Source organism: Apodemus sylvaticus, chromosome 1 (genome assembly GCF_947179515.1).
Source record: "Apodemus sylvaticus chromosome 1, mApoSyl1.1, whole genome shotgun sequence".
Lineage (NCBI taxonomy): Eukaryota > Metazoa > Chordata > Mammalia > Rodentia > Muridae > Apodemus > Apodemus sylvaticus.
This window is the reverse complement of record NC_067472.1, coordinates 99,265,483-99,337,571: the sequence shown is the minus strand read 5'-3', so window position 1 is coordinate 99,337,571 and position 72,089 is coordinate 99,265,483. Positions and strand designations below refer to the sequence as shown.

Here is a 72,089-nt window from a genome sequence, read left to right as displayed (position 1 = left end):
CCCCAGACCTATCTCCAGGGACAGTAATTTACAGGACCAGTGCAGGATTCCTTGCCAGCTGGGAGCATACCTAGAAATGGCTAGGATATTCTGTGCCCTGGAGCCTTGGGAAACTTGTTTACATTGAATGTTGGGTGAGAATCTTACCCACATGTGGTTTTACTGGTCTCTAGTCAAAGCCTTCCCAGGTTTTTATCTTGTGAGCAAAGTGCTTTTCATAAACTGTACCCTCCCTTTAACCCCCGGTCTGTAGGAAAGGGCCCAGAGCCTAGGTCACAAAGCTCACAGCAAAGCTGGGGGAGGTTGTGTCATCACCACTCTGTGCTTCTTCCTAATTGGAATGCATCAGCTTTTGGCATCCAAGGTTCTGACACCCCACCCCAATCCCCATCCCCACTCCGGACATGCTGCTTTCCCCTTTACAAGCAGCATTCCTGGGTCTTCAGGTGGAGGACCAATAGCTTTGCCTTAGGCTCCCCCAGCACAGCCAGGCCCAGAGCCCTAACTCAAGGTCACACCCCAGAACTGCTGCTCCAGGACTGCAGCCTGCCCTTGACAAGGTCCTGACCCTCAGCACCTCCAAGGTTTTAAAGCCCTGTCCCCAAGTGTCCCAAGATTAAGATTTATATGACTATCCCTGTCTGTTGAGCAGCGCGCGCACCGAGGGAGGGAGGGAGGGAGAGAGAGAGAGAGAGAGAGAGAGAGAGAGAGAGAGAGAGAGAGAGGAGAAACAGAGACAGAGACAGAGACAGAGAGACAGAGACAGGGAGACAGAGACAGAGAAAGACAGAGAGACAGAGAGAGAAAGACAGACAGAGAGAGAGAACATGGATACTAGCTTCTACTACCTTGTATGCCCAAGACCCTTAGCTATCCTGATCCCTGATTTACACACACACACACACACACACCACGCCTTTTCCTGGGCCAAACATTGAGTGGTGCGAGCCGCAGAGCACAGCCCCCATGCTAGGTCTACTTGAATCCATTTCCGGATCCTGGTTATTTTCAGGCCCTTCCTGGACACACGTGCCAAGGGGAAGCCAGCCCACTAAGGGGCCTCCCTAGTTGATCTGCCATCTGTTTGCTTGCTTGCTTGCTTTTGTTTTGTGTTTCAAAAACTGCTGAAAGTATCCACAGTAACTCAGCAATCTACAGCCCCATCAGCTACTGACCAATGAAGAGACAGTTCTACTTCCTTAACTTTCAAGTTTTTCCTCCTTCAAATTCAATGAAGACTGCCTTTATGAACTTGTTAACAACCTAAAATTCAGATAAAAAAAAAAATCCTTCCTAACTGCATTTGCTTCTCTTTTGACTTCAGAAGGCCTTCTGAACTTTCTGACTTGTAGCGAAGTTCCTCCAGGATTTTCTCTTACACTGCCAAGGGCACCTTCTCTTTTCTTTGCCCTAATGCTACAGATTTCTGGACTTCTGGATGACATCCCATTCTTTGGTATTAACAGTTCTTTCTCTGCTCGAAATTGGATCCATTTAACATTTTTTTTCTCTTCTTGAGAAGTAATCAAAACATACACAGGACTTACAAGTTCTTAGTAACTCATGTTTACATTGTCCTAATTCTCCTCTAATAAAAGTAGTATTTATAGTAAAAAACAAAATCTTTTATTTAAAATATATCAAGTCCTGAGTGAGTGTGTACTGTCATTATCATAGCCCTGTCAAGGGACTCGGTGCCTCAGACCCATAGGGACAGCAAGGCCTTCTCCCACTGTCTGGTTTCCCTGGTCAGATTATGGAAGTGCAGAATGCATATATAGCATGTATAGAAAGAACCAGTCACTGTTTTTCTCCCCTCCGGGAAAACTGCAGGCTGAGACTGCTCTCCCATAGAAACCCCCTGCTGAGATTACCTTATTCTTAGAGAGTCAGGACTCTGTTGCTTGTCAGCACTACTCATATCTCCAGGATTTCTTTTCCAGCCACTTATATTATGTTTAAAGGTTAAGTTTGCTTAAGATGTTGAGTAAATAAACAAGACTTAAAATTTTCCCTTCTGTAATTATTGGGGAGAAATGAACTGATTAAATACAGTACCCATTGTAACTTATACATTTTCTTTCCCATGTGAACTCAGGTGAATTTGAAGAGTTGAAATATGGATGAACCCCTTACTGTACCTTGCATGGACATAGGTAATACTTTCCTCCTGTGTGAACCCTCAGATGAATGTGAAGATCAGAACTGTGACTAATGACAGTCCCACAACTGCCACACTTATAAGATCTCTCCTCTGGAACACTCCTCCACTGCTGGTGGGGTTGCAAATTGGTACAACCACTCTGGAAATCAATCTGGTGGTTCCTCAGAAAACCGGGCACCTCACTTCCAGAAGATCCTGCTATACCACTCCTGGGCATATACCCAGAGGATTCCCCACCATGTAATAAGGATATATGCTCCACTATGTTCATAGCAGCCCTATTTATAATAGCCAGAAGCTGGAAAGAACCCAGGTATCCCTCAACAGAAGAATGGATGCAAAAATGTGGTATATCTACACAATGGAGTACTATTCAGCCATTAGAAACAGTGAATTCATGAAATTCTTAGGCAAATGGATGGAGCTGGAGAACATCATACTAAGTGAGGTAACTCAGTCTCAAAAGATCAATCATGGTGTGCACTCACTAATAAGTGGATATTAACCTAGAAAACTGGAATATCCAAAACATAATCCACAAATCAAATGAGGTACAAGAAGAACAGAGGAGTGGCCCCTTGTTCTGGAAAGACTCAGGGTAGCAGTATAGGGAAAAACCAGAACAGAGAAGTGGGAAGGGGTGGGTGGGAGAACAGGGGAAGGTAAGGGAGCTTATGGGACTTTTGGGGAGTGGGGGACCAGAAAAGGGGATATCATTTGAAATGTAAATAAAAAATATATCGAAGAAAAAAAAAGAAAAAAAAGGAAAAAAAAAAGATCTCTCCTCTGAGGACTGAGGGGATAGAGGTGAACATTGGCTGGCTCCCTCACCACACTCCCTGCCCTTTGTGAGGGAGAAGCTTTGAGCTCTTGCTGAAGCCCCTCCCACATTCACGGAGCCCCGCCCACATTCACGAGAAATAGGGCTTCTCTCCTGTGTGGCCCCTCTGGTGAATTTGAAGACTGAAGATGGAGCTGTCCCCTGCCACAGTCATCACATAGGACTTCTCCCCCGTGTGGACTAACTGATGAATCCGACGTTTTAAGCTTTGACTAAAACCCTTTGCCACACTCATCACACTCCTGTCTGGCTTCCTTCCCGCTTTTTTTGCTTCAGCATCTACTCTTCTGGTCCTTTGCTTCTGCCTCTTCCAAGCTTTTGCATCATCAGTGGGAGACACCAAGGCTGGTTCAAACATTTTTCAGAACAGTGGCCTTAGTTGGTGGCCAACAGAAAAGAAGTCCTGCCTTACCTTAGATGTCCAGGGCGTTCCCATGGATACAGAAAGGTGGGGCAGAGCACTGAAGAACAGAGAGGACTGTGCCTTCTCATTGGCCAGAAAGAACACGACTCAGCCCCTCCTCAGAGTCTTTCAACACCAACCCCTCACCACCACCACCCCACACCTCCACCCAGCACACCCTGGGGGGTGAAGCTCGGTGACAGTGAAGAACCAAGGACGGAGGGGAGCCCTCGGTGCTGAATAAAGAAGTGTTTTCCCAGACACTCACATCTTGCAGATTTGGAGCCAGAGACACTTGCTGAGCCATCTTCAGGTGGTCAGGGTGCCTTTGGATCCTCGCCTGGACCTTTGCTAGTAGCTCGTTCCTGAACTGGCCTTGAGCTTGGCAGAAAGAACCTTCAGCTGTCCTGGATCTCAGAAAGACAAGAAAGTGCCTGGGCTTGTATGACAGATAGCTGTGTTGGGGGCCCGCTTAAATCCAACATAAAGCTAACATAACTCAAACACCAGCTCAAAGCAGATGACAAAAACTTACTGTAATCAAGCTGCTGCTGATCCATCAGGGCTGCAGAACAGAATCGGAGCTGGACTACGACCCTGAAGAGAAACTGTAGAACTTATTTAAAGGATGGGACCACAAAACAAGGGGGAGCAGGGTGGGCTATAGCATTGCCCAATCATATTTTGACATAAGGGGTTGAGCACGGGAAATTTTACCAATCAGGTTAGGAATAGGTTCCTAGGGAACTTGAACTTAGTTTGACCCTGCCAGCATTGTGGAGAAATTGTCCTTGAGATGTCTGTACTCAGACAACTGTTTCCATAGCATACAGGCTGTTCAGTTATTGGGAAGTCCCCAGCTGTCCTAGACCTGGGACATTGAATTTAGAATCGCCCCATGATTAAATGAAGTCTGAAAATGAAATGGTAATAAGTGTCTTTTCCTTGTTCCCATAGTTGAAAATGTAGTCATAAAATGTTTTCTATTCTTTCTAAGCTCTAGCTTAAACTTGGACACAGCAGTAGCTGAACATTTTAGTCGGAAAGGAGCTCTGGTTAGGGTAGTCAGTAAAAGGCACTGATCTCCTGGATCCTCAGTCCTTTTATTGATGTGACCTCAGCTGACTCACTTAAGCTTTGGCCAGGTGAATATCCACAACACTAACAGCCATGCTAACAGCACCAAACTCACAGGCTATTAGAATTAAGCGATTAGTTAGGGGCCTGCAAGATGGCTGCGCAGGCAAGAGTGTCTGATGCCCTGAGTTCTGTTTGGGGGACCCACATGGTAGATAGAGATAACTGATTCCTACTAAGTTGCCCTCATACAATTATTATTGTTGTTGTTGTTGTTGTTGATGATGATGATGATGTTGTTATTATTATGATGATAATAGTTTGTACAATTAAAATGGCTAAACTTGTCTCTTTCACATAGGAAGCATATTACATATTATCTAGACAAGTGTAAAGCAGGGTGTGTGATCCAGAGTCTATCCCAGCACACTCTGGATGCCTGAATCTCTTAGACAACCAAGGTCATATCTGGAAAAAACTGTGGAACCTTTCCCTGATCCACACATTCAGAAACAATATAAGCATAGCTTCTCACTTTTTGTTATAAGACAGAAATAACATCACAGTCTTGGTGACATATTTTAACCTTTCACCTTATTCTTCTCATCTCCAAGATTTTTATTTATGTATAAATCATTTCATCCCTGAATGTAGTGACATAAGTCAGTAACAAACAGTAAGTTGGGCTATTCTACCACTCTGCTTCCAATCTGTGAAATACTGATCGCGATGTGTAAAAAATAAAGGTACATCATATGTGTAACTGATTTTCAGCATTCCTGGCACATCAAACAGAAACATCAAATAGTGTCAGCAACATATGAGTACATTCTCACTTGTTAAGGATGTATACTTTGTGTTAAGGGATATGGCTTTTGAGCATTTTAAATTCATTTTGAGAGGACCTGGGATTTTGCTTCAACTAGGGGAGAAAAACAGACCTTTTTCATCTTTAAAAACAAAAAAGTGAATAAGACTCCTATCTCTCAAGATAAGTTTAAAAAAAAAAAAGCCAGAGGTGCTGCAGTAAAGATATGTTCACAACGTGAAGAGCAGCTAGGAAAGAGTTACTCAAATGAGCTCCTGCACACCCTCATTATAGCTTTCAGCTTCTAAACCAGGAAACTGAGGTTTATAGAGATCATCCTTGGGCTCTGAGCACCAAGTTAGAGAATTTGTAGAGAAGAGCAGAAGAGACCCCAAGGTGTAAGAACAGAAATGTTTTTCTAAAATTAAAAATAAAAATAAATACAAAAATAAAAAATCTGCCCTTGGGTCTGTGGCATTCCTGATGCCTAGGACAACCATAAAATTTTACTTTATTCCTTGAATTCCCACAAGATGAAGAAGCAGCTGGAAAGTGTAGGCTAACTCACCTGGTGCTCAGTCTGAGCAATTTAAGGAGAGAATAAAGAGGCTTTCCCCAGGTGTCCCTGTAGAACCATGGTGGGCACCACACTCCCATTCAATAACCAAAGAGGATGAGACTTTGCCATGTGTTTCCACAGGTGTAGAACCACTGGTGCTTAAAATATTCAGTTAACCAGGCCTGAACCTGAACTATCTAGCAAAAATAAATACCCATAAAGAGCCATTTGTCAGAGAAACAAATAGAATGTGCATTTGAGGCAACAAAACTGCTAATGGGCATAGGACAAAATGGAAATAAAGGATTGAGTAAATAAAGCATTTGGAAGTTAAAAGAAATTCGATGTAGCTTCCTGAGTGTTTTAGTAGTTGGAGAAAATAATTAGTTTTGACCCCAAAGATAAGCAATATTACTTAGGTAAAGTCACACCCCAGGGCTGGTAAGTTGCTTTGTTGGGTAAAAGCAACTTTGGCCAAGCCTGCAGACCTGACTTTGAGCCCAGAGTCCCCATGGTAGACATAGACAACCAACTCTCCCCTCATCTCCACATGTGCACTGAGGCACAAACATATAAGAAGTAAATGGAAAATAAGGTTTAAATCCCATTTCAAAGCATAGAAAGAGGAAAGATGGGGGAGAAAGAAAAAAGGAGAGAGAGAAATGACTAGAAGAATGGGGTCTCCGAGTTCTGGAATGTAGCCGCACAAATTCCAGTTTCACAGAAGAAAAGCAGGCTGATGGGAGGAGGGATGAAAGAAGCAGAACTTTCTCAGGCTTGAAATTTTTTTAATTTAAATTTAAAATTTCTGAAGATCTAAGGAACTTACTGGATTCTTGTCCAGATTAATGAGTAAAGGTGCACCTGACATATCAGTTATACTTTGTACATTCTAAGGGTAAAGGTAAAACAAGCTCTCAGGAAAAAAAAAAGTTAAATAAAAAAGAGAGGGAAAGACATTCGGTTTCCTGTTTGTAATAGGAAAAGCTAAAACTCTGATCAACACAACAGACTATCAAGATAAACCTGTTATTGTCCATCAGCCAAATGTAAGCTCCTGTCATGGTAATGGAACAATTTGAAAACCTGTAAGAAATCAGTCCACACATAAGTCATGTCTAACTGTGGAGAACGAATCAAGAAAGGATTGTACTCAAGCAACAAACCCAAAACACACACTCCACCCAAAAAAGAATGGAAAAGCACACCCCCAAGAAACAGAAAGCCACAGATAAAATAAAAGCCCCAATGTAACATGTCAAGAATATAACAAACTCTGTTAACTATGAAATCATAGGGTTTTCCTATACAAGGACAGGAACAGAGGGGTGAGACAGCAGATTCCATCTTTTTGCTTATAAGAAACACTTGTGGGGGAGCACCCTCTCTGAAGTGAAAAGGAAGGGTGATGGGGTAAAGAACTCTAGGAGGGGGGCTGGGAGGAGAGGCAACATTTCAGGTATAAATAAATAAAATAATTACTTTTCAAAAAAGAATAATAAACACTTGGGAAATTGCTTTACTAAGCAATGATAGGCAAACAGATCAGAAACTGCAGCTAACTGAAGATGAACGTAAGAGCTGCAGAAAGTTATGGATCGTAGGTACTGAGGAAAGGCACATGGTACCAATTTGGGAAGGCAGGAAGAGAACATCAATAATCAAAACGGGAAATTGTTTATTCAGTGACAAAGCACAAACGAAAAATATTTCATAGTCATATAATTCAAATTTTGTAGTCCAGTAGATGCTTGTGGTCCTACACTTGTGCTGGGCACGGAAAGCCAATCAGAAGAGAGATCTGCTGGGCCAGTGTTGAGGCAGCTGAACCAGCCCACCAATCCCTGCTGGAAAGCCTGCCCCTCCCAAAGGCGGCAACAGCAGAGAGGTCTTAAGGGCTAAAGAACGAGCCCCTTTCTCAGTGAAGCTGTGGAGGCTTCTCAAGCAGGAGTTTAACTCATTTCTCAATATAAGGACTTAACTTTCATCGCCAGCACCGACCCAGACCAGAGGTATGGAAGGCAGCTTCTTGGACATGTATTTTGCCAGCTCTTAGACTAGTAAGGGTTCCGTGGGACTCCTTTTGATGCCACATTGTGCATACAAACTAGGAAAGGGACGTGGCCTGCACCTGAGGATGGAGAAAGGCCTAATACCTACAACTTTAGTGTGGGTGAGGATGCTGCTGGAATAGGCATCTGTTGCTTGGTCTGCTGGCATTGGGGTCAAGGTGGGATGGGAAACTAGGTCTGGAGTTTGCTCCTACTTAATGATCTTTGCATTGAGGCCTAACTGGCATCAACAGTAACTTCTAGTCTGAGGCCGGGAATTAAAATGGTCTGTAGTCCTGCCCAGCAATCCTAGGGGACCCATGCCACCCCCTCCTCTGTTCCTGGACCAGGTGCAAGTATGGTCCTTTAGTCTGATGCCTCCTGATTTTCCTTATTTATGGCAAAATAATCATCTTCAAACGTTGGAGATCCTGGTCCTACAGGCTACCAGGATGCCTCTCTATCAAAATTCTAGAAAGCCATGATTCGAGAATTTGGCACTCACACCAACACCAACACCAATACCAGCAGTGACCAGAATTGGTCTCGTCTCAGGGGTTACTAATGATTACGCTCGTCACAGGTTTATTATGGCACACATTCCATATCTCTTTGGGATCAATGGGCATTGCGTGCTTTACCATACTGCTGCTTGGTTATGCTCTTCTAATGATTAAAAAAAAAAAAAAAATCAAGAGTAGCCAAGCGGTGGTGGCATGCTCCTTTAATTCCTACACACTTGGGAAGCAGAAGTAAGTGGATTAAGGCCATTAGCCAGGTCTACAGAGCTAGTTCCAGGACAAACATGGCAACACAAGCTGTCCCAAATTATAAACCAAACAACCAGAACCAAAATTGAGTAAGCCCATATGCATTTAATACATTTATTTTATTTTTTAAAAAGTTTTCTATATGTCGAGTTCATTGCATTGAATAAACTTCTGAGGAAGGTATTGATTGAACAGTCACATTTTTAAAGTTGTCGGTGGTTTGGAGCACTCATCTAAGACTATGGCAATTAATAGCATTTATGCCTGATTATCTGCTTCATTTCTTATCACATACTATTGTTTTTAGAGATTTTTTTTAAAGCCATTTGATAATTGAGATTTAGTACCTACTGTTTTGCATTGGTTTTTCATATCTGCTGGAATTTTTGGGGGGTAGGTGGGGCTGGGATTTTAGAGTTTGAACATTTTCTGGAATGCCTACCAGACTTGTCAGTCACCTGCTTGTGTGTGATAGCTCTTTCTCCCTTGCTCAAAATAAATTTGTCTTCCTGATACCCTGACTTGTTTGTTTCAAGACTTTCTGGTGCTGTAAAGGTTTTTAAAGCGATAATTCAGTGTATTAGAAATTACAGAAGGGCTTGTGGAGCATGTGCCATGTGCTGACTGATTAACTAGTGATGACTCCTGTAAGCCATGGCCAAGTAAAATGATAAAGAGACAGCACCTGAGAACCGAAGGGGGCCATCTGCATGCCCCCCCCCTTGCCATAGAGGCCTCCTAGACTGATTCCCCACTAGCCCATTTAAAATATAATGCATTTGAAAATAGGGCCACCTGAATGAGAGGGAGAGAGAGAAACACAAGGGAGCGTCCCAGGAATATCAAATGAGTAGGGCATAGCAAGCTGTTGTTCTGTCAAGCCAGTAGTAGTACTCTGTCCTCACTGATTTATGACTCACACTTGAAATTTCTCACGCTGCATTTACTAAGCTTCCCCACATAGTCTTCTTAAGGGAAAAAAAACAGCTAAACAAGAGTCAAGGTGTGCATAGATCAGGTGGGGTTAATATCTCCCTCCTTGGGCAGGGAGGTAATTCCATAAAGGATGTGGAAGTTTCTCTTCTGAGGAGAGATTTGTTTCTTTTGCACTATGTATTTATTCAATTGTTTATACCAATATAGACTTGTAGCTGTTAACTTTAATTTTGAGTTTAATCTTTCGTTTGGCTATTGGGAGCTCTTTTTTACAATGATAGCTTCTCCTTTTGTTCCTGCTTACTGGTAGATGGTTGAATTCAAGATTTCTTTTCAGTTTGAGCAGTAAGTCTGAACGGTATGGGATCTTGTTGGCAAAAACTACCCAACCCTTGTTGGCAGTAACCTTTGCCCCCTAAATTGAGGGGGCAAAATAGGAGGTGATGTTTAGAAGAGAACCCTGAAAAGGTTCTGACTAGGAAGACAGAGGGTTTGTGGAGGAAAGGGGATGTTGGTTAAAAACAAGTTAGATTTTCATGTGTTTAAATGCTAATAGGAGGATCTAGAAACCAAGGTGATGATGTGGATGGAATCCTCACTGAGTCACATTGGAGACAGTTGCTGTTGAATCGGCTCAGGTGGAGGCATGAGCTACAGAAAGGGTGGCGAGCTCTCTCAGCCAGCTACAAAAAGAGAGGGGAGTGGTCCTGGTGCAATGAAGGCAGGAAGCGGGACAGTGCTGTCTCATTCTCCTTGATCATATCCTTTAATCTCTGGGGAAATCCAGTGTACTTTTAATGTTTCTTCATTCTCCCCAAACACTTGTATACATAAATAAAAAGCTTATTTTTGTCAGGTTCATCTTTAATTAGAAAGATTTCTATAATGTCATTAAAAAAACAACCCTAAAACTCTTGCTCTAAACAGTGAAGTACAAATTTGCTATGTAACCCTGGGATTGTTGGCCTTCCATGTAAGTTCTATCTATATGTATTGACTTCCATTTCTTTCACAATACCATTACCAAGAATAGAGGGAGAATTGTGAAAGGTCAACAAGAAATTTTAGAGAAAGTTGAATTAGGTACCTCTTGCAAGATCTGTCTCTTTGGAGAAAATCACAAACGAGGAGGTGGAATCAAGGCCCTGGAGAAGCAAAAGGTGCTCATGCTGAATACAAAAATCAAAGAGCAGAACATCTCTCCACTTTATTTTTATTTTGTTCTCTCATCCCAACAGCAGCTGCCCTTATCTCCCTTCACCCCCTCTCTCCCCCAAACCTACTGCTTCTGTTTCCCTCAAGAAAAAGAGCAGGCTTCACAGTGCTATCAGCCAACTTGGTATGACAAGATGCAGTTAGACCAGTTACATTGTTAACAACAATACTAATAATATAGTATAAATCATAAATAAATGTTTTTCTTTATTTAATTTACATCCCAATCAAAGCTTACCCTCCCTCCTTCTTTTCCCAATCCCTCCCTCTCACCTTCCCTCTACCCATCCCTCCTCCCTTTCTTCTTAGAAAAGGGGAGACCTCCTATAGATATCAACCCACCTTGTTATATCAAAATGCAATAAGAATATGTGCATCGGGCAGTGGTGGTGCATGCCTGTAATCCCAGCACTCTAGGAGGCAGAGGCAGGCAGATTTCTGAGTTCGAGGTCAGCCTGGTCTACAGAGTGAGTTCCAGGACAGCCAGGGCTACAGAAAGAAACCCTGTCTCAAAAAAAAAAACAAATCCAAAAAAAACCAAAAAACCAAAAAAAAAAACAACAACAAAAAAAGTGCATCTTTTCTTGAAGCTAGACCAGGCAGCTAGACCAGTTAGGGAAAGAGATCCAAAGGTAAGCAACAGTCAGACAGCCCCTGCTCCTGTTAGGGGTCCTATATAAAGATGAAACTTCACATCTGTTACATATATGTAGGGGGCTTAAGTCCATCCTATGCATGCCTTCTGGTTGGTTCAGACTCAGTGAGCCCCTAGGTTGATTCTGTAGGTTTTCTTGTATCCTTGACCCCTCTGGCTCATTCAATTCTTCTCCCCCTCTCCCACAAGATTCTCTGCCTAATATTTGGCTATGAGTCTCTGCATCTGTTTCAGTTGCTAGGTGAAGCCGCTCAGATGGCGTCTGCCCATAAGTATAGCAGAATGGCATTAACAGTGTCAGGGTGGGCTTGCTCTCCTGGCATGTATCTCAAAGTGGGCCAGTCATTGATTGGCCATTCCCTCCATTTCCACTCCCTCTTTATCCCTGTACATCTTGTAGCAAAGAAAAATTGTGGGTAAAGTTTGATGGCTGGATGGGTATCCCCATCCCTCCATTGGAAGTCTTGTCTAGTTATAGGAGATGGCCATTTCAGGTTCTATAGCCCCTACTGCTAGGAGTCTTAGCTAGAGTCATACAACTCTTGGAGTTTCCATTGTCCTAGATTTCTAGCTAGTCCCAGAGATGCCCCACCACCACCAATTCCAGTTCTATCAATCCCTCTCCTATCCAGTTCCCTCCCTCCATCTGCCCCAGTGTCTATTTTCTCAGTGAGACTCAAGCATCCCCCATTAGGCCCTCCTGGTTTCTTAGCTCCTTTGGGTTTGTCGATGGTTGCCCTGTACTTTATGGCTGATATCTACTTATTGTGAAGAGTACATATCATGTTTGTCTTTCTGCTGGGTTACCTCAGGATGACCTTTTCCAGTTCATCCATTTACATGAAAATTTCATAATATTGTTTTTAATAGCTTAGTATTCCATTGTGTAAATGAACCACATTTCTTTATTCATTCTTCAGTTGAGGGACATCTGGGTTGTTTCCAGTTTCTGGCTATTACAAATAAAGTTTCTATGAACATAGTTGAGCAAGTGTTGTTGTGGTATAATAGAGCATCTTCTGTGTATATGTCCAGTAGTAAATCTGGGACTTGAGGTAGACCTATTCCCAATTATCTAAGAACCTGCCAAATTGACTTCAAAGTTGTTGTTCTAAGTTTTGCTCCCACCAGGAATGCAGGAATGTTCCCCTTGCTCCACATCCTCACAAGCATGAACAGTCCTTTAAGGTTTTTTTTTTTTTTTTTTTTTTTTTTTTTTTTTTTTTATCTTAGCCATTCTGAAGTATGTAAGATGGAATCTGAGTTGTTTTGATTTGCATTTTCCTGATGACTAAAAAGGCTTAATATTTAAATGTTTCTCAGCCACTCTGTTGAGAATTCAACTTAGCTCTGTAAGCCATTTTTCAGTTGGGTTTATTTTTACTTGTTTTTTTTAAAAAAAAAAAAAAACAATGTTTTGTCAATGTATAATTTCTTGTTCTTTATATACTTTGGATATCATGTTTTAGGACAATTTATATTTGAAGTTATATGCCCCACATGGCAGTGGTTGCATATGAGCCTCAGGAAACAGAGGCAGGTGAGTCTGAGTTCAAGGCCAGCCTGGTCTACAGAGTAAGTTCCAGGACAGACAGGACTGCTACACAGAGAAATCCTGTCTCAAAAAAATAAAAATAAAAAATAAAATTATATATATATGGCTAAGAGGGATGGATCAGTTGTTAAGAGCACTGGTTGCTCTTCCAGAGGACCCAGGTTCAATTTCCAACACCTACATGTCAACCAACAACTGACTCTAGACGGAACACCCATACACATAAAATAAAAATAAGTTTATAGCACAAAGTAAGATCCATGTTTTAATTTTCAAAAACAAAAGAACACTGCCAAGTTGGTTACTAAATAAGGGAGGGCCCTCAGGGCACTAGGATTTAGGATTTGAATAGCTATTACACTTGAAAAGGCATGGGTTCAATCAATTAGTTTAAGATATTAGTAGCAAATGAATTAATGGGGGTTGAAGATTAAAAGCTTGAGTGGTGCCAAGTGAAATCAAGCCTAGAGTGAAAACACCAGAGACTCTTGAGTCATTGAAAGTCAAAATGAAGGATGCAAAAGGCTTTCTCTGATATTTAAATCTGAAATTATCCAGAAAATTGTAATGTTGGGAAATAGCTTAGGAAAATGTTTGCGAGGTAGTAACAGACCCACAGTGCTTATATATAGGTTTTATTTTATCAGAATGGCATAGGAGAAGATGGCAGCATTTTCCAGTTGAGTGCACGTCGAGTGTGCGCTAATAGAGTTGCAACCACAACGTTTATTCAAGACTGAGTTCTATGTCATATGATGGGAATACGGGAGAAAGGGATGAAGAAACATTTATGCTCACATGCCTATTGTATGCTGGGTGACACATGAAGCATATCACATTTGATCCACGTGACAGTTCTCTGAAGATGTTGCTGACATCATTTCTTTGGAGAAGGGAAGACTGATAGCCAGAAAGATGAGTTGCCTTTCTAAATGTTTCTAATTAGAAAGTGGCAGAGCTAGGAATAAATCCTGAGAAAAGTGGAAGTATAATCAGGTATACTATAGTCAAGGCAGACTGATTGATTTTTTTTTTTAGAAAAGTATTTTTCCTTTTACTGAAAATATTTTTTACATCATATATGTTGATTATGGTTTTTTCTGCCTCTACTACTCTAGTTTCTCCCTACCTCCCCTGTCTCCATTCCTTATGTAAAAACAAACAGGTTTCTAAGAAACAACAAAGTATAATAAAATAAAACAAAATCTAACACATTTGAACAGGACAAAGCAAACAAGTATAAGAGCCCCCCAAAAGGCACAAGAATCAATGCAGAGACCCACTCATTCATACTTGGGAATCCCATAAAAACACTTTAAGCTTAGAGCCATAATATATGCAAGGAACATGAGGGCTAAAAGAGGAAAAAGTATAAATAAAATTAAAAGTTTTGAAGATAGAATCTTTTTTAAAGCTCTGACATGACATTGAGACCAAGAAACCTCCAAAGATGTCATTGAGCTCATTCTGCTGGGCATGCAGTCAACCCTCAAGAGTAGTTTGTTTCCCCACTGAGACTTACTTGGAGAAAACTAAATTTTTATGTGCAAGTGGTTATCAATTGGACATAGCTTCTGGCTTAAAGATGGGCGAATGTTTCCACTTCTTTCATCTCTAGAACCCCATCTGTTGCTGACCCTGTGCACACTTCCCCAGTCTCTGAGTTCATATGTGTGTCTGTCCGGGTGACGGTACTAAGGCCTTTCAGAGCCTATTGTCTGGCTGTGGGTCTCTGAATTTGTTCCCTTCTGCTGCAAGAAGATTCTCTGATGGTTGAACAAGGCACTCATATATGATATAACAGAGGGCCATAGGAGTCATTTCATTGCTGCGTTTTTGTTTTAGAACAGAGGTGTTTGGTTTTACTTTATGGCCATAGGTTATCAAGTCTCAGGTTTCTGGTCATACAAGCAATGTCGGTCATCATCCATCTTAAGGAGTTGGCCTTAAGTCAAAGCAGCTATTTGTTGGTTTTTTTCCACAAGCTTTGTGCAATCATTGTTGTAACATATTTCATAGGCAGGACAGATTGTATATCAAAGGGTTTGTACCTAGTTGGTATTTCTCCTTTGGTAATGTTCAGAGTACCTTCCTGTACCAAAGATGCTAGAACATAGGGATGAAGGCTCTATGAAGTTGGCAGCTTGATTTCTCAATGTTCAATGAGTTGTAGAAGTGTTGTCTTCAACAATGGGACCATCAGTTTATGTGTTACAGTCCAAACTCTGCCAAGGGATAACCAGGATTCTTCGGTCCAGGAAGGCACAGGTCTGGCTGAGATGACAGACAGAAAAAACCACACACAGACAGAGGCGCTTTGAATCTGAATGTATTTTGGAGCTCTAAAGCAAGGATTTTTATACACGAAGAATTGGTATTACCACTTCTAAAAATGTAGCCAGTGAGGCAGGCACAACTATCATAACCATTTGGTATAAGGAAATGCAAAATCAATCAGGTACAATGTTTCTCAAGTAACAGATACAGAGGATCAATTTACAGATGCCATCAAACTTCCTAATTAGAATAGAGTCACTCATAGTTTACAGTAAACATTCAAAGAGTAACCCCTGGGTCATAACAAGTTTTTGTGAGAAATCCTTATCTAACATTTAACTTCTCCCTCTCCCTTGTAAAAAAAAAAAAAAAAAAAAAAAAAAAAAAAAAAAAAACAAAAACAAAAAACAAAAAAACAAAAAAAAAAAAACAAAAAAAAAACTTCCTGAGCCACCCTCATCTACATAAGCACAGCCATATAAACCTGCATGTGGTTGGAAGGTTGTAATTATGTAAATGGCTATGAGGCAAAGTGTTGCAATTCTTAAAAGGAAGCTTACAGGTCTGTGAGTCAACTTCAAAGACCAGATTATCTCCAGGCCTTAGGAATCCCCTTGAAGAGAGAGAAGGAGGGAGTCCAGAGCAAACTGCTTCTTGAGAACTACAGGCCCATCTTAAGTAGCTTGGTTTTTCTTGGTCTTGGCCACTAGAAAGGAGGAGAGTTTCAGCAGTATAGTAAATTGCCAAGTGAGATTATCAACTTCTGTACAGGGTGTTCCACAGATTCCCGGGAGACATTTTTCGCCTCTGTGAAATTTTGTTTTACAGATTTCAGTGGGCCACTGCGGCAGTTTATGGAGAGCAACCTTTAGTCTTCACAACAGCCTGGGTTGTTTAGGGCTTCTTAAGGTAACACTTGGCCAGTGACTCAGTCAGATGCATCCCACCCATGGTGCTGGAAGCTTCATTTGATAAGAGATGTCCAGTTAGGGCTTTGTCTCCCCATTATTTGGTGATTTTATTTAGATAAAAGTATACACTTCATATATAAGTATATTTTAGGAAGCTTTTACTGTATTAGATTCCATACTACCTCTCAAATGGCCCTGTGTTTGTTAGGGTTTCTTCTATCGCTGCTACAAAATGTCATGATGAAAACAACTTGGGAAAAGGGGATTTATTTGGCTAATGCTCCCATATCACTATTCACCATCAAAGCAAGTCAGGATGTGAACTCAAATAGGGCAGGGACCTGGAAGCAGGAACTGCTACAGAGGCCATGGAGGAGTGCTGCTTACTGGCTTGCTCCTTATGGCTTGGTCACCCTGCTTTCTTACAGAACCTAAGACTACCAGCCCAGGAATGGCACCATGGGCTGGTCCCTCCCTAATCAATAACTAAGAAAATGCCCTACGGGCTTACCTATACCCTGATCTTCTGGAGACAGTCTCAATCTAGGTTCCCTTCTCTCAAATGACTTCAGTTTGACATAAACCTATGCAGCATATGTCCTCAGTTTTAACTCTCTCCTGATTCCCTTTCTCATCCCACTCTTCACTCTTCCTCCCCACCTGATCCTCTCATCCTGGTCCATACCACCATCCATCCAGCCAGCCATAACTATCCTATTTTAGTTCCATTTCTTAGGGAAATCTGTTCTCCCACAAATAAACCTCTGCCCTTATTTTGTATGTAACCTCTCTGGTTCAACAGATTATAGCTTGTTTATCAATGACTCAACAGTTAACATTCACATGTAAGGAAAGGATACTATCCTACTATCCTACTATATTTGTCTTTCTGGGTATGGGTTACCTCACTGGGGGTGATTTTTTTTTTATAGTTCTATCCATTATTTACTGTTGCAAGATGTTTCCTATCCATTCTCATTGAGGCAGTAAGAGGCGAGTGATTGGAGGGGAGAGAGGAGAAGGAGGAGCTAAGAGAAAGGAGGGGAAGAGAGAGGGAGAGGCTTGGAGGACACGATGAGCAGAGCAGAGAGGGAGATGTGGATAATCCAAATGGCTTCAGACGTATTTCTGGTGTTTTGGAGAGGTTAGAAATATTGGATAAGACTTTATCATTGTAAATTGGCTTTATGTAATTGGGAGTTTCATATTCATAAATATATTTGGTTAACTATTTAAGTTTAAGAGTCCTACTTTACCGGATACTTGGAAGGAGTGGTGCGGAGGCCTGGCAGGGAGGTACTCTTTATTACCCTTACAATTTACAAATTTTAATTTCATTTATTTTAACAGCTAAGTGAAACTTTATTGTGTAAATGTACAACATTTTCTTTATCCATTCCTTTGTAGAGGGAAATCTGGGTTGTTTTCAAATTCTGGCTATTAGGAAGAGAGAAGCGATGAACATGGTTGAGCAGGTAGTAGAGTGAAACACCCTGGGTGTGTGTATGTTCAAGAAAGTTCTAGCTGGATCTTGATGTAGATCAATTCCCAGCTTCCTGAGGGCCCTCACACCAATTTCCACATTGGCTATCCACGTTTGCAGTGACCCCAGCAACGGGTAAGTGTAGCCCTTACTCTACATCCTCACCAGCATGAGATACCATTTTTTAAAAATTGATCTTGGCCATTCTGACAGATATAAGATGACATTTTGAGGTAGATTTGATTTGCATTTCCTTCATAACCACAGATTCTGACATTTTAAAAAGTGTTTCTCAGCTATTTGAGCTTCTTCTGTTGCAAAATCTTTTAGATCTATACCCCATTTTCTAGTTGGGTTATTTGTTTTCTTGGTAGCTAGTTGAGTTCTTCATATATTTCAACTATTAGCCCTCTTTTGGATGTGCAGTTGATAAATCCTTTCCCATTTTGTTGGCTGAGACTTTGTCCAAATGAGGATGTCCTTTTCCTTGCAAAAGCTTCTCTATTTCATGAGGTCACATTTATTGTTCTTACTGTTTGTACTACTGATATTCAGGTCAGAAAGTCTTCGACTGGGCCAGTGAGTTCAAAGCTATTCCTCACTGTTCTCTGGGTTTTTTTTTCATTTATTTATTCACTTTATATGATGATCACAATCCAATCTCCTGTCCTTCCAGTCACATCTTCTTACTCCCCTCTTTATTCCCCAATTCCCTGCTCCCTTTCTCAGAGAAGGGAAGCCACCACTACTATCTGCCCACCCTGACACATCAAGGTGAATCAGGACTAAACAAATCCTCTTCCACTGAGGCCAGAAATGCTAGGGGAAAGGAATCCAATGGCAGGCGACAGAGTCCAATTCAGAGACAGACCACACTCCAAGACTGTGTGACTGTGTGTGTGTGTGTGTGTGTGTGTGTGTGTGTGTGTGTGTGTGTAGGGGCCCTAGGTCCAGTCCATGCATGCTCTTTGGTTGGTGGTTTAGTCTCTGAGTCCCCATGGGCCCAGGTTAGTTGATTCTATTGGTCTTCTTGTGGTGTTCTTGACCCCTCTGGCTCCCTCACTCCTTCCTCTGAGCTCTGCCTAATGTTAGCTGTGGGTCTCTGCATCTGTTTCCATAAGCTGCTGGATACAGCCTCTCAGATGAAAGTTATGCCCAAAACACAAGGCAATATATAGCAAGCTGATAGCCAACATCAAATTAAATGGAGGGAAACTTAAAGCAATTTTATTAAAATCAGGGACAAGACACAGCTGCCCACTCTGTCCGTATCTATTTGATAAAGTGCTTGAAGTTCTACCTAGAGCAATAAGAAAACTAAAGATTAGGGGGACACAAATTGGAAAAGAAGCCAAAGTATCTCTGATCACAAATATGATAGTATACATAAATGACCCCTAAAATTCTTCCAGAGAACTTGTACAGGTGATAAGCACCTTCAGTAAAGAGGATGTATACAAAAGCAACTCAAAAAAAACCATAGCCCTCCTTAGTACAAATGATTAACTGGTTGAGAAAGAAATTATGGAAACATCCTTCACAATAACCACAAATAATATAAAATATTTTATTGTAACTCTAACCAAGCAAGTGAAAGACCTATATGATAGTATATCTGATTTTTTGTTGAGGTCTTTGGTCCATTTGGAGTTGAGTCTTGTACATAGTGCTATGTGTGGATCAATTTGTCGTCTTCTACATACAAACATCCAGTTTGACTTGCACCATTTGTTGAAAATGCTGTCTTTTTTCCAGTGTGTATTTATTGTATCTTTGTCAAAAATTCATTGGTGTGTGGATTTATGGGGGGTCTGATTCCACTAGTCAGCATGTCTGTTTTTGTGCCAATATCATGCTATTTTTATTACTATAGCTCTAAAACACAACTTCAAATCAAGGATGATGATACTATAGCAGTTTTTTTTTTTTTTACTTTTCAGCTATCCAGGGGTTTTGTTGTTGTTATTGTTTTAGTTTGGTTGGTTAGTGTTTGTTTCCATATGAAGATGAAAATTGTCCTTTTAAAACCTGTGAAGAATTGTGTCAGAAATTTGCCTGGGATTGCACTGAATTTGTAGTTTGCTTTTGGTAGAATGGCTGTTTTTACTATGTTTATCTTACTGATTTGTGAGCATGGGAATTCTTTCCATCTTCTAAGATCTTCAATTTCTTTCTTCAGAGACTTGAAGTTTTATCATACAAGTGTTTTACTTGCTTGGTTAGATTTCACCCCAAATTATTTTGTATTTGTGGATGTTGTCAAAGATATTTTCCTGATTTTGTCTTCCATCAGTCTATCACTTGTCACTTTAATATAGGAAAGCTACAGATTTGTGAGTTAATTTTGTATCTGGTCACTGCTGAAACTGTTCATCAGCTGAAGAGTTTCCAGTGGAATTTATAGGATCACTGATGTATGCTATTTTAGGATCACTGATGTATGCTATTTTGTATCATCAGTAAACAAAGATACTTTGACTTTGTCCCTTCTAATTTGTGTCCCTTATTGTCTAATTGTTCTTGCTAAGACTTCTATATGAAAAAGGTATATACAGAGAGGACAATCTTGTCTCTGATTTTAGTGGAATTGCTTTGAGTCTCTAACATCATTGGCTATGGGCTTGCTATCAGCTGTCTTTATTGTGTGTCCAATGTATCCGTAACCTTTCCACAACTTTTGTTGTGAGGGGATGTTGTGAGGGGATGTTGTGAGGGGATGTTGTGAGGGGATGTTGTGAGGGGATGTTGTGAGGGGATGTTGTGAGGGGATGTTGTGAGGGGATGTTGTGAGGGGATGTTGTGAGGGGATGTTGTGAGGGGATGTTGTGAGGGGATGTTGTGAGGGGATGTTGTGAGGGGATGTTGGAATTTTGTCCAAGGCTTTTTCTTCATGTAGTGAGATGATCTTATAGATTTATTCCAAGTTTGTTATATGATGAATTATATCTATTGATTTACTTATGTTGATCCATCCCTGCATCTCTGGTATGAAGCCTGTTTTATCATGCTGATCTTTTGATGATGTCCTTGGATTTGGTTTGCTGAGAATATTTTACTGAGAATTTTTGCATCTATGTTCATAAGGAAAATTGATCTGTAATTCTTTATTCTTTGTGGAGTTTGGATATCAGGCTACTGTGGGCTCATAAAAATAAATTGGGTAATGTTCCCTCTGTTTTTATTTTGTGGAATAATTTGAGGAGTATTAACATTAACTCTTCTTTGAAAGTCTGATAGAATTCCAAGCTAAAACCATCTGCTTCTGAGTTTTTGTTTTGTTTTGTGGTAGAATTCTCATGACTGCTTTTGTTTCACTAGGGATTATGGACCAGTTTAAATTGTTAGTCTGATCCAGATCCATTTCTTTTAGATTTTCCAGTTTTGTGAGGTACTGCTTTTTAAAGTATGACCTTATGGCTCTCTTTCCTTGGTGTATGTTGTTAATGATCTCATCTCCTCTTCTCATCTCTAATTCAGTTAATTTGGATATTCTCTTTGACTTTTAATTTGCATAAGGGCTTGTCAATATTATTTTTTCTCAAAGAACCAACTTTTTATTTCATTGATTTTTTTTTGTTATTACTTCTTTTTTCTATTATATATTATTGATTTCCATTCTGATTTTCATTATTTCCTGCCATCTATTCCTTTTGTGATTTCTTTTTTGTCCTAGAGCTTTAAGATATACTGTTACTAGTATCAGATTTCTCCAACTTTCTTATGTAAGAACTTAATGCCTCTTAGAACCATCTTCATTGTGTTTCATAAGTTTGGATATGTTGTGTATCCATTTTCATTCAGTTCTAGAAAGTCTCTATAATTTCTTAATTTCTGTTTTGACCCATTCTTCATTCAGTAGTGAATTGTTTAGTTTCCATGAGTTTGGAAGCTTTTCTGTTTCTATTGTTGTTGATATTTTGCTTTAATATGTACTTGTTAGATTGGACCCAGGATGTTATTTCAAATTTCTTATATCTGCTGAAACTTGCTTTGTGTCTTTAGTATGTAGCCAGTTTAGGAGAAAGTTCCATGAGGTGCTTAAAAGAAGGAATATTTTGTGCTTAGGTGAGATGTTCTGAGATATCTGTTAAGTTCGTTTGGTTTATAATGTTTGTTAGCTCCAGCATTCCTGCTTGGTTTTTGTGTGCAGGACCTGTCTATTGGCAATAGTAGGGGATTGAAGTCTCTGAGTGTATGAGGTTCAATATGTGATTTAAGCTTAATAGTGTTTTCCTTTACAAACTTAGGTGCCTTTAAGTCTCTGGGGATAGATGTTTAGAATAGCAATGTTCTCTTGGTGAATTTTTCCTTTGTATATGTAATATCTTTCCATATCGCTTCTGATTAGTTTTGAAGTCTATTTTGTCAAATATTAAAGTAGCTATATCAGTTTTCTTCCTTGGGCCATTTGCTTAGAATGTCTTTTTCCATCCTTTACTCTAAAGTGAACTCTATCCTTGATGTTAAGGTATGTTTCTTTATATATATATATATCCTTTATTTACATTTCAAATGATTTCCCCTTTCCTGGATCCCTTCCCCAAAGTCCCATAATCCCTCTTCCCTCCTCCTGTTCCCCAATCAACCCCTTCCTGCTTCCCTGTCCTGGTATTCCCCTACACTACTGCACTGAGCCTTTCTAGGATGAGGGGACTCTCCTTCCTTCCTTCTTGGGCATCATTTGATATGTGAATTGTGTCTTGGGTATTCCAAGCTTCTAGACTAATATCCTCTTATCAGTGAGTGCATACCATGTGTGTTCTTTTGTGACTGGGTCACCTCACTCAGGATGACATTCTCCAGTTTACCCACTTGCCTAAGAATTTCATGAATTCATTGTTTTTAATAGCTGAGTAGTATTCCATAGTGTAAATATACCACATTTTCTGTATCCATTCCTCTGTTGAGAGATATCTGGGTTCTTTCCAGCTTCTGGCTATTATAAATAGGGCTGCTATGAACATAATGGAGCATGTATCCTTATTACATGCTGGGGAATACTCTGGGTATATGCCCAGGAGTGGTATAGCAGGGTCCTCTTTACCAACCCAACATCTGACAGAGGGCTTATATCCAAGATATACAAAGAACTCAAGAAGTTAGACTCCAGAGAGCCAAATAACCCTATTAAAAAATGGGGTACAGAGCTAAACAAAGAATTTTCACTTGAGGAATATTGAATGGCTGAGAAGCACCTCAAGAAATGTTCAACATCCTTAGTCATCAGGGAAATGCAAATCAAAACAACCCTGAGATTTCACCTCACACCAGTCAGAATGGCTTCAGATCAAAAACTCAGGAGAAAACAGGTGCTGGCAAGGATGTGGAGAAAGAGGAACACTCCTCTGCTGCTTGTAGGGTTGCCAGCTGGTACAACCACTCTGGAAATCAGTCTGGTGGTTCCTCAGAAAACTGGGCATAATACTACCGAAGGTGTGTGTCTTAGATGCAGCAGAAGGATGGATCTTTTTTTTTTTTAATCCATTCTGTTAGTCTGTGTTTTTTTATTGGGGAAAATGAGACCATTGATGTGAAGAGATCAATGAGAAGTGTTTGTTGATTCCTGTTTTGTTGCTGTCCTGTCTGTCATGGGGGGAGGACTGGGAGTGTCTGTACATGGAGGTATGTCTGTGTGGGGGGGTGGACGATGGCTGTTGGGGGGCAGTGTCTGTCTGTTGGGGGAGGGAGGTGTGTCTGTCATGAGGGGCGGGCCTCCATCTGTCTGTCTGTTATGGGGGTCTCTGTTTATTGTGGGGGATGGGTCTTTGTCTCTCTCTCTCTCTCTCTGTGTGTGTGTGTGTGTGTGTGTCTGGGGGTGGGTCTCTCTGTCTGGGTATGGGTCTCTATCTCTGGGGGTGGGTCTTTGTCTCTCTCTCTCTCTGGGGCTGGTCTCTGTCATCTGTGTCTGGGGGTGGGTCTCTGTCTTTGTCTCTGTATCTGGGGGTGGGTCTCTGTCTTTGTCTGTGTCTAGAAGTGGGTCTCTGTCTTTGTCTCTCTCTGTGTCTGGGAGTGAGGGGGGTCTATGTCTGTGAAGGGATCTGTGTGTCTGAGGGTGGGTCTCTGTCTCTCTGTCTGTCTCTCTCTGTCTGTCTCTGTGTGTGTGTGTTTGTGTGTGTGTGTGTGTGTGTGTGTGTGTGTGTGTGTGTGTGTTTAGGCATAGGTCTCTCTGTCTCTGTGTCTTACGTCTTTGGTCTCTGAGAGTCTGTAGAATATGTGTTCAGGTACTTACAGATTTTAAAGTCTCCATTGAGAAGTCAGGTGTATTTCTAATAGGTCTGCCTTTATGTTACTTGGTCTTTTTGCCTTTAAGCTTTTAATATCCTTTATTCTGTACATTTAACATTTTAATATGTGCTGAAAGGTCTTTTTTTTTTTACAGTCTGTTTAGTGTTCTATATGCTTCTTGTACTTGATAGATGTTAGTAAATTTTTATTTAGGATTTAATTTTTTTGAAAATATTTTCTGTGTTTTTGATTTGGGTTTCTTCTCTTTCCTCTATTCATGTTATCCTTAGATTTGGTATTTCCACAGTGTCCCTGATTTCAGGATAGCACACCAGAATTTTTTTAGATTTAACATTTTCTTTGACCAAAGTATTCATTTCTTCTACCATGTCTTGAATGCCTGAAATTCTGTCTTCCATCTCTTATTCTGTTGGTGAGGCTTTCCTCTAATGTCTGTTTTGAGTTCCTAAATTTTGCACTTCAAGATTTCCCTCAGTTTGATTTTCTTTATTGATTCTATTACACAGAGATTTTGTACCTGATGTTAGAGCAGCGAGGGGGGCAAAAGTTCAGCCTAGTGTTTGTACCACATTCTTCTTCAGCTAACCTTGTACAGCTTTTAAAGCTCTTGGCTCTAGTTTTATTAAATGCAGATGTTGAGAATTGGTTCTAATGCTTTTTCTTAATTTGTCACCCAAAAGCTGCACTTCCAAACACTGAGGGTCTAATGCCCCCAGCTGGCTTCAACTAGTAATAAAGAATTGTACAACCAATGGCTGGGCAGGGAGATGGAGGTAGGACATTTAGATCAAAGAACAGAGAGGGAAAGGAAGAGGAGAATCAGCCTGACAGGGGAGCAAGGAGAACAGACTTAAAGGGCCACCAACATGTAAGATTCTGGAAAAGTGGCCCTGGGGGCCATTCCCCAAATTGGGTCTGGGATAGCAGAGGTGAAATATAGATTTTAAGATGTTAACTCAGGAATACTGGAAGGGAGTGTGTGCTAGCCAGGGAGGTTTAGAAGTTGCCAGCTATTAAGTTAATCAAGGCATATCAAAATGTGTGTGTGTGTGTGTCCTTCATTTGTAAATTCAAACCACTTGGGCAGGTACATGCAACCATCCAGGAGCCAAAGCAGTTTAACTAATTCAGCACTACACCCAGATAGTGATAGAATCACAAAAGAACAATTCTGGCCCCGTTCTAACCATTCCTAAAGCTCTATTTCTGGTAAATCTCATGATCCTCTTGGAACCTATTTCAGGAACAACAAAGACCATGAAGACAGAGGATGTCGAGATGGAAGACAATGCTTCTAAAGAGAAAATAGTGTCTAAGGATGAAGACTTTGGTCAGTTTTTGTATATATTTTAACTTTATGATGGCAGGGTTAGTTTCTAAGGACCATTTCAGCTGAACAGTTTACTGTCAATGTACCACTGTTATCAGTCATTCAAAGTCAATAGAACTGGAATTAAGGCCAAAGTCAGACCCAAAACCATATTGACTTGGGATTTCAAGAATACAGTACTTAGAAATGCCTAGTCAAAAGTTAACCTAGAGGCCTAAAGAAAAAGAGCTAAGTAATTAAGAGCACTTGCTGCTCTTAGAGAAGGACCTGGGTTCAACTACTAATATGTATATGGCTGAGAGAAAGAGGGGAGGGTGGACAGAGAGAAGGGGATGGGTGGGCAGGGAGAATCTTAACATTGAAATTAAAGAAAATTTGTCTTGATCATGTGTGTTTTTGGTTCTTTTCCATTCTAACTGACTTAGATGATGGAATAGACTACAGAACTGTAATAAAGGAAAAATTTTGTGTGATGTGGGATAATACTTCTTTCCCTGGAGAATCTGCAACTTTAAATTGTATAATTACTCATAAAGACCAAAAGCTGTTGCAGCATATATTTGATGAGGATATCCAAACTTCCAAGATTCCACAAACAGTAGTCCTTTATGGAGCTGCTGGAATTGGGAAGACAACGTTGTTGAAAAAGGCAATGTTAGAATGGGCAGATGGCAATCTCTATCAGCAATTTACCCATGTTTTTTATCTCAGTGGGAGAGAAATTAGCCAAGTGAAGGAGGGAAGCTTTGCTCAGTTAATATCAAAGTACTGGCCTCGCAACGAGAGTCCCATCGAACAGATCCTGTCCAAACCCAGCAGTCTCCTTTTTATAATTGATAGCTTTGATGAAATGGATTTCTCCTTTGAAGAGCCAGAGTTTGCACTGTGTAAAGATTGGACTCAGAAGCACCCGGTGTCTTTTCTTATTAGTAGTTTGCTGAGGAAAGTGATGCTTCCTGAGTCATACTTATTAGTAACAACAAGGTCCACAGCTTGGAAGCGACTAGTGCCTTTGTTGCAGAAGCCTCATCGTGTAAAGCTGCCAGGACTGTCTAAGAATGCAAGGATGGACTATATCCACCATTTGTTGAAAGATAAGACATGGGCTTTGAATGCAGCTTATTCAATAAGAATCAATTGGAGGCTTTTCCAGATGTGCCACGTGTATCATGTGTGCCAGATGATCTGTACTTTTCTCAAGGAGCACATGGAGAGAGGTGGCAACGTTGAAGAGACCTGCCAAAACAGCACGGCTCTGTTCACATACTATGTCTGCAGCTTATTTCCACGTGTACCTGGGAGCTCTGTTACTCTGCCCAATGAAACGCTGTTAAGGAGCCTATGCCAGGCTGCTGTTGAAGGCATTTGGACTATGAAGCATGTACTCTACCAGCAAAATCTTCGAAAGCACGAGTTAACCAGAGAGGACATCTCGATTTTCCTGGATGCAGATGTTCTTCAGCAGGACACCGAGTATGAAAACTGCTACATGTTCACTCACCACCATGTTCAGGAGTTTTTTGCAGCTCTGTTTTACTTGCTGAGAGAGAATCCAGAAGAAAAAGACTATCCCTCTGAACCTTTTGAAAACTTGTATCTGTTGCTGGAAAGCAACCGTTTTCATGACCCTCATTTGGAGCAGATGAAATGCTTTTTGTTTGGTCTACTAAATAAAGACAGAGTACGACAACTAGAGGAAACTTTCAACCTTACACTATCCATGGAGGTAAAAGAAGAGTTACTTGTGTGTATGGAAGCATTCGAAAATGATGACTCTACTTTGTTACAGCTGAGATTTCAAGACTTGCTTCACTGTATATATGAGAGTCAAGATGAAGAATTCATCACTCGGGCACTGATGTGTTTCCAAAAGATTATCGTGAGGATTGATGAAGAACAACAATTGCGTATATATTCATTCTGCCTTAAGCACTGCCACTCTCTACAGACTATGACACTGACGGTGAGGGCAGACTTGAGAAATACGTTAGACTCAGACCCTACAGGTGAAATGTGGTAAGTGTTGAGTTTACTGGTAAGGAAGTAGATTTTGCAGAAGGAAACATTGCTTAGCTAATGTATAGAAGTTATTTTTAGATAACCCATATAGAAATCTGAGGCTCATATACACAGGTCATCTACCTGTCCTCTATCCCCCTACACTATACTGTTCTATATATGAGTTTACCCTTTCCCTTTCATGAAGTTGTCTTTCTGATCCTAAATTTGTGAGATTTGAACTATAAAATTGCTATATTTAACTAAAAGCAAAAGCTTATTATATGGCATACAGTTCTATGGTAGACAAGATGCTTAACATATTATCTAATTTAATTCTGATGCCAAAAGAATTACATAGGTGTGATGTTACAATTTCTAAAATTCCAAGACAGGCATAGAGGTATTTGTCTAGAAAACAGATAATTGGTTCAAACATACATTAAACAGCTGTTATGTATTGAGTGTTGGCTCATATAGCTGCCAGTCATCACAGCTTATTAGATGTGATAAGTTTAATGACCATTATCTATCTGTCTGCCTCACCATTTGTCTAAAGTATTTGTAAATAGGAAGCTCTTGAGTGGTTTCCACAAATTAAGATCTCCATAGCCCACCACTCTGCAGTTTCATTTATTAAATTTCCCTTTCCCAAGGTTAGGACTCAAAACCCCAACATCTTAAAACATACTAGATAAATACCATTAAGCAACACCCAGCCTCATTCATTTCAATTTCATTATAATACAAAGGGCTGGGGAGAGACAGATCAGTTGGTAAAGCACTTGCCTTAAACATTAAGACACTTCATCACCTAAAACCACATTGCAGAGTAACATGCATGTATAATCACAGTGTGACATGCATGTGTAATCACAATGTGGCAAGAATCTATAATCAGGGTGCCAAGGAAGACAGACTCAAGCAGATTCCTGTAACTCATTAGCCAGATAGCCTAGCCTATTTTGGCAATTTCCAGGCCAGTGAGGAAACTGTCTCATAAAAAAAAAAATACTACACCCATGGAACACCACCTGAGATTGTCTTCTGGCGTCCACATGAGAACATACACTGGCACATATACCTACAGGAAAGCAGATACATAAGCTTGGATGTAGTCAATCGCACCTTTAATCTCAGCACTACAGAGGCAGGTCTGTTAGTTTGAGGACAGGTTGGTCTACCTACCAAGTTCTAGACTAGCTCGGATAGATACCCAGGGAGACCCTATCTCAAAATTTTTTTAAAAATGCACACAGATAATGTAGGTCAGACTAATTCTCCCCCACCCCCACCCCTGAGTTTCTTGCTACCAAGTGAAGTCTGTAGTTTTTATTTCATGTGTGTTGAGGGGAATGGATGAGAATGGATGGGGGGGGGGGGTAAATAACGTCTTGGGCAGCCAGAGAAGATGTCTGGTGGACTGTACATAGCAAAGATGTACCTAATTATCTTTCATAACATATTTTTATCCAATAGCATCTTCTAAGGCAAAAGTGACTAGTATTTCTTTTTTTTAAATTATGCAGCCTTGAAGATGCTGCTGTTCAAATCATTCATTACTGGCAAGATCTGTTTTCTGTGATTCATACAAATGAATCCCTGATAGAAATGGATTTGTGTGAAAGCAGAATTGATGAATCCTTGATGAAAATTTTGAATGAAGAATTAAGTCACCCAAAATGTAACCTACAAAAACTAACGTAAGACTTGCATGAGTGATTGGGGCTGGTATTTTGAGACAGGGTTTCTCTGTATAGCTCTGGAACTCACTCTGTAAATAAGACTGGCCTCGAACTCAAGAGTCCACCTATCTCTGTCTCCAGAGTGGGGCAATTAAAGGCGTGTCTCACCACCTGACACATGAGAAATTTTAATGGAGGTTTTCCAGTGTTTTTCCTTTGTCTTACCTTCTACTTACTTGTTAGGGGAAAATAGTAATAAATAGTCATATGACATACAAAGGCTTTTTGGTCAATGAAGGATGGTAGTGGACCCATAACTCTTGTTGCCTAGTGACCTAGATCCATGTGAGGACAACTGTTTGCACAAGGCCCAAATCATGATATATCCTAAACATAATTTTTTTCTTCATTAAGTGATGTGCAACTGTACTTGCAGTCACTGTACAGAACATTCTAAGAACAGGAAAAATGGAGCACAACTGAGAATATAAGAATAAGAGTTCATTTGTTCTGGGAGAGAAGCAATTGTTGTAGTAGCAGTTGGCATGTGGTTTTGAGGCTCCATTAAAAATTTTCTAGCTTCTTACCAAATATTTTTTCCTAGAATCTCATTGTTTGTGAGATCTGGTGTCATATTTTAAGCATATTTTAGCATATAGATAAGGAGCGGCCACTGGATGTATGAATCCTTTTTACTTATCTCTGAGCATCTCCCTCACATATTTCCTCAAATGTAACTGGTATAAATATTAATAATCAAGCTACCTTTTGGCTAGTTTCTTTTAAAACCAAAGGGTCTCTCTAAGGGATGATACCATGGTGACTGTTCTCAATTAGGCTTCTTGGTGGTAAGTCATTTTTCCCCTTAAAAAAAATTGCTTCTAATTTATACTTATAGAATGACTTAGGAAGATGGTTAGCTGTGTAAATGGGCAAAAAGTACTTTCTTGAGGGCACTAAGCTAGGGAGAGAGTTAATGGAGGAAGACTGCTGGGTAATGAGCTGGAACAGTGGGAGTGGCTTCCAGGGAGTTACTAGTTAAGGTGAAGTTTGGACAGATGGAATTCTGGTCTAGGAAAGGCAGTGCAGAAAAACCAAGTTTGTTAAAAATGCAGTTAGGAGGAAGTAAAGAAAATTGAAAGATGAACCTTTTTATTTGCTATCTATACTACTTCTGTATACTTACCAAAGCCCACAAAACAATGGCATATCTGCAACAGTATATGTTGCTAATAATAAACATGTTATAGATGATTTTGTGTATTTACTTTTGATTATAGAAAGTATTTAAGTGTTGTAAGTTGATGTTATCCTTGCAGTGTTTGGAGCGATCATGATAATTGTGGTAGTCATTCCTAAAAGTTCGGAGGCTTCTAACTTTCCTGATAGATTTTCATTTCCATTTTCATCTCCAGTAATGTCGAATTAGTTGAGAATACCAGTTGTCAGGCTACAAATCCAAAGCTATGTGGTAGCCCTGCTGTTGCTGTTGGCAGTTCTCTGAAACTCTGGTTTTGAGCTTTACCCTGGAGTATAAGAAATGCAGACTCAGATAAGAGAAGAAGATGCAACTATGGGTGGAAATGATTATATAATCATTCTGCATGTATTTCTTTTGAAGATTCAAAGCTGTCTGTTTCCTGAATAGCTGTCAGGATTTTAGTTTCTTGGTTTCCAACAATAAGGTGACACATCTTGACCTGAAAGGTACTGACTTAGAAGAAAATGGACTAAAGACCTTATGTGAAGCCTTGAAATGCCGAGGATGTAAATTACGGGTGCTGAGGTAAGCTTGAGTTTTCATTATAACTTGGACTTGTGTCTACCAGTAGACATTGAAGTCTGGACTTAGTGCTCCCAGAGCTGAATGGTGGAAGCCTACTTTTCTAGTTCATCCCTTACCCCAGGAAGACTTACTCCTCTCATTCCCCATGAAACACTTTTCATTTTATGTCTTTCAGTTGAAGAGAGGGAATAGACCAAGACTTGAATGTTTAACATTTTTCTTATTTCAGTTCTGGCATATATTGTGTCTTTTTGATTAATGATGACAGTAACCAGTATTGGAGAAAGCTCCTTTTTACTTGTTTATTGATATAAATCCCTACTATCTCAACTGTGGCCCAGAGACAACCCTGGAAGGCTGAGAAAAGAACAGTGTGGCAACTGTCAACTGTCAAGGTGTACACTTACTGTCATGTACTGTTTCTCTTACTACTGGCCCTCCAGTTGAAGCTCTTTAGGGATAAGGAGCACCTTAGCCATCCATCATACTTAGTTTGCACGTTGGATGATAGCCTTTAAGAAAACTTATTTTCTAGTGAAAGTCAGTTAAGTCAGTTTGTCTCACACATAGAACCAGAAAAATAGATTCATCTTAGAAATTTTTATAATCCCTGAACAGTTCTGTGAGTCAAGACTGAATCTTAATGCATGAAGTGCCAAGGTAAGTTATTTCCCACAAATAAAATTTATAGTCCAGGTACTTGAAACATAGCAAAACCTGGAATAAGGCCTTTTTTAAGATGGCAAGGTGAATTTTGGGACCACTGTTTTTTTTTTAACTGCTAACCAGGTTTTTAAAAATGAAATTTCACTTAACATAGGTTTTAAAAGATGAAATTCACTTAACACATAGCATCTCAAGAGTTGATGGGCAAATCTTGAGTATGGTTGTGAATGGGTCAGGTTGAGACAGAAATTTAACTAGCAGGCAAGTAGATTTAGGATTAAAAATATATTATCTGGAAGCCACATAGACATATGTCACTGGTTCTTATGACTAAAATAACAATAGCAAAACAAAGAAAAGAAAGTACCCACACTAACTCTGTTATTTGGTAGGAAAGATCTTCTCTTACAGTGCTGTCTATGGATCTAAAACAAAAGCTTTGGCACTGGAAGTGACAAGACTTGATAAAAGCCTTTTTCTATTGAGATTTGAATAATGCCTTCTACTAAAGATGCTCAATATAGATTTATATAGTCAGCTGCTGAGTGGAAGACTCTGGATGTGACTTGACTTAGTAGAGCCAGCAGTGACTGTTTGTCAGAAGTTATCAAGTTTGCAATAATCTACATTATGGAAGACTAGTTGTTCTCTAAATGTGTATTATCTCTAGTCTCATAGGCCCCCTAAATATTTCATGTGGGATAATATCCAACTTCCTATCTGCTTTTGATCTCATTAGATTTGGACAATATTAATGTCCTTATTAATATGGTTTGTACATAGATCATGCTGAGCTGAATTCTTTAGCAGTGCATTTTGATATTTTACTTTCTAGTTTTACATATGAGTCATGAAAATGTTGAAAAACAGTGCTTTCCAGGCTTTTCTGCTGACTTGGGTCCCTTTTTTGTAAGAATTTTGCAAATGTTAGGAATAAAATGTTCTAGAAAAGTTTAAATTATAGATTTCGAATATTGTACCTGACATACTGAAAAAGTACATACACATGTTTCACTATAATTTCATGAATTTTGATGGAAAGATGTATCATCCTTTTCTTGGTGGGTGGCTTAGTCGGCAGACTTTTACTATTTTTAACTTTAACTATTTTAAACTATTGCATTCTATATAATAGGTTAGCTAAAATATGCAGGGAAAGCCTAAGATAGGGGTGTGCATATCTTTAATCCCAGAACAAGCAGGTGAATCTCTGAAAGACAAGGCCATCATGATCTATATGTAGAGTATTCTAGGCTAACCAGGGTTCATAAAAAGTTCTGCTCTTTCCCCTCTCTCTTTCCCCCCCCCCCATTCCTTCCATGCACACCTTTCTGGCACCACACTATGCCTGTCCACCCACTCCATGCCATGATGGACTAAATCTTTTGAAACCATGAACAAGATAAATCTTACCCCACTTAGTTGCATGTTTATTTTGCCACGGTGATAAGACCGGATGACACTGAACTGCTCATGTTCTAATACAAACCCTGACTTTTGATAAAGGGAACCTAGTGACTTGGTTAAAAGGGACTACTTAAAGGGTAGGCCCTGCTTTTAAAAAAATAAGACAATGGGGCATGCCTGGGATATTCTATCACCTGACTCTTATACATACCTGTGCACACAGCCCATGCCATCTCTGCATATGCCACGATGCAGGTATTTAGAAGGACACCACATGCACTTTCTGTTTCGCTCTGATTTTAGACACAATTTTATTTGCTTCTCATTCCTTTTATGATGTGGAAGAGGGGATCGAACCCATGGCTTTGCGCATGCTACACAAGCACTCTGCTGACTAGGCAATAACCCCTTATTTTCTTTTTTATTCTTGTTCCTTCGTTTTTTTCTTTTATTGGATATTTTCTTTATTTACATTTCAAAATTTATCACCTTTTCATGTCTCCCCTTGGGAAATTCCCTATCCCATCCCTCCTCCCCTGACTCTGAGGGTGCCCCCCCACCTGCCCACTCCCACCTGCCAACTCCCACCTGCCCAGCCTGGCATTATTCTAACTATGTAGAAGCTAGCTTAAGATGTATAGCCTTTGGGTTTGACTAACCTCACTGGGTAATGTTTCTTTTAATTTACAAGTTCTTTAACAATAAAAATTTTCAATATTAAAGCAAAATTAGGTTCTTTAGAAAATGAGAGTTGACTTGTGAATAAAAACCCACGGGAGACACAGCTTTGGCACTTGACTTGTGGGTCATCTTTGCTCTACAAATCGGTGTAGAACATCAACGTCACAGCTTCCTTGTGTCCATCTTCTCAGTTGTAGGTAGAGGTAACTTCTTTCCTCATTATGAAAAAAATACTATTTAATAGGTTTAAAACTTTAGTCATTCATATTTTTGAAAGGCATTGAGATTTTCCAACCTGATAGAGTACTAAGTGGGACTACAGAAGAAACACATATTTTCTTTTATGAAAGGAAGCTGAATTTTCAGCCAAGAGCTCCAAAAGTGGGAGACTGCCCCCGTGTGGCTGAGTGAACAGTGGTTCTAATTCTCTGAAATGTGTCATTTCCCCTTTCTTGTGTTGCTTTTCAGGTTGGAATCCTGCGACCTGAATGCAGACCGTTGTAAAACTCTATCCAAGGCTCTCCATAGCAACAGGAGCCTGGTATTTCTGAATCTGTCTACCAACAATCTATCAAATAATGGAGTAAAGTCATTGTGTGAGGTCTTAGAAAATCCAAACTGTCCTCTAGAGAGACTGGCGTGAGTCAATTGGCTTATACCTTATGAACTGGAAATAATGTGTGGGTTAACATAGCTGGGTCAGGGTTCTTCTATACTCCTTTCTATTTTCTTTCTTTAATCTGGAATTAAGCCTAGAACCTTGAACATGGTAAGCATGCAATAACACTAAGCTATATGGCCAGATGTCCCCTTTTCCCAAGTTTGCCTCTGTGACTCTGTGTGTGTATGTGTTTCTCTTTGTCTCTGTGTTTCAGTCCAGCTCTGTTTGTGTATATGCACCTCTGTAACTATCTGACTGGTGGGTATGTTTGTGGGGGACCTGGGGGGGTCTCTGGAGTCTGTCTGGGTGTGTCTGTGGGTGGAGTAGGGGTATGTGTGACTGGGGGAATCTGTGGGTAGGGTGGAGCCAGTATCTGTGGGTGTGTGTCTGTGGGTGGGGATGTCTGTGGGTAGGGATGGGGGTGGGTGGGGGTATGTGTCTGTGGGAGGGTGGGAGTGTCAGTGGGTGTGGTTCTGTCTGTCTCTCTCTGTCTCTGTAGTCAACCATGAATATTGTTCATCAGGAATCATGCACCTTTCTTTTTGAGACAGTCTTTCATTGGCCTGGAATTCACTAAATGAGCTAGGCTGGCTGATCGACACAAGCCCTAATGATCTGCCTTGTCCGCCCTCCTGGAATTGGGTTTATAACATAAGCTAATTTACTCATTTTGTTACATGGTGCTGGTGATCAAAATGAGGACATCCGTGCTTGTGTGGCAAGAGCCTACCAACTGAGCTATTCCCCAGCCTTATCTTATGTTTGATTTTATACTTTTATTTTGTTTCCATACTTTCTAGACCTCTCCATTTTGTTTCATTCACTCCTGTACCTAAATGTAATGGACTTCACAAGTTAAATGTCTGAGGTTGATTCTACAGGAAAATCAGCCAATATAAACATCAGATAATTTCCTAATGGAGTAAGGCAGGGCAATTGGAAACTGATGAGCGGGTCCTTTTCCGTGTGTTTCTGCTTCAGCTTAGCAAGCTGTGGCCTCACAAAAGTTGGTTGTGAAGTTCTTTCCTCGGCTCTCACCAAAAGCAAGAGGCTGACACATTTATGCTTGACAGACAACATCTTGGAAGATGAAGGGATAGAGTTGCTCAGCTATACCTTGAAGAATCCACAGTGTACTCTACAGAGCCTTGTGTGAGTGTTTGCTATCATCTTCCCAATATAATGTAGCTTAGAATGCACATATATATACACACATATATGTATACACACTATTAAAATCTTTAAAAACCACAACTTTTAAGTGACTTTTGTTGAGAATGTTTTCATATATTTAGGGGTTTTCATATGTTAGGAATTGCTTCCTCAAAGGCTCCAGTTTCTTCTGGATGTTTTCTGTTAAAAGTCATATATGATGGTTATTATCATATATAATACTTTTATATAGTACAGAAATTTTTTATCTTGTTGCTTTATTTCTAATTTCCTGTATGATTCTTTCCATATTATGAAATTTTAAAATAATTTGATATGATTTTGTGTTGCTTGGGATATCTTTGAACTTGCTATATTGACTGGGCTAACTTTGAGCTTGCTATGTAGCCTAGGCTAGTCCAGAATTGGAAATTCCCCTGCTTCAGCCTTCCAAGTGCTAGGATTATAGGCATGTTCTACATGCCCAGCCAAGATGTTTACATTTTTATAAGTCATTCTGTCTTATAACTCCTAAAACTTATCATTTCTAGAAATATCTTTTTAAGATGTAATTTTGTCATCTCATAGTTTTTAATGCTTTTTAACACGCATCCTAAATTTATCCTGAATTTAATGTTTAAATATTTTTCCAAATTAATTTTGTTGTAAGAGTTATACTTATATCTCCCCATATATAAGGCATGTTGTACCAAAATTATTAAATTACTGAATTAAAACACCACTATCATATACAAAGAATAATACTGACTTTGCTTATTCCTATTATAGACCTCGTGTCTGCTTCTCTATTCCATGTGACTACTTCTGCAAGAGTGGACTATATACATTCTTAGGAAAATAAAAGATTACCGTGTGATTTATAGCATGGAAAACTGAGCCAGGTGTGGTGGTTCATGCCTGTGATTCTAGAACTAGGGAGACTGTGGCAGGAGAAGCATTGTGTTTCAAACCCATCCTGGGTAATCCAACCAGTGTTGCAAAGTGAGACCCTGTTTTAGAAAATTGGAAACAGGGACAGACATTGTGATTGGCTCTGAAGAGTGTGAGTCCAGTTTTTAACAGTTTGATGTAGACATGACTCATGAGGGAGACAGGCTGACAATAGGAAGTCTGCCCTGAGATGAAGTGTTGAGCAGACATGAAACTTTGACTGAGACGTAGAGGCTGACTCCATCTTTCCTCGTACTGTGCCTCTCTGTAGGCTTAGGTGTTGCTGTTTCACTCCAGTTGGTAGTGAGCACCTCTCCACCGCTCTGCTGAACAACAAGAGCTTGATACACCTGGACCTGGGATTTAACGAGCTAAAGGATAACGGACTAAAGCTTCTGTGTCACTCCCTTCAGCAGCCAAACTGCAATCTTCAGGAACTGGAGTAGGTTTTATATGACTCTAGTGTTGTGTACTTTGAACTGTGGGCAGTCTTGGAGGGCAGGGGAGAGATGAAAGGAAAAACTGAGAAATATGAGTATCAGAGAAGGAGCATAGACTGACGCTTCTCTCATTCTGTTGGAGACGAGCTAAAGAAGCCTGTTTGGTTTGAAACAAAACCAAAACCCACAATTACTATGGCCATCATAATCTGCTTCCCTCATGTAAAGAGTCCAGAGGCATCGGGCTAAACAGGAGCCATTTTAGTTTTGTGTCCTAGTAAATCTGTTGCCTATCAGCTATATCCACATGGCTGAAATTTCTCTACTAGTTTTCGTTTCAGGTTTGTTTTTCCAAAATGTATTTAATTTTTTTATCATTTTATTTCATGCGTATGAGTGGTTTTCCTAAATGGATGCCTATGTACCATTTGCATGTCTGGTGACCACGAAGGCCAGAAGAAGATTCTAGATTCCCTAAGACAAGAGACATAGACAGTTTGTGAGCCTCTATGTAAGTGCTGGTAATTAAACTGGACCCTCTAGAAGAGATAATACTCTTAACCACTGAACCATCTTTCCATTTCCAGGTTTATATTTAATTTTCCTATTAATATTCAAAGAAGCTGGAGGGATTTGTTATTATAACTTATATATTTTTCTTTTTAATCCTACAATTTGATTTTTGGGGTTTCCATACAAAGTAATGAGGTTCGTCTCCATATGTGTGTCATATTCTGTATTTTTCTCCTCTTGTTGACCTCCCAATGCCCTCCCTCTCCTCTATTTCCTATTCCCACCTCTCTTGAGATCTCTACTTTCATTCTCATGATTCCCTTTCCAGTTAATTTTTCAGCTAGTTTTCTAGTTTTGAGACAGGGTCACTGAGCAGCAAGACTAGCTTAGAAGTTTGCACCTTCCCGGACTGTTTCTTGAGCACAGGAAGCAGCAAGATCCCACTACCTTGCCCTAAAGTCCAGTTTTAAAAGTAGCCATTTTCATTCCTGAGCTCTCTTCATAAGAATGCAAGAATATGCATGGCTTAAATACGTGATCTATGAGTGTATGGGACTGAGGTTCTCTTTGACTTGGTGCTATTCCAGAAAATCTTTAACTACTTCAAATTATCCTGTGGATTACTTTAATGACTTAGGATATTTAATAATTTATCATATAAATATTAAGTACAAGGTGAAATAAGACTGAGGTGTCAGCAGTGTCAACCTACTTGGCAGCTATAAACTTAGTCGTTAAGAGTTATAAATCCTGCATATAGATTTATTTCATGGGCATGGAAGTTTTGCCCGCATGTCTATATACCACATGTATGCCTGTTATCCATAAAAGGCAGTGTTTGAGCCCTGGAACTGAAGTTGTAGACAACTATAAGCATCCATATGATTACCAGTAATTCAACCTAGGTCCTTTGGAAGAGCAGACAATATTCTTAACCACTGAGCCATTTTTCCAGCTCTACAACCCAGCATTTCTTCAACTTTTATCTTCAGCTTCTTGGCATGCCCAGAAGTTTTGTCCTGACTGGATTGAGTCATGAAAGCTGTTACAGTTTGAATTTGGAATGTTCTCTCCCACCCCCCAAAAAATTTTAGATGTTGAAAATCTTCATTATCCAGAGCTTCTCTGGGGTTGTGATGGAAAGAAACATCACCCACATAGTCTACTTGGAGGAAGCCAGTTACTGGGAGGGCTATCACTTCCCCCCACACCCCTGTACTTTCCTTCCCTTTCCTGCTTCTAAGCCTGTCATTAAGTTGGTATATTACCTGCCACAGCCTTCTACCATAATGCTCTGCCTCACCTTGGACACTGGAAGTGCCTTATTTTCAGGTATTTGGTAACAACACCCAAAAGAATTTATTGTAACATCTAAGCACCCATCCACATCCTTCAGGACAAGATAATATATATGTGTTACTCCAAATTTCCTTGATCTATACTCAACTTGATAAGGATTAGCCAATACCTTTCCTGTAACCACAAGAACAATTTCTACAAGACGAGTATATCTAAGGCCTTTACTCAACCTTCATAGCCTCTGGGAAGCCTATGCACTTTTCTCAGTATTTGTATGAATTATGATTCTAAAAACCACCTCCACATCCTCTGCCCCCCCCACACACACAAAAGAAAAACAATTAATCTAATGCTGAGAGGACTGGTGATGATGCTCTTATCAAGTGATGTAAAATGCTAATGAAATAAAAATAAAGACCAGTGATGACTATATTCCATGTATTGATGCATAAGGATAAAGAAAGTCCCAAGAAGTAAAATGGTACCACAGAGAAGGCAGTCACTTTAGGGATGGAAGATGAAATGGACTCGCTATGTGAGCAGATCATTGCAGAAGAAAAAGGAAAAAAAGATTAAAAAGAAAAAAAAGGAAAAGAAGTGAAGAAATAACAGCAGATGTGACAAGTGGGCGACAGGGTTGGCACATGTATACCTTTTCAGATAGGATCTACTAACTTGTTCCGCTTGGCTTTACACTCCTTCTGTAGCACAGGTAAGCCTCCACCTCATGATTCTTTACCCAAGTACCAGAAATTACAGACCTGTGCCTTGTAAGGTAAAGCTTGTGAATGTTCAAAGGACCTGGGAGAAATTTCTATATGTGGCTTCATTGTTTGCTCTTTAATGTTACTGTAATAATTTTTGTCTTTGAAAAATTTAAATATATTTTCATTATAGCTATTACCATTCCTACTACCCCCACAACTCACTTCCTTCTCAGCTTTTTGTCCTCTTTTTAAATTACTACTATTTTAGAACCTGCTAAGTCTAATTGGTACTGATTCTATGAAAAGGTAGGGGGTCATCTATGGAATATAGGTGACTACCAGTAGCCACACTCCCAAAAAAAAGACTCTCCCTCTCAAAACTCATGAACATAGAGATGCTGCCTGGAGAGCCCCTCTTTCATCCATTTTGATATTGGGCTGGTAGCCACAGCTGCTGTGAGTTTGAGTACAAAAGCCATATCATAGCCAAAAGATAGAATTTTAACAGCTGTGTATCTGTCTGTCTTTCTGTGTTTGTGTCTGTGTGTATAGCATATTGAAACTGGGACTTTTACAATTGAACTATACCCCAAGACCTCCAAACTTACTTCAAAAACCTATAAAAAGAACAACAAAAAACTTAAGGTTCCCTTAGGGTTCCTTGGAAAAGTTTTCATTCATTTTTTTTTTTTTTCTGAGAAAGGGTTTCTCTGAGTAACAGGCCTGGCTGTCCTGGAACTCTTTGTAAGCCAGAATGGCCTCAAATGCGAAGAGATTGTGTTTGCCTGCCTGCCTCTGCATCTGTTTCCCAAGTGCTGGGTTTAAAGGCATGTACCACCAATGCCTAGCAGTATGAGTGAAGTATATCCATTTTAAAAGAATTTAAGAATACTGAACACTCTGACAAAGGACCAGAGTTTGAACCCAGCACCCACGTGGTGGTTCACAACTGTCTGTACTCCAGTACAGGGAGGATGGAGCATAGTTTTCTGACTTCTCTGAATACTGGGAGTATATGTTGTATACATGCATGCAGGCAAAACACTCATACATATAAACTTAAAAACCTAGGGAAAATCATAAATGCTTTAAAAAAAACTAATATGCCCTCAGCTTTTTTTTAATGGAAGGCAACAGTTCATACATTGGTTTCTTCAGCTCATTAAATTGTTTCTATTGGTAATTAATCCACCTTAGTTATGTCCTGGGTTGTACTAATACATAGAAAAAGAGGTTTAACTGCCTGGGCAACTCTCCTGAAAGAACTTAGCTCAGTCTTGCTACTAAAGAGCTCTTTCCTCCTCTTATGTGTTTTCCATAGGTTGATGGGCTGTGTTCTCACGAATAATGCTTGTGGGGATCTGGCTTCTGTTATTGTGAACAACTCAAACTTGTGGAACCTAGACCTTGGGTTCAACATCTTGGGTGATGCTGGTCTGAATGTTCTGTGTGATGCTTTGAGAAATCCAAACTGCCACATTCAGAGGCTAGGGTGAGTTTAGTTTTCTGTTAAAAAAAAAAATGGACTGGTTGAATAGAAAGGTAATTTTATAGTGGAGAAAAAAAAGCAAATGGTGCTATAGAAGATAAATTACTCTGAGAAATAAGGATCAGAATTTCAAATATATGGGCCTGTATTTTGTATGCCTTTTGCTATAGAATCTTACTTCACCTTTTTCTTAAGTACCTCAGATAAATAGTATACTATTGGGGGTCCTCCATGCTCTGTCATTGTTCAGATATTCCAATTGTTCTTGAATTAATTTTTCATATGAAATAGAGTATTTTACCAGTCATGTTTCTGTAGAAATGCCAAGTTCTCAAGGAGCTGGTAATCTCCTGTCCGTTCTATATGCTCTTGTTAATTCAATCCTAGATCCTCGCAACCTACAGCACCAAAATTGTAGGAGAGAAACAATTCTTGAAAACTATCCTCTGACCACCATGCATGGTCTCAGCACTGTGGCATGCACACACCTCCACATGTGATTTATTCCAGTATGATATGGAAGTTTAAGACAAAAAAAATCCCTTTCATCCTCAAATTCCTTTTTGCTTTTTTCACAGCAATCTGAACCCTGAGTTAAGGCACCTACTGAACAATCTCCCCTAGCCCCTGAATGTGCATTTACATAAATGACACTGTACTTGAAGTCTTGTTATTTCTTGCTTTTAAGGACTTAGTACCACGTTTCTAAAATCTTCTGTTTATATATTTTAGTTTACCCTTAGATCAAGATTTCAACTGCTTGGTGCTGGTGAGATGGTTCAGTAAGTAATGAGGCTTACCACATTGAGCAAATAGTTTGATCCCTGTCATCCCTCAAAAGGCTTTAGAGGTAGAGAATGGATTTCACAAAGATGTCCTCTGACCTCATAATGCATTCAGTGGCACATATGTCAACACACACACACACACACACACACATATCTCTTGGCTATTTTATAGTATTATGCTTGCATATAATTCCATGGACTTGTAATTATGAATTATAATTCATGTCAGAAGGGGATATGTTTAACCCACAAATTTCTAATTATGTGAGTTCCTGTAGTTCATGAATTCACTCTACCTATACTCAGATCTTTTTTAATTTCTAATATTATCTTACAAAGCTAACAGATCTCTTAAGTGCTTAACATATGCCCATAAAATAAAGTCATTTGTCTGTCTCTCTTCCCTGTAGATTGGAAAACTGTGGTTTAACTCCTGGTTGCTGCCAAGATCTCTTAGGTCTCTTGTCTAACAACCACAGTGTGATACAAATGAACTTAAAGAAGAATGCCCTTGATCATGAAGCAATTAGGAATTTATGTAAAGTCTTGAGGTCTCCAACATGCAAAATGGAATTTCTAGCGTAAGTCTTGAATTGCTTCTCAGAGGGATTTGTGTCCTATATTGGAATTTAGGATGCCCATCCTTTAATTGGTACCCTCAGAATCAACCTGTTACACTTTGGTAGGTTGATCTGGAATCAGACTACCTCAGTTTGAGTTCTGGCCCCAACCCTGTTTAACTTTGGGTATTTGCTAGTATCTCAAAGTAAAGTGGATAGACTGATAAAAATGGGTCCTTGAGGCTATTCCAAGGATCTATAAGACTTGAGGCTGACACAGTGTCTGCTATTATTAACAAGAATGTGTTGGTTGCTTTCCTCCTGAGAAGAGGCTCCCAGAGGCCCTTGTTTATATGCCACTTCTCTTTGCTGCATCTCCCTCACCATATCTTGAATTCCCACTTCCCATCAATGTTAAATTCCCTGTTAGCAAAGGTTTGGTTCCTGTCCTTAAGTTCATTTATTTTCTCAGGTTGGACAAAAAGGAAATAGCCAAGAAGAAAATCAAGAAGTTTCTGGCTGATGTAAGGATTAACAATCCACATTTGGTCATTAAGCCACAGTGTCCTAACACAGAAAGTGGGTGCTGGTGGCAGTATTTCTGAAGAACCTGATGTTCCTGTTAAAAATTTAAAAACATAACTTCCAAGTGGCAAAGCCTTTAACTTGTAAGAAATACTGTTTGTCCAGAAGCACTGAACCGCATTCCAGTAGGGATTGGTCACACACGTCTCTGTAAAATGTTTGTTGGGTTTCACACAGAGGTTGAGAAAGTAAAGCAAAACACAAAGTGCTACAAGTGTCATGTTTTTATTGACTATGGAGCGTAAAACCCTGGAAAATAGAGAACTGAACTTGATGGTGGGACTTGTCCCAGTTAATGTTACTTATTGCTGTGATGAAACACCACCACAACCAAAAGCAACTTGTGGTGAGAAGGGTTTATTTTTCTCATTTCCATATAATGGTTCCTCATCAAAGCAGGGAGGAGAGGACCTCACACAGGGCAGGAACCTGGAGGCAACTGATGCAGAGGCCACAGAGGAGTGCCCCTTACTGGCTTAGCTCAACATAGCTTGCTCATGTTTCTTTCTAATAGAACCCAGGGCCACCAGCCCAGGTATGGCACCATCCCAATGGGCTGGGCACTCCTGCATTAATTTCTAAGAAAATGCACTATAGCTGGATCTTATGGAGGCATTTTCTTGATTGAGGATGGGGGTGGGGGAAATAAAGAGTTACAAACCTTGGTTTCCCACAGCCCTGGCTTAGTTCATACCAGTGCTCTAGCTTATTCTATTAGAATGGCATCCATATGTGCACTGAGTACTGCCGACGTCAGTCACTTGTCTTTAAATGTAGACTTATATACACTCCATACTAGACTCAATGATCAAGAATATTGGGGTGAATCTCCATAGAAGTGAGCATTTTAAGTAACTGACTAGTTGAAAATCACTGATTTTGGTAGATGTGGGAATACAATTCTGCAATGCTTACTTTGTAACCTCCTATTATAAAAGGTGGGGGATTAATTTTAAAAGGATATAAGGCTATTGAAAATAAAACTAAAAGGAGTCATTTGATAAAGTGGCACAGTAATTATCTGTGCCAACTTGAACCCAAGAAAGATTGTTAGGGGCTATTAAAGAAAGCCGTAGAACAAACCATTCCAGAACTGGGTGATGGTGGGGAAAACTAGTGATTTGGAGCCAGGTATGGCACTGCATGCCTTTAATACTCAGCGCTTGGGAGGAAGAGACATGTGAACCTTTGGGTTCAAGTTGAGCCTGATCTACAAAGTGAGTTCCGGGCCAGCGAGAGTTACATGATGAGACCCTGACTCAATAGAATAATTCATAGCATGGCAAATGAGCATTTGGCAAGGCTCAGCCAAGCATTTTCCTCTTCATGGTATCATGTGTGGCTCTTTGGTGGTATTGAGTGGGGGATGCTCTGGACACCACTTTGGAGGATGGCTGGAAACCCAGTATGAAAGTCCTGCAGGGCATCTGTGTCTGAATTGGAACAGTTTAAGCTCTACCCTGGCAATGCTGCCAAAGCTCAGTGTTGATGAGGTGGTGGCAGTGAGTAGCTACAGGGACGGCACTTAGAAGACTTTCTTGTGGGAGAGGAGGGGGTATAAAGGGTAGGAAGAGGGTGACTAAGAGTAGGGTGGGAGGGGCTGAGACCTGAGGGGCAGGACCTGTGTGGAGGAAGCGAGTACACTGGGAACAGAATGCTAGCCTTGAGCAAACAGAAGGAAGCCCAGAGCAAGTCTGCAGATGGAGAGGTGCATAACTGCTTCAGACAGGAGCACAGCCAGTCACTGATGGATTTGCTACAGCCTTGTCTCTAGACTCAGAATGGAGCAGAGGGGCCAGCCCCAACCAGGTTTCCATTGCCACAGAGCAGGACCATGGACAGCACTTTTTGCTGTTTCCCTCCCTTTCAAAGGGCAACTTGCCACTTAAGCTAGAGAAAGGACCCAAGGAGCTGAAGAGGTTTGCATCCCCATAGGAGGAACAATATATACCAACGAGTACCCCCAGAGCTCGCAAGGACTAAGCCATCAACCAAAGAGTACACATGGCTCCAACTACATATGTAGCAGAGGATGGCCTTTTCAGATAATGAGAGGTCATTGATCCTGTGAAGGCTTGATGTCCCAGTGTAGGGGAATGCCAGGTCAGGAAAGTGGGAAGGGGGGCTTAGATAGGGGCTTTTCAGAGGGGAAATGAGGAAAGGGGATAACATTTGAAATGCAAATAAAGCAAATATCTAATAAATTTTTTTAAAAAAGACTCTAATCCTGAAGTTTTTATGTATTTTGGATAGATGCTAACCTCAAAATAACCAAACAACCCAATCAAACAAAGGGAGTATAGAACTAAACAGAATTCACAAAAGGGGAATCTTGAATGGCCGAGAAGCACTTAAAGAATTGTTAAAAGTCCTTAGAGATCAGGGAAATGCAAATCAAAAGACCCCTGAGATTCCACCTTATACCAATCAGAATGGCTAAGATCAAACACTTAGGTGATAGCACATGTTGGCAAGGATGTGGAAAAAGAGGACCTCATCTCCATTGCTGGTGGGATTGTAAACTTGTACAACCACTCTGGAATTCAATCTGGAGGTTCCAGAAAATTAGAAATAGATCTACCTGAAGACCCAGCTATACCACTTTTGGGCATATGCCCAAAAGATGCCCCACCATACCACAGGGGCACGTGTTCCACTATGTTCATAGTAGCCTTATCAGTGATAGAAGCTGGAGACAGCCCAGATGTCCCATAAGGGACAAATGGATACAGAAAATGTGGTTCATTTACACAATGGAAAACTCAGCTATTAAGAATGAGGACATTATGTGTTTTGCAGGAAAATGGAACTAGAAAATAATCGTCCTGAGTAATGTATCTCGGACCCAAAAGAACATGCATAGTATGTACTCACTAATACATGTATATTAGCAAGAAAAGGGAGGGATAGAATACCTAGGATGCAATCCACAAAACTCAAGGTTAACAAGCCAAAGGACCCAAGTGAGGAACTTCAATCCCACTTGGGAGGGAGAAGAAAGCAATCATGGAAGGCACAGGGAGAGAGGGACCTGGGTTTTGGGGGGGGGAGGGGAAAAGGGGAACATAATCAGGTATTGGGTGCTGGGAATAAAAGACAAGCCCTGAGGACCTTCAGAATGAATGGAAATATGCAACCTTGGGTGGTGGGAGGTGGGGAGATCCTCTAGAACATACCAGAAACATGCGAGGTGAGAAACTCCCAGGACTCAAACAGTGGGGAGATGGAACTCGCAGAGTCTGCCTCCAGTAGAAAGACAGGGCATCAAGTGGAGGGATGGGATTGTCATCTAACAGTCAAAACTCTGACCCAGAATTGGTCCTGTCTAAAAGAAGTGAAGCGATAAAAATGGAAGAGACTGAGGGAAAGGAGGTCCAGTGACAGGCCCAAAATAGGATCCATCTCAAGGAGATGCTCCAAGGCCTGACACTGTTACTGAAGCTATGGTGTGCTTACAAACAGGAGCCTAGCATGGCTGCCCTCTGAGAGGCTCAACAAGCAGCTGAAAGAGTCAGATGCAGATACTTACGCCCAACCAATGGACAGATGCCTCAGACCCCTGTGGTTGAATTAGGAAAAGGCTGGAAGAAGCTAAGGAGGACCACATAGGAAGACCAGCAGTCTCAACTAACCAGGACTCCTGAGATCTCTCACACAGACACTGAGCAACCAAGCAGGCAGCATGCACTACCTGGTACAAGGTTCCCAACACATACACAACAGAGGACTGCCTGGTCTGGCCTCAGTGAGAGCTGTGCCTAACCTTTTAGAGACTAGAGGCCCCAGGCAGTGGGGAGGCCTGGGGGGGGGGGAAGGGCTGGGGGGGTATCCTCTTGGAGACAGGAAGAACGGGATGAGGAAATTTGGGATGATAGACCCAGAGTGGGGTAACAACTGGACTGTAAAAAATTAATTAAAAATGTAAGAGTCTGAAGCCACCATCAATAGGCCAAAACAATAGTCTCCAGAATAGGAAAAGATCTTCAACAACTCTATATCTGACAGAGAGCTAATAAAGAATTCATGAAGTTAGACAACAAACCAAATAACACAATTATTCTCAACAAAGAAATCTATAATTGCTGAGAAACACTTAAATGTTCAACATCCTTACTCATTAGGAAAATACAAGTTAAAAAGACTCTTGAGATTCCACCTTATACCTATTACGACGGCTAAGATCAATAACTCAAGTGACAGCACACGTTGGCAAAGATGTGGAGCAAGGGGGACACTTCTTGATTCCTGGTGAGAGTGAAAACTTGTACAACAGAGCAATGCAAGATAGCAGCCACCACAGGCTCAGGAGTAAAAGTCCCTCGAAATTTCCAACTGTTGGAAGAGCTGGAAGAAGGCCAGAAAGGAGTAGGCGATGGCACAGTTAACTGGGCCCTGGAGGCGGACAAGGACATGACACAAGATGGACAGGCATGATAATTGGGCCTCCATGAACAATATATGAAAACCAAATACACAGCCTTAAAAGAGAATGTGGGCTTAAGTACCCAGAAGCACCCTCATCTGTAAGATTTGTAACAAGAGTTAATATGAGTGGTGTGAGCAGTTCGAATCGAGTGGTGGATCCAAGAGTCATGGCAGTGCTGGAAAAGTGGCAGAATTCCCACAGTATCAAAGTCATCCTGCAGGTACTGCGGGGCCTGATGATGTCAAAAGAGAAGGCAAAGCTGCCACAGCCACCAGAAGAACAGTGTTACAGCAATTAGTCACCAAGGCCCGGCCTCCTCTCCTCATCCAACCCAAGTCTTCATTTTCTACAGTAGTGAATTTTCTAGATAACATCTATAGACCTCAAAGTACTGGGGAGGAAGCCCCACTCAGACTCCATCCAGAGACAATGTGCTAGAACTAACTTCTTGTCCATTTGAAATACCAGACTTGAGCTGCGTACCATCATCTGTCAAGTGTAACCACTGTCTGCCTGATTGAACTTCTGAGATCGGAGGTGCTGAAATCGATTTCCTTTGGAAGCAGTGGGCACAGCCAATGCCACTGTGAACAGACAGTCACACAATCACCTGCTGCTGACATTTGGCCTGGGTCTGCCTTTGCCTGCCCCTTCCCCCCCCCCACCACAGCTGTGTGGTGGCCCTTAGAATAGATGGAAAGGCTTCAGGTAGCAGCCATGGAACTGACTACTTCTGGACTTGGAGCACTTTGGCTGCACCCCTGCTTTCTTAAGTCTTAAGTGATGCCCCATCCAGCCATGGTCCCCACTCCTCCACTCCCGCCCTTGGCCAAAGCTTAGATTGTAAGCCTCCCCTCCCTCTGAAATTGACCTCGAGTGAGGAATTCAGAGCTTCCCATCTCCCCACCTTTATTAAGGGGTGCTGCTTTCCCCTCCTCAACTCCCTTGTTGCCCATCACCACCCAACACTTGCTGTGGCCAGAAGCCATCAAATGAGATTGGAAGAGCCTGGCCTCACTCACTTAGCTCCAGACCACATTCACCTGCCACCAGCCTGGGAAGGGAGCACAAGTCCTTGGCCCTCTAGCTTTGAGCTCAAGTCATGAAGTGAACAAAGTAGTCACAGGGAGACTCAGACTAGCCAGCTCTCAGGGTCCTTGGTGCATATATGCCCAGAGAAAGGCCATGCACAGAGTCCTCAGTGCACATGGTTCTGAGTTGGTTCCTTTTCCCGTAATTGCTTTTTGCTTTTACACATTGAAGAGGTATGAACAGGGCTCTCGGCCACCCATCAGGTCTGATGTAGAGCCTGACAGCTGACTGAACAGGAGGCCCTGACCCTGTAGATTCAGATTTCAGTGTGGCTCCTCAGACCCTCTGCAGGGACAGGGAGGAGCTCTGTGTCACCTCATTTGCAGATCATTTGCAGATCAGTGGGCCTGGCCTCCTGGCTCATTGCCAAGTTCCCCACTCTGTTCAGGACCACTACATGTTGAAATGTGGATGCATACCGAAATAAATATAATTTGTTGTGTTGAAAAGGAAACTTGTACAACCACTCTGGAAATCAATTTGGCAGCGTCTCAGAAAATTGAGAAAAGTTCTACCTCAGGACCCACCTACACCTCTTCTAGGCATGTACCCAACATATGCCCCATCATCCCACAAGGATGCTGGCTCAACTGTGTTTATAGCAGCTTTATTCATAATAGCCAGAAACTGGAAACAGCCCAAATGCCCCTCAACTGAGGAATAGATAAAGAAAATGCGGTTCGTTTATGCAATGGAACACCACTCAGCTATTAAAAGCAATAATATCATGAAATTTGCAGACAAGTGGATAAAACTGGAAAATACCCTGAGTGAGGTAACCCAGACCCAAAAGGACATGCATGGTAGTACTCTCTTATAGTGAAGGACATTAGCCATAAAGTAAAGGATACCCACCCTACAATCCATAGGCCCAAAGAAGCTAAACAACAAGGAGGGTCCAAGGGAGGATGCTTGAAGCTCTCAAAGAGGGAAATAAAATGGTCATTGCAGGTGGATGGGGGGAGAGAACTGGAAAAGAGAGGGAATGGGTAGGGGAAGGGGAGATAAGGTGTAGGGAGAGCTAGGAACAGAGGCCTGGTCCAGTTAACAGAATTGGGGGTGCTCCAGGGAGTCTATGACAGAGTTTCTCCCTGAGTCTCCTAGCAGTGAAAGATGTGGAGTCTGAAGTGTCCACCTCCTTTAGCCAGGCAGGACACCCAGTGGAGGAATAAGAGCAGCAACCCACCTATAAAACCTAGCATCTAGCTTCTCCTTTACAGCAGCTTCCCATGTCACTGAAGGGGCCAGGCATCCCTGGGACACTGCAGACATGAAGTGAGTTAACATCTGAGGGTATTGATGTTAAGGTTCTCATGCCACACTCATACACTCATCCTGCATAGAAATCATAGAACTTGGCTGCAGGCTGCTGCTGGAAACCTCACCCCGTCCTTAAGGTGTAAAAATAAGAAGAGGCTCTCCTCTGACACAGGCAGGGGCCTGATTCTCTTCAGAGACCCTGCCATGGCATCCATTTCTGGCACTGGGCCTGAAAGAACATCTCTGTGCACTGATGTAACTGTGGGATCTAAGCATGTTCCTTGTTTGAAGAAATACAATCTGAAAGTCCTCGTTACTGTAATGTCTTCTATTCTAGCTCTTTATTAGCACTCTTAGCATTTGCATCTATTATGGGGTAAGTAAAGCCCTGTTTACTCAGTGTCTATTTCTGTCAAGACAAGTTGGTAGAGGTCAGGAAGTAGTTCAGTGGTAGAGGGCTTTCTGAGCATATGCAAGGCTATAGATTCAAACTTAAACACCAGGAAAATGAGTAAAATAAAGGGAACAAAACCACTTCTGGTCCAAATCAGTCCTACCTACCAGCTATGTTCTGCAACTCTACAGGGAATGTGACATCTGTCTCTTCTACCCCAGAAGTGTCTTTAGGAGTAGTTTGTATCTTAACAATACAAAATGAAATCATATAGTGTTCTCCATTTTTTTTTGCATTATTGTAATTGTGACAGGGCAAGACCAACCTGAGGCCATTTCAGGTTTAACTAGAATTTGATTACCCTGATGGACAATCCAGTGGAAAATTACCCAACTCTATTCTAGGAACCTGAATTCACAATGCTACAGTTAGCTTAGCTTAGCTTCTGCTAAACTGCCTGCTTGCACAAATCTCCTCTGGGAACAGCAGAGTGTGATACCATGATGTGGATTTTGTCTTTAAAATGCCTTTTGCTCTAAATGCTCAGGACTATACTTAGGTCCTAAATAATCCGAGTGTAGTCCTACCATTTGGAATAAAGATTTCCAATTGGCTATAAACTGTGTCTATGTGGTCATCTCTCTTGGGCTCCCTGTAACATAATCTCTCAACTTATTTGGGTCAGTTCAGAAATAAAATGGACAAGTATATAGTTATATCTATTGGTAAATTCCAGCCACCTTCTAAAGCTACAGATTTGCCTTTTATTTTCCTCCTTTGAGTTAAGATTGTCCAGACTGGTTTCAGATTCCCAGGGTCAAGCAATTCTCCAACCTCTACCTTCCAAGTAAAGACTACAGGTCTGTACAACTGTACCTTATTCCCAAATTAGTTCCTCTTATGAACATCAACATGTTCTGTTTTAATGCTGGAGTTTTCCAAAATCCCCATAGTGATGTTCATTTCGGTGTCCCCTTAAAAGCCAGGTTTTCATTATCCCTCCCCTTAACCATATAGCCAGGCTAGCTGTAGTGTCATGATGTCAGTAGCAACCCACACATAAGAGCTTTTACCATTATCAAAATTCTTCCATGATTGCTAGGAAAACATCATTTTATTTAAACTCCCTGTCTTAGGGTTTTATTGCTGTGATGAAACATGATGGTCACAGCAACTCTTATAAAGGAAAGCATTTAATTGGGGCTGGCTAACAGTTCAGAAGTTTAGTCCATTGTCAGTATGGCAAGAAGCACGGTAGCAGGTAGGCAGATATGCTGGAGTTTTATACCTGTAGGGGCAGGCAGTAGGAAGAGAGAGTGTGAGCTACTGTGTCTGGCTGGAGCTTCAAAATCTCAAAGCCCACCCCCAGAAACACGCTTCCTCCTACAAGTCCACACCTCCCAATATTGCCACTGAACCTATGGTGCCATTTTTATTCAAACCTCTACACAACCACCCAGAGCTCTTTTTCTTCTATTTAAACAGTGGTGGAAAAAGAAAAAAAAAAAACAAAAAAACAAACAAACAAAAAAAAACAGTGGTGGTCCCCCCCCCCCGCCCAGTGGTGGTTTTGCAAGCAGGAAAAACACTAGCCTTAGAACTCCTAAACATAACTATATAACTTTTTATTGGTCAATTGAGCTCCAAGACACTATCAATACAATATAAATCTAGCACAATTTCACACTATTCCAAAATTAGTTCTAAGGGAAAGGGGTTTATTTCTTGGTAAGCCTACTAAATAGTTATTATTCTTTCAGCTCCATATTTCTACTGCAACACATTAATGATATATATGTGTATGTATATCCATGGTCCCTTCCTACTCCTCCTCCTCCTGCTCCTCCTCCTCCTCCTGCTCCTCCTGCTCCTCCTCCTCCTCCTCCTCCTCTGGAGCACAAAAGTTCTCACGTTCTTATCACTAGATTGGTTAAGTAATCAGCTCTTACACTAATGTTATCTAGGTCCCCACCGGCGTTTACATGATTTATTTACACAGCATTTACAGTGAAGAAACACAATGACCAATTTATAGAAGAAAGCATTTAACTGGGATTGATTATAGCTTCCAAGGTTAGTTCATTATCATCATGTGAAGAGTGTGGTGGCAGGCAGGCATGGCACTAGAGTAGTAAGTGACAGTTACATTCTGATCCTTGGCCAAGGGTAGGGAAGGAGAGGGAGAGGGAAAGGGAGGAGAGAGAGGAGAGGGACAGGGAAAGGGAGGAGAGGGAGGAGAGGGAGGAGAGGGAGAGGGACAGGGAGAGGCAGAGAGAGAGAGAAGAGGGACAGGGAGAGGCAGGGAGAGAGAGAAAGGGGACAGGAAGAGGCAGAGAGGGAGGAGAGGGACAGGGAGAGGCAGAGAAGGAGGAAAGGGACAGGGAGAGGGAGGAGAGGGAGGAGAGGGACAGGGAGAGGGAGGAGAAAGAGAGAGGGACAGGGAGAGGCAGAGGGAGAGAGGGAGAGAGGGACAGGGAGAGGCAGAGAGAGGGACAGGGAGAGGGAGGAGAGGGAGGAGAGGGACAGGGAGAGGCAAAGAGAGAGAGAGGGACAGGGAGAGGCAGAGAGAGAAAGAAGAGGGACGGGGAGAGGCAGAGGGAGAGAGAGAGGGGGGGACAGGGAGAGGCAGAGAGAGAGAGAGGGACAGGGAGAGGGAGGAGAGGGACGGAGAGGGAGGAGAGGGAAAGGGAGGAGAGGGAGGAGAGGGACAGGGAGAGTCAGAGAGGGAGGAGAGGGACAGGGAGAGGGAGGAGAGGGACACGGAGAGAAAGACACTGGGCCTGGCATGGGTTTTTGAAACCTTAAAGCCCACACTCAGTGACATAACTGCTCCAACAAGGCCACACCTCCTAATCCTTCTCAAACTTCCACTCCCTAATGAGTAAGCATTAAAATATGATTCCATAGGGCCATTCTAGAGGGCCATTCTAGAGGGCCATTCTCATTCTCATTCAAACCATTACATCATCGTTGGGCACCAAGTATGCCCTAGAAATAAAAAAAAAAAAGCATTCTTTCCCAGAAATGCCAAGGGTTTCAGGAGCCAAATACCAAGAAGCCTAGACAAAAACTGTGCTGTATGTCTGTTGCCAGAGATGTGGCAGCTTGTATGAAGGTGTTAACAGAGCAAAACAGAATTCGATGGAATCCAGATGTATTTTGGGGTCAAGTTTCCTAAACGATTGGGTTAGGAAAGAGTGATGAATGTTCCAATGTTCACCCAAGGGAGGAGGAAAGGATGTGAAAGAACCATGTAAGAAATACTAAAAGTATCAGACTAGCCACATAGATAAATCACAAAAGCATGCTGAGGTGAATCAGCCAAATCACAGGAGTTCATTATGATTATAGAAGTAAATTTATATTAAGTTGAAGAACAGGAAAACTCCATTTGTGGTAGATGAGAAAACAGTGACACCCCCCCCCCATTGTGAGGACGGAAGACACTGTTCTGAGAGAAATACAATGGGAGCGTTCCAGTGAGGGGCATGTTAGACATCTTGATGCGTGTGGGACATGGTTCCGTGGATGCACACACTTAAAAGATTAAGCATCAAACTAAGCACATTTATAAACTTAGAAGAACATTAGAGAAAATGGAAAAAGAAACTTCTTCCATGGCCGAGGAAAAATATGACAAAGCATTCTATAAGAGAAGTTTCAAAAAGGAGGAAAATAGACAAGATAATTATGGCTACGATTAAACCTTACAAACTAGCAGGAAGAAATGTGAAAAACATTTTCGTGAATACATGTGAGACCAAACAGACGACTGTTTTGTTTTGTTGTTAAAAAAAGAGAGAGAGAGAGAGAGTAAATCCATATAATGGTTTTACTCTTAAAACCATTTAAAGTAAAGAAAAAGTAGACCATTAGTTTACTTTAAACTGTGGTTTCGCCTACCAACACCTTCTTCCCTTCATGGGAAAAATAAACCCTCGCATCTCATTACTAAGCTTTATATACAAACTCCGTTCTAAATCTTTAAAACGACTACTAATTTCATTTTCCAGGGGGCTGTTTGTTGTTTGTTTGTTTGTTTTAAAATCGTTTGGGTAACTAGGTTTGGAATGCCTTGGAATTCTTCTCATTAAGAGCAATGGAACTTTATTTCTACCTCCCCTAACGGCTTTTTAATTCAGCCGCGCTTCTGGGACGGCCCCACACGTGAAGCCAGGGCCAGCTGACTGAGACTGGAGGCCACCGAAGCCACACACCAGTTTCCGCCTCCCCGAGACACCCGCTTGAGGTGCGGACCTGCCGACCAATCACAGGCAGGAGTCGCCCGTGGCTCAGGGGCCGCCGGCCCTGCCTTCCGCCCTCCCGCCTGCGCACAGCGCCCCACGACCGGTAGGAGGCGGTCTCGACCAGCAAGGGCGGTCAGTGTCGCGCTGTCTCTCGCCTCTCCGCCACCACAGCCCTCACTGCTGCTGCCGTCGTCGCCGCTGCCGTCGCTGCTGCCGACATGGTTGAAGCCGACCGTCCAGGGAAGCTCTTCATCGGGGGTCTCAACCTCGAAACCGACGAGAAGGGCCTCGAAACCGCTTTCGGCAAGTATGGCCGCATCATCGAGGTGCTCCTGATGAAGGACCGGGAAACCTCCAAGTCCAGAGGCTTCGCGTTCGTCACCTTCGAGAACCCCGCGGACGCCAAGGCCGCAGCCCGAGACATGAACGGCAAGTCCCTGGATGGTAAGGCCATCAAGGTGGCCCAGGCCACCAAGCCGGTGTTCGAGAGCGGCCGGCGCGGGCCCCCTCCTCCCCGAAGCCGCGGCCGCCCGAGGGGCCTGCGCGGGACCCGCGGCGGCGGCCCGAGGCGCCCTCCCTCCCGGGGCGGGTCGGCCGACGAAGGCGGCTACTCGGGGGATTTCGACCTGCGGCCTTCGCGGGCCCCCATGCCACTGAAGCGCGGACCACCGCCGCGCCGGGCCGGGCCTCCGCCCAAGAGAGCAGCGCCGTCGGGCCCGGCGCGCAGCGGCGCGGGAATTCGCGGGCGGGCGGCGGGCTCCCGGGGACGAGACGGCTACGGAGGCCCGCCGCGCCGGGAGCTGCCACCGCCGCGCCGCGACCCGTACCTGGGCCCGCGCGACGAGGGCTACTCGCCCCGGGAGAGCTATTCGAGCCGCGACTACCCGAGCGCCCGGGACCCGCGCGACTTCGCGCCGTCGCCCCGCGACTACACCTACCGCGACTATGGCCACTCGAGCGCGCGAGACGAATGCCCTTCCAGGGGCTACTGCGAGCGCGACGGCTACGGGGGCCGCGAGCGCGACTACGAGCACCCTAGCGGAGGCTCCTACCGCGACCCCTTCGACAGCTACGGGGACCCGCGTGGAGCCGGCCCTGCCCGAGGTCCGCCGCCATCTTACGGCGGGGGCCGCTACGAAGAGTACCGGGGATGCTCGCCCGACGGCTACGGCGGCCGCGACAGCTACCGCAGCGAGCGCTACTCGAGTGGCCGCGAGCGCGTGGGTAGACCGGAGCGCGGGCTGCCGCCGTCTGTAGAACGAAGCTGCCCGACGCCGCGCGATTCCTACAGCCGCTCGGGCCGCCGGGCGCCCCCGAGGGGCGGAGGCCGCGTGGGAAGCCGCCTGGAGCGAGGGGGAGGCCGGAGCAGGTACTGAGCCCGCTGGCCTCAGGACTGGCATCCGAAGTCAAGAAAAGAAGAATCAGTTTCCTGGTAACTCATCCAAGGACTAGTCCTAAGAAGAGTTGTTTTTCTTATTTTTACCGTTTTAAGATTTTTTCCCCCCTTGTTAACTTCCTCTGCATTTTTATGCATTTGAGAGGCAAAAAAAAAAAAAGTTAAAACTCGTTTAATTTCATTTTGGAATTGTTAAACGTTTCAACAAGCTCGTGTTAAAAGTATGACTTGAACCTGCGTAGTAGTCTTCCTTGTCGTTCAAAGTATTTCCCGTAAAGGCTTCTTCCCTTCCAAATTTGCCTGATAAAGGAGGCAAACGGTTCTAAGGTCTTTGCACAGAAATCTTGCCCACCTAAAACGGAAAAAGGATCGTGCCCCTTCAGACCAAACTGGGGATTGGGGAGAAAGAGTTGGGGGGAATTGGTGTTTGCTACTCGATTTCAAAGTGTCTTTCAAACTGAATCTGTTTCCAGTACTAAAAACCAACCAAGCAGCAACCAAACCCACTTAGACCAGATGCTGTGTAAAGATGGTGCCATTCAATCGATGAGTCAAAAGCAAATGGATGCTGGCTTTTATTTTAACTTGTTTTGACTGCTTTGCCGATTTTGCTTTTTCTTTGGAGATCTGCAGAATCTCCTGTTTCTTCCTTCCCCAAGATAGCATTTACATGATTGGAACATCGATGGAATACTAAATTTAAAATTTGACCAACCAACCACAAAGCTGAAAAACAAAACAACCCAAAATTACCTATTGATAGCATTTATTTTTACCATTAATAAGTTATTAAGAAATGTGCCAATGGTGGATTTGGGAATCATAATGACTTTCCATTCCTAACTCCGATATAGATACTGGTTCAGGTGGAGAAAATTGGGCTTCTTCCCCCTGGGTGAAGCTTCTCAGGAACAAAGGTCAGAGAATCCCTGAAAGATTGCATTTCAACATCTGAGAATCTCAGACTACTATGAAGGGGCAGGGTCAACTGTCGGAGAAAAGCAAAGAGGGAGTGTTGAGTGTTCCCCACTGAAAAGGGAGGTTTGGGCAGAAAAAGATCAGAGAGGCTTCTTTCAAGATACTTCAGGAGAGACATGTCTCCTCTTTCCACCCCAAACTTAGGTCAAGAAATACCCGTGGAATCCCCCTGCTTATGTGAGAAATGGTATAGAACTTGTTTTTCAGTGTAATATTGCTGGCGGAAACAGATGGATGTCCAAACAACAAAAAAGTCTTGATCTCTGAATGCAACACACACAGTCCTATAACAAGGGTGTTTTTGGTTATTTTTTTTTTTGACAATGTAGTAGATGAATTAAAGGATATGCCATATAGTGGCCCAGAAGATGTAATACAGCAAATAGAAATTTTAAATCCAGGAATTATTCTAGCAAAACTCCTAAGATCTTTATGGGGAAACGATACTTATTAAAGGACAAAAGAAGAACTAAACGGAAATTTTGTGTTTGCTCACAATTGAGAAGGCTTACTATAAGTTATCAATAATCTCACCAAAATATATTTGAAAAAGCAGTACAACTCAAGTGAAGTCACAACATTTTTTCTTGTAGCTCCCCTTCCCTCCTTAATAACACCATTTATTGTTGATCAGCAATGCAATGTTCATATTTGGTAAGCTAAACCCAAAACCTAGCTTTATCTCATCAACAAATTATGAAGGAAGTTTTTTTAAAAAGATAATGGAAGATATAGCTAATCCTAAAATTTATATGATGGAATAAAGAGCAAGAAGAGCCAAAACAGTATTGAGAAAGTATTAGGAGACACCAAGTATTACAGATATCAAGATTTATTGCAGAGCTCTAACAATTTAAGCTATATATATTATCAACAGACAAGAATAGACCAGTAGACCAAAATCATGAGCCTAGTAACAGGCCCACTTACAGATTCAGCATTGTTATATGATAGAAGTAGCTTTAAAAGTCAATGGTGAAAGAATGGACAATTTAAAAGTGACTGTTGATTTGCAAATGATAAAATCAGATTCTTTAATTCACACCATACACAGAAATACTTCCTAAATGGTTTGAAAACAATTCTGAAGAGGAAAACTCTATTCACCATAGTTGGGTAGAGAATTCTTTTTAAAGACAAAAGCCCAAACCTAAAGGAAAATATTGATATAATTTCCACACTCTTAAGATATTTTGTGATAAAGGTACTGTTAACAAAATGAAATGTCAATTGGAAGATTTTTTTTATATTGAAATAGCTTCCAAAAAAAATGCTTTGCAATTCAGCTTTTTAAAATGACAAGGAAAAATGAGCAAAAGGACTCATGCTTTCCTGGTAAGTGTAGAAATGGATACAGCCACTTTGGAAGTAAATTGGCAGTGCCTAGTAAAGCTGAAGGGTGTATATCTTATGATCCAGAAATTTTCTTTCAAGAAAATGCCCTAAAAAACGCACAAGTACACAAGGAGTTATGCACACTCATGATCCAGAAATTTTCATTCAAGAAAATGCCCTAAAAAATGCACAAGTACACAAGGAGTTATGAATAAACTGGTCTTTTAGAGCCCTCTTGGGTATTTAAAAGGTGTAAACAGCTTATCAGGAACGGTTCAACAGAGGATGAAGTTCCACCCAGAAGCTCCTAGAATTGGCCGGATCCAGGTGATCAACATGGGTAAGTATAAACTGTGATAGAAGGGGAAAACTGCGTAAATATACTAAAACCAGAAAGCATTATTGGAGTGATAACACTTAATAGAGGTATTTAGTATGGGGAGGAAATGGAGATTTTAGCTGAATCTAATGCTCTATGCTTTTTACTCTTTTTTTAATGATGGATTTCACTTGTGTCCCATTGGATAGAGAAAGAAGGATTATGAGTTGAAGTCATCCTAGTTTTACATGATGAGATCATATCTCAAAAATAATTTTTTTAAGAATTACAACATATGGGGAAGTGGAAGATCTGGAAGAAGTTAGAGGAGGAGTAATCATGGTCAGAATATATTATATGAAAATTTTTCCAATTAACATTTCTGTGATTTTTCACATTGACATTTCATAAGTTTAAAACATTTCACAGAAATTTTAGTATGAAAATTAAAGGTTTACACAGCACATGGCATATAACCAAAGAGAAACACTTATTTTTACAGTGATTTTCTCTTGTTCTCATGAGTACAGGTGGTATATGTGACTCAGTTTCTAGACCCTTCCAATCTTGGACTGGGTTACTACTACCTTGGGTATAATTTGAATATCTTTATTCCAAATTTTAGAAAGTTGCAGATGTTTTTAGACAGTCTCAGACCTTAACTTCACAAGCAGTCAAGGAAGATGTTGAATTTCTTGTCCCACCTGTCACTGTCTCCCAGGTGCTTAGACTACAGGCATGCCTTCCTCACACTAGATCCATATTTATTTGGGAAGCAAAGAAAAACTTCTGTAATTAACATTACTTAATGAATAGTAATCTTAATGTTGAAGCTATTTATAACTAGCTAGGGCTTTTATAACATTTCTTTAAATATGTAGTCTTCACACCCATCCCTTTTAGTTTATATTCTGGGAGCAATGTGATTTCCTTTTCTTAAAATATTCCTTTTCAGGGACAGTGACTCTCCTCTAATGTTTTTCTCCTTGGGGCAGAATGTAGAACTGACCAAGCAGAATCAAGCTGTATTACATACATAAATTATGTATTACATACACAAATCAAGCTGTATTACATACATAAATTATGCATTACATACATAAATCAAGCTGTATTACATACATAAATTCCCTATGGAGGTAAAAAATTCCTTTTAGAATCTGTCTGCTGTTTATGCAGTGATGTTTATTCTAAGGATAATTTCTCAGGATAGCCCTTCTAAGAATGAGTTTTTAAAGATCCAACAACAAATATGTATAGAAAACACTGAATGTCATTTATCCAGTGCAAAACAACTGTAGAGCAACTGCAATGCAGCAATGACCCCACTGAGCTGAACGCCTGTGCAGCAGTATGGCTTCCCCTTACTGCCTGGAGGCCACTTGCTTAGTGGAGACATTCTCTCTCTGTCTCTCTCTGTGTCTCTGTCTCTCTCTCTGTGTGTGTCTCTGTCTCTGTCTCTGTCTCTCTCTCTCTCTCTCTCTCTCTCTCTCTCTCTGTCTCTCACTCTCTCTCTCTCACACACACACCACGTTAGCATTTACTATTGGGAAGATACTAATGAGCTGTGCAGAGTGAATTGTGAATTGTCTTTTTAAAAGGTGAGCCTAACAAGTTCTCACTAAACTTTATAAAAGTTGCATCTTCTACAAGGCCAATCTTCTGGGGGGTTCATTCTGGAGAAAGTAATTCTTAGCTAGGCAATGGAAACATGTTTTAAACAAAATATTGGCTGGGTTTTTTAGCTAGGGCCCTAATGTAGTCCAGGCAGGCCTCAAACTCATCTTTGTATCTAAGAATGACCTTGAGGTCCAGAGCTTCTTGATTCTTGCACGTAGTGGAATTACAGACATGTGCCACCAACCCGTCTAATGCAGTGCTGAGGATTGAAGGAAGGGCTTTGTACATACTGGACAGGCACTTTATTAGCTGAGTTAACATCCCAGCCATAGCTTAATCCTTAGATTGTTCAAAAGGGATGACAGAGTAGTTAAATTATACAAATTTAATTATGTTATAGTTAATGATAAGGTAATAGCAGTAATAATTTGTCATAGGACACCAGAAAATGTAACCTTGAAAAAGTAATGACTGAAATAAGATGTAAAGATGAGTAGCGGGTTGCTATGAGAATTGCATGAGAATAAAATTTAGATGTAGCAAACAGGGAGTGTGCTCTGGACGTAAGAATTTTGCTCAGAGCTTAGAGGTGAATTTAAAGCGATACATATGAATCACTAAAAGTAATTAAGGACATATCTTAAGGTTGACTATCAGGAAAGCAGAAATGAGGGAAGCCAAAGTATAAACCAAAAAATGTGAGGGCCGTCTCGGTGGCAGAAGGCAGGTGTGGCAATCTCAGCTTCCCTTGATTGTCTCGCTACTGACACCTGAACTGTGGAGCAGAGAAGGATTGGAGGTAGAGAGCTATGCTGTTTGCAATAAGGGTTAGACTTTCTGTTTGAAATTGCTCTCCTGGCTGAAGAAGCTGAGTAGTTAGGTATGTTTGCTTCCTGACATTGAATAAAAGCTATAAAAGTAGTCCACTAGATGTCACCAAAAGCTTAACAGTTCTTTTCACACATCTGAGGCATACACTCTGGATGGTGCCTTAACCTTCCTTTTGGATTGGATAAGATGAATACATTGGTAATCTTCACTAAAAAGTGAGCATTGCATAACTTGAAAAATACAGAAATATATCCAAGTATTAAAAGTTATAGAGAAATGTGAACAATTTATGTTAATTAAATGGGTAACTACATTTTATAATTATATGGAATAGTAAAGCACATATAAACATACCATTGTTTACCAAAATAAGATCCAATTAGACTAACTTTTATCTTAGTTGGGAATTTCCTATAGGTTTAAAGAACTTAGTGGTAGTGTTGTGTGAATACGTACATATGCCATGCCATGCCTATGAAAGTCAGAAGACAGCTTGTAGGAATCAGTATTCTCTTTTCAGCACATTGGTCCTGGAGATTAAATTTAGCAAGAACCTTTACCTGCTGAACCATCTAATAAACCCAACAGATTTTTTATATGACAAAATTTATTATCATAATTTTTGTTTTTCAAAAAAAATTAAAAGTTTATTCTTTGAGCGTTTCATACCACATATTTTGACTAAGTTCATCCCAGGACCCCAGCTCTTTTCCTGTTCCACCTTCCCCTTCCTTGCCCAGTGTCATGTTCTTTTTATTTTTTAAATTCAAGACCAAGTTTACTTACATTAAAATGCTCACATTGTGCTAACCATCATTTATTCGTTCATAAGACTTCTGCACCTTGAAAAACTATGTTTTGGTAAATATAAAAGCACAAAAAGTTAAGAAAATACAGTTTTAAATAACCAATTTTGAAAAGATTTTTTCAATCCAACAGGAAAGGAAGCATGAAAGTTATATAGTGACATACTTGTTTATAGAAAAATTAAAACTATCCATTAAGAAGTTAGTTTGTTAAATTTCTCATGTGAATATCATTTTTAATTTATTTTTCTTTTTTATTCTGTGTGTATGTTTGCCTGAATACATGTTAGTGTGCTGTGCATGCAGTACCCCTTGGGCGCCAGAAGAGGGCCTCAGATACCCTGGGACTGGAGTCACAGATGGTTATAAGCCACCATCTGGGTACTGGGAATTGAACTGAGGTCCTCTGGAAAAGCAGCCAGTAGCACTAAACCACTGAACCACCTCTCCAGCCTCTTCATATGTTCATTTCTATCTGAGCATAGAATTGTGGTCCCTTTAACCTTTTTTGACTCAGCCAACGGCTGCTCTCACAATTATACCAAAGGCTCTCCTATACTTGCTATAAAATGTCTCTGTAAGTGGCCTTTGCAGAGCATACCAGCTTATTTCTTAGAGTCAGTAAGATAGAGTCTTCTTTCTAGTCTAGTAATGTAGTTTTTGTCTGTGTTAGACCATTTCATACTGTACCAGCATAGTTATTTTTCCTGTTATGCAAAGCCACTGAAGTTATTCCCATCCCATTCATGTTTATAATAAGGGGAAACATGAAATTTGAGTTGTAGAAAGATACTAAAACTTTGGGTGAGGATCAGAATTTTATGAGGATTTGTTAAAAGATCATTTATTTGTTTATTTTGGGACAGGGTCTCACCCCAAACGGGCCTGGAACTCCCTATGAAGCCAGGTATAACCTTGACCTTCTGATGATGTCGCTTTCACCTCTAGACTGCTGAAATTACCATCAAGCCAACCACGCCTGGTTTTAAGCAGTGCAGGGAATTAGACAGCTTTGTGCATAGAGGACAAGTTCTCTATCAACTAAGTTATACTCCCAGAATCTATTTTATATTTCAGCACTGCATATTTACTCTAGACTGTTACTATGAAGAAGCTGTTCAGGGGCCTGGAATGGTAGAGTTCTTGCCTAACATACCTATGACCCTGGGTTAAATCCCCTACACTAGATTAACCTGGAATAGCAACCTTAAGTCTAATTCCAGCGCTTGGGAGTTGGAGAGAGGAAGATCAGGAGTTCAAGATTATGCTTACTACATAATAAATTTAAGGCCAGCCTGGGGTACAGGAAACTTTGTTCCAAACAGGTAGGGTGGGGAGCTGTTCAGTTTTTTAAGGCCTTATATACTTTAAAAAACAAAAGGTATTAATGGAAACTAGGCAATAATTTTGTCCCTTTAAATTAATAATGTTCAAATTAAAAAATGAGAAGTTCAGAGGGGCTAAAATCATTTTGATTTGTCTGAATTTCCTTTCTGGTCCTGATATTAGAAATAGCTAATATTTGTGAGCAATTTCTCTGAGTAGGCAATGAGGAGATACCTGGTCTAGTCTTCAAAATGACTCTGAAGGAGGTGCTATTTTTATACCCACATTACAGATAAGACTTAAACCCAGGAAGGTAATTTATGCAAGGTCGAAATACTGTAAATTTAGGAAACTAGTCATTTTATTTGATTAATTGGACTTTTGACTGGAGTTTTACTTGGCCAGTCTACCGGAAGCCCCCTTTGCTACAACAGTCATATCGATGTAATCAGCTCCCAGTCTCTCTTTTATATCATGCACAAAGCTCACTTCTCACCCTGAGTAGGAAATGTCCTCTTCCAAAGTAATAGCATTGATATTTAGAATTCTGAAACAATACTGAATGGACAGAAATACAATTAATATTAATATGTAGGTTAATCTAACAAATCAGACCAACATAATACTTGCTATACAAAAAAGTGTTGATAATTTTTGTAATTTACACTCCATGGAAGCAGCAATAGATGGAGTAAGAAGACATCAAGTGTCAGTGATGAGCAGCTTAGTTGAATCTAGCTCATTATTTATAAATTGTTTTGGCATGCATGTGTATGTATACATTTTTAAGTGTGAGGATGTGCTCCTGCTGTGCTATCCCATACATTTGGAAGTCAGGACAACCTCAGCTGTCCGCCATCACCTTCTGTTTTGAGGAAAAGTCTCTCTTGTTTGAAACTCAGGATAGGTGGATGGCCTGTGAGCCTCTATGTCAAACGCCTGTCGCCAGCCCCTGTCTACTGGGATTTAGTCACAGGTTACTATGTCTGGCTTTTTGATATGGGTTCCAAGAATCCAAAGTCAAGCAATTTGTCATATTTGCATGACAAGTGCTTTTTAGCTGTTGAGCTCCCATACTGGCCCTAGCCTCTCAATTATGTTTATCATAAACTTCTTCATAGTTATTATTTTACTTGTCAGCATGACAGCATTTTAGGCTAAGAAATCTCACAAAAATATTTAAGCTGATGTGTTGAAACCTACAGTGGTTTTGGCTAGGGCTGCAGTTCAGTTTGTAGAGTGCTTGCCTCCCATAGCTGTGTAAATCAGTTTGTTCACCCATGCCTGTAATCCCAGCACTTTGCTACATAGCAAGCTTGAGGCTAACCTCTGGGATACCTGAGACCTGTCTCAAACAAAGAATATAGTGGGTTTTGATTATCAAATTCAGAATCAAATTCAGATTTGTCCTGACAATGTTGTGACAAAGCCTTTATGACTGTTTTCTGGTGTCGTTTGTCTGGATGTAAATTTCAATGTTAACAACTGTTCCTTAAGTCTATTATTCTGATCTTTGAATTTTCAAACTATTTCACAGGCAATAGTTCATTGACTACAATCTATGAGATAAATCCTAATTTCCCCATTGTGTGAAGACACCCATCTATTTACATTTACATATAAAACCAAGTTTTGTCTACAATCTTGAATTTGTGCCAGAAAATTCAATCATTACAGCATTCTGGTGTGTGTGTGTGTGGGTGTGGGTGTGTGTGTGTGTGTTTTATTTCATTATTGAGGCTATGCTGTATGTGGTTTGGGGCCTGAGAAAGTAGCTCAGTTAGAAGATTGCTTGCCTAGCATGCACAGAGCCCTGGATTTGATCTCCAACACTCAATGCACTTGTACACACACACACACACACACACAGAGAGAGAGAGAGAGAGAGAGAGAGAGAGAGATTGTATAGTTGTAGCCATCTATCTTTGGGCAGTATTCTTGGGATAGTAATCACTGTAAATGTTTAGGTAATCTAGAAATATAATTCTGCTTCTCAGATGCTCATTGGGTTTTAAGAAAATGTCCAACCCAGCAAATAATGAAGGGCCTGCATCCTTTTGACAGGAAGCCACTGTGTGAGAACAGGGTTATCTTAAGCCAACTCTTCACTTGTTTAGTGACCATTAGCACCTTATAGAGCTTGAGCATTCTTCAGAAGGCAGAAATGCAACTGAGACACTAATTTTGTCTCCATTTTAGTATTTCTCCTCCCAGTGAGAAAAAAAAAACAAAATTGGAATTGAGCTTACAAGTAAGTAATACAACAAATGAAAACACTTTACACTGGCAGAAGAACAAGCTTTTGCTTTGTAATAGAAAAATTGAAAACTAGAAATGAGCCTACAGAGAATGCACGGGTAAAATAGAATTTTGATAAACTTGTGTCAATGTTTAATGCAGTATTTTTGACATAGAACTTTAAAATTTCATCATAACAGAGAGTTGAAAAAGAGATATATATATCTCAAAGTTTGAGGCCAGCCTGGACTACAAAGAGAGTTCAGGACAGCCAAGGCTACATAGAGAAACTCTGTTTCAAAAAAACAAATAAATATTTCATGAACATTTTAGTGTACTGAAATGGCAAACTAAGATGATTGCTTTTTACCAAATGGATTTTATAGCCTCAGCAATAACACTGCTGTATTTATCTTTATTATTTTCATTGGGGTAAACATGTAACTAATATATTTGGATTAAATACCCATGCTTCATGTGTTTTAGAAAGGATTAACAACAAAGCTAGATTTATGAGCCTAGGGGGAGGGGTGTGCTTTGCTAAAATTTATTGGATTTTATGCATGTTCATTTTAGAAGCACCTGTGCTCATAAACCCATAGAGGATACCTAGGCAGAATGAAGATAACTGGGCCCTAGCTCTGTAGGACATAACTACTGTGGAACCAGAACAGGAACTGATATTTAAGACAGCAATTGAGCAGTGCATTGTCTAAAATTAATCCAAGAATATTGCAACAAGCATTCTTCTGGTGCTCTGTGAGGGAGAGGTGTAGTCCTTTCCTAATGATTTCTTATGACTCAGGCTGGGGAGATAACTCAGTTAATAATGAGCAGCCAAAACAGGAAGTGCTATATTGGTGCTCAAAGCAAGGTTTCTGTATTTATTGTGGCAGTTCAAGGTGAAAGGGTACATATTCCATTCTTCCTCAGATATCATCTGTACTTAGTATCTCTCTTTTTTTTTAATTTGTTAATCATTTTATTTGTTTACATTCGAAATGTTATCCCCCTTCCAGGTCTCTCTTCCATGAACCCCCACCCCATCCTCTTCCCCTTTGCCTCTAAGAGTGTACTCCCCTATCCACCCACTCCCACCTCACCCCTCTAGCATCCCTCTTCTCTGGGGCATCAAGCCTCCACAGGACCAAGTGTGTCCCCTCCCACTGATGCCAGATAAGGCAGTCCTGTGCTACATATGTAGTTGTGAGATGATTGATTTCTTGGGTATACTATTTTCCTTCTATTATCCTCTGTAGGGCTAGATTAGTGAAACGATACCGTTTAAATTTGGTTTTGTCATGGAGTATCTTGGTTTCTCCATCTATGGTAATTGAGAGTTTTGCTGGGTATAGTACCCTGGGCTGCATTTGTTTGCTTTTAGGGTCTGTATGATCTCTAGGATCTTCTGACTTTTAAAGTCTCTGGTAAGTCTGGTGTAATTCTGATAGGTCTGCCTTTATATGTTACTTGGCCTTTTTCCCTTACTGCTTTTAATATTCGTTCTTTGTTCTGTGCATTTAGTGTTTTTATTATTTTGTGATGGGAGGAATTTCTTTTCTGGCCTAATCTATTTGGTGTTCTGTAGGCTTCTTGTACGTTTATGACCATCTCTTTCTTTAGGTTAGGGAAGTTTTCTTATATGATTTTGTTGAAGATGTTTCCTGGCCCTTTGCATTGTGAATCTTCACTTTTCTGTTCCTATTAAGTTTGGCCTTTTCATTGTGTTCTAAATTTCCTGGGTGTTTTGGGTTAGGAGTTTTCTGTACTTAGCATTTTCTTTGACTGTTGTGTCAATATCTGCTATGGTATCTTCGATGCCTGAGATTCTCTCTTTTTTCTCTTGTATTCTGTTGGTGATACTTGCATCTGTAACTCCTGCTCTCTTTCCTAGGTTTTTCATCTCCACGCTTGCCACACTTTGTGATTTCTTTGTTTCTATTTCCATTTTTAGATCCTGGATGGTTTTGTTCAATTCCTTCACTGTTTGATTGTGTTTTCCTGTATTTCTTTAAGGGATTAATGTGTTTCCTCTTTAAGAGCTTCTATCTGTTTATCTGTGTTCTCCTGTATTTCTTTAAGGGAGGTATTTGCGTCCTCCTTAAGGTCTTCTGTCATCTTCATGAGATCAGATTTCAAGTTGGAATCTTGCTTTTCAGGTGTGTTAGGGTATGTGGGGCTTGCTGTGGTGGGAGAAACGGGTTCTGATGGTGCCAGGTGGCATTGGTTTCTGTAGTTTATGTTCTTGCCCTTGTCTCTTGCCATCTGGTTATCTCAGGTATTAACTGGCCTTGCTCTCTCCATCTGGAGCCTGTCCCTCCTGAGAGCCTGGTTGTGATGGACCTCCTTGAGTCAGGCTGTCTCTGGGTATGAGCATGTGGGGAGGGGAGACTGGAGCATCTGATCTCTGGTACAAGTGCAATTGTGGGCTGGAAGGATGATGTGTCTCTGGCAGGGCAGATAGATCCACTGGGCCCCATAGGGGTCCTAGTTAGGCCAGGTATTGGGGCGGTGTGTGTGTGTGTGTGTGTGTGTGTGTGTGTGTGTGTGTGTGAGAGAGAGAGAGAGAGAGAGAGAGAGAGAGAGAGAGAGAGAGAGAGAGTGTGTATATGTGTGTCTCACCTACGAGCGTGGTTGTGACAGACCTCCAGAGAGTCGAGCTGTATCTGGGTATGGGAGGGAATCTCTGATTTTTAATAGAAAAAGTTATACAGTTAAACAGTATAATAATGATTAAAAATATGACATAAATATATGTGTAATCACTTAGATCAAGCCAGCCTGGAAGGTCCCTGTTACCTCTCCCAAATGTGGTGCCTCTCCTTCCCTTACTTGACTTAAAAACAATGAAATTCTTGCTCTCTATATATTTTAGTAATTTTTATTATTTTTAAATAATATAGTTGTGCTCAAGGATACCCTGAAAACAAAAACATCCAATGTTCTCAAACATGGAGCTTATAAAAGGGTCTGTGAGGAAAAACTACTAAAAAATCTGGAAAAAACTAAGTATCCAGAAGCCAGCCTATTTGGGGTTGACATCTTACCCTAAACTACTTCTGAATACCTTCCTGTATTTTCCCTAGCTAAATTAGACAGCAACAAGGGAATAAAAATATACATTTAATACCAAAAGCCTAAAATTAAAACCAATATATCAAACAATGAGATCAGAATTTTGTAGTAATCTATTACAATATCATTTTTAAAGGAACTCCCAGGCATTGTCTAATACCATTACGCCTGAATGGAGACTAATATGTGATTCACAATTAGCTCAGCTATCTCCAAATTACCTGGCTCTTTTGACTATGCATACACATCTCTATCTCTTCCTTTAGACTGCCTCCTTCCTCCACCTGCCTTGTGGTCTTCTCATCACTATCTGTATATTTGATAACTAACCCCTTCTCAGTTAAATGCATATTCAAATTATTCAGGTCCTGATATAATACAAATCTTAATTATGAATTGAGTCCATATTGCTGCATTTCTAACAAGTTTCAGGTGATGCCCTCTGGTTTAACTCTGCAGTCACACTTAGTGACAAGTCATATTTCTGTGTGTAAGCCTTCACTCATACAATCACATGCATGCAACACAGCTGATTATGTATTTTCTCCTAATCTCTACCTCTGTGTTTCTCTACTGAGATTTCCTTTCAGCCTCCCTTTGTTCTCCACTTCTTTTTACTGATCAGCCACACAGCTCTAATTTTTATTCTGGTATTCATCAGTGCCATTAAGTTCCTCACCTTATTCTCATCAAGCATTTTATTCCTACAGAAGTCAACTTTGCGTTAAGAAGGCTTCTTCTTAAGTGAAGTCACATTCGGGGAGGAATTTCTGAAATCCAGTTACAATTTCCAAGAGTGTTGCTCCACTGACTCTCAGGGAAGAAGTCTGGTGCTTCCTTAAGTCATACCAAGTGACATCAATGTATAAGATCTGTGGGCTAAAAAGAAGGCAAGTCATATGGCCTTTGAAAATCTTAGCATGCTCTCCTGGAGAGAGAGGATTTGCTTTTTTTATTTTCTTCAATCACTTTGTAGAGTGTGAGTCTTAAAAATTCCATTTGTTCATAAGAGGCAGTGAGGATTATAGAGATTATATTTTATAGACTCAGAATTGGGGTAGTGTCATAGGGACAGAATGTCTGCAAAGTTGACAACTCGAAAAATTTGTAACAATGTTTGAGTCTGAAAACTGCTCTATCTTTAGTTTTATTTATGAATTCTTTTAAAAGTTATTAAATCTTCATAAAATATTGGTTTACTTGTAGCCAAATAGGAACAATAAGTTCTGTTTAAAATGATGACTAGGGGAATGGAACTCCTCCAATCTCTGTAAGTAATATTGCAACAATCTATGTACTACTTTAAATTTATAGTGTATAAATTTTTTTTTTACTAAAACTTAGATGACAAGAAAGCAGATACATTTGGTACTGGTTCCAAAATCTCATTTAACTCACGGGTCTTTGACCCCAGAGCCTGTAAATTTTCACCTGAGTACTATTTTGGGATTGAATAGTAATGCCTAGTGGTTTTCAGCATAGTGAATCCATATGAGAGCAGAGCTTATAGCCTATTTATCTTGCTATTCTCATTCTACCATAGGCCTTGTGCTTCTGTTACTGCTCAGTATATTTTAGGCCAACAAATAAGAACTATGCAATATATATTAAATAGTTTTGAGTAGAAAAATTTGAACTTCAGTTACTTAAAGTTTCAGTAAAGAAATAAAATTTTGCATAGGGAATAAACAGCCAAGATTTCCAAGCGAATTCTTCAGTTCCTCTTTTCTATTAAAATCTTAAATTTTGAGCTGGGAATGAAGTTCAGTTAGTAGACACCCTGGGTTTGATCACCAGCACCTCCATAAAACAAAATGTGGTGGTACAAACCCACCTATTATCCCAACAGTCAGGAAGTAGAAGGGAAATCAGAAGGGCAAGGATACCCTTGGCTATATAGAGAGTTGGAGACCAGCCAAAGAGTCATGAAGTCTGTCTCAAAAAACAATAGCACATTTCATGAATCTCCAACTCCCTGGTAAGGCTGGATTTCAAACTAAGGGAGTCCGTGACTCACTCTAATTATTCCTTAAAAGTGTATAGCCTATTATAAAATATTTGCTCCTGGCCTTATTCTGTCTTATTACTCCAGAAAAAAATGTAAGAGGCTATGAAAGAATTGACACTTCTTTCTACATCATTCTAAAAATACCCATAGATCATAATGGGGAAAAAAAAGCAACAAAGAAAGTGTCCTGTCTTGGATTCTGTCTTGACACCTGTAAAGCCTGGTGTGTTTCTAAAAGAACAATGCATGGCCCTGACACCATGGTCTCATAAGAATTAAGTTTGTCATCATTCTGTCATTCACCAGACCACTCTTTGGTCATTTGGTACCTTCCCTCTCCCTCTCCCTCTCCCTCTCCCTCTCCCTCTCCCTCTCCCTCTCCCTCTCCCTCTCCCTCTCCCTCTCCCTCTCCCTCTCCCTCTCCCTCTCCTTCTCCCTCTCCCTCTCCCTGCCTCCCCCTCTGCCTCTCCCTTTCCTTTTCCCTCTCCTTCCCCACTTCCCTCTCCCCGTCCTTTTTTCTTCTCCCTCTCCCTCCCTTCCCCTACCCACTTTGTGTGTGTTTGTGTACATAGTATGTTTATGCCTGTGTACACTTGAAATAACTATTAAATATAATGGGAACCAAGTTTGTTACTTTTAGATAAGGGTCTTGAATACTGAAAAGGTGGTGTTCAGTGTGAGTAGAGAGGAGTTAAATTGGAGTTAGTTACAATGAACACATACACAGGAATGAAAAGATGGACTTGACTTTCTGTATCTGTCTGGGTGAATAGGCAGAAGTATGTATATACATGTTTTTCTACATGTCCCAGTTCAGTTCTGAGAGAACCTAAGAGTAACTTAGTCGCAACAGTTGTATCTAATATCCAGATCTTTTGGAAAATCAAATAATTTTCTCTGGTAAGATAAAATTTATGTGACATTTATGTGACATGACGACATAAATGAAGTGCTTGCTCTACAAGCATAAGGACCTTAATTCAGATCCCTAGAGTCAATGCAAATAAAAGCCATGTGCACCCATAATCCCAGGGCTGTGAAAGTGGAGTCAGGATCACTGGGCCTTGATAGCCAGCTAGTATAGCCAAATATGATCTAAGAGATTGTCTCAAAACAAAGTGCAGAAGATTAACAAGGACACCTGACATCGGCGATGTGTAGACACAGACACACACACACACACACACTTGAGAGAACAGCCAGTAGAAGTCAGTTCTCTCCATCTAGCATCTGGATTCTAGGGACTAACTCAGATTGTCAGGCTTGGTAGAAAGTAGCTTTATGCACTGAGCCATCTTGCCAACCCCGACATTGTATTTTCAATATTCCAAGAAGAGCCAAGTATAATTACACAGTAGTCTTGCCAAAATACCAGAATCTAATATTGGGGAAACATGCCTAAAATCAAATTCTGAACTCTGCAAAATAACTAATTTGAGCTCTTAAATTTTTTAAAGATTATCAACAGACTGAGGAATTGTTTCAGACTAAAGAAGTAATAGTAGTGGATTCTCAAATTGTAATGTTTTCTCAAAAATCGTTTTGAGAAAAATATTGTATGTTAAGTATCTGTGCATATGTTTGTATGTAGCTAGAGCAAAGAGCACAAGAGCAATAATACCTGTGAAGCTAACTGTGGGACTGTCACTGAAGGCTAGAGTTCTTTTAATTTACCAATTGTTGTTGTATAAGAAAAAATTGTCACTATTTCCCAGGCATTTTTCTTACTTTTGTTTTATTTCCTGACCAAGTATGTTCTGATGTTCCCCAAAGCGTATGAAAACAAGTTTCCTAACTAGTGCATTGTCACTATCTGAAGACAGTAGTAAAGTAGGATGGCTGAGCTCTTGAGCTCTTTAGTCAAAACTGAGTTAGGTCAAAATCCCATCCGATGTGTAGCTTGGTAATGTAAGCAGATGGGCAATTCTGTATGTTTGTCTTATAGAAGATGGAAATGATCAAAATGCTTACTCTGGCAGGATGAGAGTAAGTCACTCAACACATTTAAAGCAGTTAGCATGTGCCTAGGAAATCACCACGTTAAGGTGCAGTCAGGTGCAAGCCCAAGGACTCAGAGATTCCCATGGAA

The 72,089-nt window shown here is 40.8% G+C and overlaps 2 protein-coding genes and 1 pseudogene across 2 annotated transcripts; all 3 read left to right on the top strand.

The window, feature by feature from the left end:
- Nucleotides 1-25,208: 25,208 nt before the first annotated feature.
- On the top strand, nucleotides 25,209-42,669 carry Nlrp14 (NLR family pyrin domain containing 14). Its single transcript, XM_052175649.1, has 10 exons — nucleotides 25,209-25,281; nucleotides 25,707-27,297; nucleotides 28,809-28,982; nucleotides 30,586-30,750; nucleotides 33,973-34,143; nucleotides 35,147-35,317; nucleotides 36,540-36,710; nucleotides 40,549-40,719; nucleotides 41,915-42,085; nucleotides 42,537-42,669. The coding sequence occupies exons 1-10, from the start codon at nucleotides 25,209-25,211 to the stop codon at nucleotides 42,667-42,669; spliced, it is 2,991 nt and encodes a 996-aa protein (XP_052031609.1).
- A 3,163-nt stretch (nucleotides 42,670-45,832) lies between these two features.
- Nucleotides 45,833-47,373, top strand: LOC127681753 (ubiquitin-conjugating enzyme E2 variant 1-like; annotated as a pseudogene).
- Nucleotides 47,374-54,286: 6,913 nt separating this feature from the next.
- Rbmxl2 (RBMX like 2) lies at nucleotides 54,287-55,444 on the top strand. The gene has a single exon (XM_052175638.1). It carries the CDS (start codon nucleotides 54,287-54,289, stop codon nucleotides 55,442-55,444), a length of 1,158 nt encoding a protein of 385 aa, XP_052031598.1.
- Nucleotides 55,445-72,089: the final 16,645 nt, after the last annotated feature.

What these genes read in the sequence shown, in the direction of transcription:
- Nlrp14 (XM_052175649.1), top strand. Translation starts at nt 25,209, where the DNA reads ATGAAGACAGAGGATGTCGAGATGGAAGACAATGCTTCTAAAGAGAAA. An exon ending in TGTAACCTACAAAAACTAAC is followed by an intron (nt 28,983 to 30,585) that starts GTAAGACTTGCA and finishes TTTCTTTTGAAG; the next exon opens with ATTCAAAGCTGTCTGTTTCC. An exon ending in TGTCCTCTAGAGAGACTGGC is followed by an intron (nt 34,144 to 35,146) that starts GTGAGTCAATTG and finishes TTTCTGCTTCAG; the next exon opens with CTTAGCAAGCTGTGGCCTCA.
- Rbmxl2 (XM_052175638.1), top strand. Translation starts at nt 54,287, where the DNA reads ATGGTTGAAGCCGACCGTCCAGGGAAGCTCTTCATCGGGGGTCTCAAC.